The 72,089-nt window shown below is 38.7% G+C and overlaps 2 protein-coding genes across 5 annotated transcripts in view; both read left to right on the top strand.

Moving 5' to 3' along the window:
- Positions 1-6,509, top strand: part of mphosph8 (M-phase phosphoprotein 8) — a 37,617-nt gene extending 31,108 nt beyond the window's left edge. The window contains exons 8-14 of the mRNA XM_041806602.1: positions 1-70; positions 184-270; positions 814-968; positions 1,218-1,369; positions 1,596-1,720; positions 2,116-2,199; positions 4,832-6,509. The exon at positions 1-70 is cut by the window's left edge and continues 71 nt beyond it. Of these exons, the coding sequence (XP_041662536.1) occupies positions 1-70; positions 184-270; positions 814-968; positions 1,218-1,369; positions 1,596-1,720; positions 2,116-2,199; positions 4,832-4,873 (715 nt within the window). The 3' untranslated portion in view covers positions 4,874-6,509. The remainder of the gene's footprint in view (positions 71-183; positions 271-813; positions 969-1,217; positions 1,370-1,595; positions 1,721-2,115; positions 2,200-4,831) is intronic.
- Positions 6,510-16,828: 10,319 nt separating this feature from the next.
- zmym2 (zinc finger, MYM-type 2) lies at positions 16,829-68,614 on the top strand. 4 transcript variants are annotated; one of them, XM_041806721.1, is made up of 25 exons: positions 16,829-16,866; positions 35,424-36,110; positions 37,626-37,794; positions 38,870-39,024; positions 39,573-39,721; positions 40,368-40,530; positions 42,424-42,636; positions 46,113-46,263; positions 50,280-50,395; positions 51,124-51,249; positions 53,564-53,714; positions 53,967-54,139; positions 54,244-54,409; positions 55,438-55,466; positions 55,805-55,946; positions 56,595-56,716; positions 56,969-57,110; positions 57,511-57,678; positions 59,947-60,071; positions 60,603-60,795; positions 60,944-61,086; positions 63,540-63,654; positions 64,204-64,446; positions 65,385-65,529; positions 66,788-68,614. In XM_041806721.1, the coding sequence occupies exons 1-25, from the start codon at positions 16,846-16,848 to the stop codon at positions 67,008-67,010; spliced, it is 4,230 nt and encodes a 1,409-aa protein (XP_041662655.1). In that variant the 5' UTR covers positions 16,829-16,845; the 3' UTR covers positions 67,011-68,614. The 4 variants fall into 4 exon arrangements, 3 of the variants coding, with proteins under 3 accessions (XP_041662655.1, XP_041662656.1, XP_041662657.1); XM_041806722.1 differs by lacking the exon at positions 16,829-16,866 and adding an exon at positions 19,953-20,059; XM_041806723.1 differs by lacking the exon at positions 16,829-16,866 and adding an exon at positions 20,999-21,039.
- Positions 68,615-72,089: the final 3,475 nt, after the last annotated feature.

Here is a 72,089-nt window from a genome sequence, read left to right as displayed (position 1 = left end):
TAAGAAGGGAGCGAAGGTGAACGGACGACAGAAGAACGGCACCACGGCCCTGATGCACGCTGCAGAAAAGGTGACAATGATTCTTTGTAAAGGAGAAGGGGTGGGAAATTTCACTGTCATTCTGGTCGAAGTTTTTCATTTTCTTTACTCTCACATTTTTTTTTTATCTTTTTCCTCTATTAGAATTTCTTGACTACTGTTGCTATCCTGCTGGAGGCGGGCTCTTATGTGAATGCACAGAATATAGGCGGGGAGACAGCACTGATGAAGGTAAAGACACATTTCAGATTTGTCCACTATGTTAACCAAAAGGTTTTTTAAGGTGAGGTCACACAGCAGAGAACTCCACCTGGGGGGCAATTCATGATTTCTGCATAGAGAAATACTACCAAAAAAGGCAGTGTTTTAAGCTTTTTAAAACTTTGCAAAACTGAAAGTAGTCTGAATGTTCTTTTCTAGCGAATTTAGTCTGATATTGTAGGAGTTAGAGAAATAAATCAGGGAGTCTACCCAGTTCCTTTCTTGCTGAAAACAAAACGTTGAGCTCATTTTTGTCTCATAAATGGGTAGCTATGTAGACACATCTGCTAAGACCAAAGAAATAGGGGTTTGGACCTTTCATGGTCCAATAATGAAAAGATCCTCCTGTTAACACCTCTGGAGTTCAGAGAGAAGAAAGCAGGCAGAGCTAAGGAAAAAACACTGAATGTACCATTCTGTTTCATATACAGATTGATTCACAAGTCTGGTAGTTTAACAAAAAATCCCAAAACACAGACTGTGTTGGTAAATGTTTCCTGTATTTTACTTCAGGCATGTAAAAGAGGCAATGCCGACGTAGTACGCCTCCTGCTGGAGTACGGAGCCGACTGCAACATCCTGTCAAAACACAAGAACACGGCTATGCACTTTGCCAAACTCAGCAATAACCTGATGGTGTGTGACTTCATCAAGGACCACATCAGCATGTAAGTATTAAAAATCATAATGGAGAACAGATGAATCTTTAAAATGTAGTTGATGCCAAAGTTCAGTGAAACAGAAATTAACTTCAACACCTGAAGACTTATTCAGGTGGATTACAAATAATGGGGAATATGTAGCAGTTATGCTGGGGGTTCAAAATCAGTTCACTGTTATCTGGAGATTTGTTTTCTTTTTTCATGTTCTAATAAAATTACTAACATCTTTTCTCTGGCCATCTCTACACCTCTCAGGCTGTCCAGCGTGGCCGAGGACACCATCCGAGCGTACTTTGAGTCTCGTCTGGTGCTGCTGGAGCCCGTTTTTCCACTGGCCTGCCACAGGCTTTGTGAGGGACCGGACTTCTCCATGGAGTTTGGCTTCAAGACACAGCCACAACCAGAGGGTAAAAACTTTCTCTGCAAGTCAACTGGTTTCTTTTCTAGAACACAAATTAAACCTTTCACACAGATTAAGAGAACATGTTAATACTGATCCAAGTTTCTTACCCTGGTGTAAACAAGTGGAGGATATCTTGATTACTAACTTGTCTCTGGAAATATCTGGGTATTATTTTTATTCCTCACTCTTTCTCTTATCCATAATACTTCTGTCCTTCTCTCCTTCACCAGGCTCAGGCATCCTCCTCTTCATCTTCCACGCTAACTTCCTGAATGAAATCACAGCCCGGCTCTGTGGACCCTGCAGCGTTCACGCCGTGGTGCTCAATGACAAGTTCCAGCTGCCTATCTTCCTGGTTAGTTTGTGTAAAAAACAGCACACAGCACTGCCCAGTCACATACTGAAGGAAAATATCTATCAGAATAAACAGAAATTTAAGGTTAAATCAAGAAAAAGGGATCAAACAAAGCTAAACATAAAAGCAGAATTGTTAAAAAGTAAGCAAGATATAAAAATAATAATTAAATGATCTGTTATATGATACCATCATAGTTAATGTTTTTGATGTAGACATGCAGTTATTTACCATACATTTGCTTTAAGGAAGGCTTTGATATTTCTGCATGAGATGCAATTATGCATACAATTTATGCACGATTGTTAATGTAATTTACTTATTAGAATCTGTTGTTTTAAGTGGTCATATGCTTACTTTTCCTTATTTGTTTGTGTTTCTCTTCAAACATCCAGGATAGTCACTTTATCTACTCCTTCAGTCCAATTCCAGGCATCAACAGACTTTTCATCCGGCTAGCAGAAGCTCCCACAGCCAAGGTAGCAGTTACTGGTTTTCTAGGAATTGATAAGTGTTTTATTAGCCAGTTTTGAGCATTATTTACAGTGCCATGAAAAAGTATTTGCCCCCTTTCTGATTCCTGATTTGTTTGCATATTTATCACACTCAGATGTTTCATATCATCAAACCAATTTTAATATCTAATTTTTCCCCCTAATAAATAAAATCATCATTTAGAAACAGCGTTTTGTATTTACTTGGGTTGTCTTTGTGAGATATTAAAATTGGTTTGATGATCCGAAACATTTAAGTGTGTTAAATATGTAAAAGAATCAGGAATCAGAAAAGAAAACTGTGTTTTGGGAGCACTGGCAAGAAATGGAGGAAAAGTAAATTAGGAATCTTTGTTTGCTTGAGATTTCTTTATAAGACTATTTTAAATCAGTGTTAAAACATAAATTACTTAAAATCAACCTGACTGTAACTGTCATGCTATGTTAAAGTCCTAGTAATGGGACAATCACGACAGAAACACTAAATTTAGTTTTTTAAGGTTCTCAAGATGTTTCCCCTCTCCTCCAAAAGGCGTCTTCAAGATGGGGAAGATGAGGAAAACCTCTGCAAGAGTCTTAGCCCCTTTTGGATAGCCATAATTTGGATGAATAAGAACCTACACAGAAATCTACTCAGTTGAAGAGTTGTGAACCTACAGCTTATGCTAAATCGTAACTTAGTAGAAGAATAAATCAGGCTTAATGAAGTGCATTTGACTGGAACTTTTCACTAGGTAGGTTAATACAAATTCAGACATAGAAAGGGTATCTCAACAAGGGGTCGGTGTTTATTGGATGGAATCAACATAGTCCTGTCAGTGTGTTCATGGCAGTGAAGGAGCATGTCCTGCTGCAACAGTGTGGCCCATTCATGACTTTTTTTGCAACAATGGAGCTCTATGACTCACAGATATAACTTCATTAACACTTCAGATACACAGATTATATTTGTGCTTTTCATGGAATTTGTTGACAATTAGAAGAAAACAGAATCCTACCAGCCACTAGGGCTTTGCACACAAAGTCTATATTTTCCCTCTGAAGTTGCAGCATTAAGTTGCAAAAGAAATACAATCTTAAGTTATATTTTTCATGTTTGCACACTGACTCAAACATTTTCTTCCTTCAGTATTTTTTTTTTCAGAACAGGTTCAATTTCTTTGTATTTATTTATTTATTTTTGCATTTTATCCCATCCTTCAAGTCATTTACCTGGATGATTGACTAGTTAGAGCAGTAGCTAAAGCTCTCTTTCTCTCTCTGTCTCCTTGGCGCTGAAGTTTCCTTTAACCACAGTGCTTTGGCCATGTATTATGTGGATAACAACTGTTGAACATCAGTGATGTAGGCAGAAATTTGTACTCAAAGGGACAGAATTTAAAAGTTTTCCTCACTCTCCACCGATGACACATGAGCATGTGCAAATGCCCTTGTGATATGAAGAGCTCCACTGGGGGAGGATGGACCCAAAGTCTTCTTTTTCAAGGACTAACAGAAAATCTTCGTCACAGCATTTTTCTTTTGTAGAATGAGACCATTTCACCTCATACTGCAAATTTTTGTAATGAATAGAAACATAAACACATCGGATTTGGTGTGCAAGGTTTGAAAGCTTAACTTTTTTTTTTATATCAGATTGCTTGTGCAAAACCTTTACATTTAAGAGCCCAGGGTCCTGACTCAAAAATGTGCGCACATGTAAGCAAATTTTGACCCATGCATGCAAACATTTTGGAGGCAGAGGGTTATTGTCAACACAGAGTGACACAGTGAGGTGTCAAATCAAAAGCCAGTTTGAATATAAATGCATATAAAACAGTTTCACTAAATAGAAAACTTTATTCCACTTTTCACGTCATCATAAGCAGGCAGTTTAATTTTACGCATTCCTACTGAGCCATGTTTTACTTTAGAATATGAAAATGTGAAATTTCGTTTTCTTATCGGAGTCTTACATTCATTCACCCTGAGCCAGGGGAAGGGATCCTTACCTCCACTATTCCTTGAAATCTCAAAGTACATACATCATTGCTGTAAAGTGTGAAATGCCTTACTACAGAGGATTTTCTTCTTTATTTTTGACATTACTCTTATGTTCTGAATCTTGAGTTTTTAACTCCTTGGTGGTCTTACCCAGGTGTCAGTGGATAGAGTAGATAAGGATCCTTAAGAAATAGGGGTAGGGAGAAACTTTTGCTCCAGAGAGAAGCATGCATATGCGCTTCATATCCTTCAGACTGAACAACCTAAGGGTCTTGACGAGGAGCTACTTATAAGTTGTTTGTTGTGAACTTTCATTGTGTCTTTGCATTGCCTAATCTAGAATTAAAAGAAGTGGATAGGACATTTTTGAGTGCTGACCCTTTAGTTTTCTTGTAGTCATTTTTGGTTGTGCACCTTAAGTAGTTGGATCATTCAAGTGTGCTCCTATTTTGCCCTGTTATTCAATTGTTGTATTCCCAGAAAAATATAGGTTGAATGCATGAAACAAAACAAAAAAACCCACACAACATTTCCTCTGCAGTGGAAGAACAGCCTCCTTGGCGGACACGATTTGGGTACAGCTAATGTTCTAATTTCAAGGTTTTTAACAGTGTGCAAAATGTTCTTTCCTCAGGTCAAGCTCCTCATCTGTGCATACCGAGTCCAGCTGCAATAGTTCCCCCTTCTGATGATGTCCGCCGAAGCTTGGTCAACTTGACAAAACAAAAAAAGAACACAAAAGCGTCAGTGGAAACAGTGAGGAAAACCAGAGTTTGCTGAATCCTCGTCTTGGTGAGATTTCATCAGCCCTCCCTGACTTTGGAGGAACTCAGATAAGACTAATGCTCACTGATGATGTTTCCTTGGTAAACCACAAATGCAGCACAATCCGATGTGGTCGATCAAACCTGAAGAAGCCCGTCCATTTTTATGTCGACGCCAACACTACACAACCTCCTGGATGAAGGCAGCAGTCATAAACTCCCTCCTCCTGCTCAAAAATCCTCCTGGGTCGTGCCTTTTTTCTTAGCTGCCCTCTGTCAGTGTGGATATTATGGACTTGTGTGTGCTGTTTGTAAACATAGCTTGTGTATAGATTGTAGATTTTTGAGGTGCATTTGAAGAAGATACAGTGTGGGATTTTACATGTCTCCTTTTTTCACATATAGCATTTTTTCATGGACCAATGTAATGCTTTCCTACTCATGCTGTATTTGGTTACACTTATTTAATATTAGACCTATTTCTGTGTATTATCATGTGGTGCTCCCCTGCTAAACTCACTGATTTTATGGCATAAGTCAGATGAAACACTTTTCTTTCACAATACCAGAATTTTTATACTCAGACATGATGCTAGTAAAAAAACACATTGATACCTGTATTAGATATCATAGCAATGAGAATAGAAGTCATATGCATTCACTATTGGGTCATTTCTTGATTTTAGGCAATGAAATTGCACATATACATTTGCATTTTTTGATACCCAAATGCTGGCAATTTTTGGCAGTTTTGAGTCAAATGCAACTGAAAATCTTGCAACTTTTTGATAGGATTAACCATTAAAGTAAAGGAGACTATCATTTTAAAAACATGGTATCATAAAGTATCCAAGTATCACAAATTTTGACAACCTTAGAGGTTATGATATCCAAAGAGGGCAGCAGCAACAATTGAAAACCTGAATTTCTGTGTCCAAAATGTTGTTTCACGGAATCTGAGGCCACTTTTTAAAAGTACAATCAGTCATTTCTTCTTCATTTGGGCCAAAACCACCACAGAAGACCAGTAGTTTTCAGATTTTTGCCCTGCTGTCAACATAAAGATGTCACCCCATCATGCATCAATTAACATTTTTTTTTCATGTTTTAATTGGGAAAGCCTCATGATATGTTGTGATTACACCAACAGAAATACAAACAAGCAGACCAATGCTTAAATGGTTTAAGTTACAAGATCCCAGCTGAAGTTGAAGTCACTTAAATTTGTACTCAAAGCTTTCAGCTTGTTTTCTGATAACTCAATTAAAATGAACAGGTTGAGTTATACAAGTTAATACACCAGAGAGAAGTGATTCTAAAGTGAAATGAGTGTTTTTATGAATGAAGAAAAAATTTCCTTTGGCCTTTCATGCACAGTTATTGTTTCTATTTTTGGTCTGTAAATATTCACAAACTATATATAGATTTATGCATACAAATATACAGCTATAAGACGTCACCTGATGACTGCTCATGTTTGTTGCTTTTTTGCAATTATAGAATTGGGTTAAGTTATTTAGCGTGTACAATAAAAAGATGTTTCCTTTACTTTGAAGGGCTCAAGTGTGTCATCTTACTCAGCCCACCTGGTAGAAAAGGTGAGAAGCCTTTAAACTAAAAGCATCTCAGATAAGATGTGACTTCTGCAACATTTTGCTGTATGTTTTTTCTTAATATTTCTCTGGCAATCAGTTCCATCTGTATTTGAAGACATTTACACCAAACCCAAAACATGGTGAGAACCCATCTACACTATATTGCTAGAAGTATTCATTCACCCATCCAAATAATTGAAATCAGGTGTTCCAATCACTTCCATGGCCACAGGTGTATAAAATCAAAACACTTAGGCATGCAGACTGTTTCTACCAACATTTGTGAAAGAATGGGTTGCTCTCAGGAGCTCAGTGAATTCCAGTGTGGTACTGTGATAGGATGCTACCTGTGCAACAAGTTCATTTGTGAAATTCCTCGCTCCTAAATATTCCACAGTCACTGTCAGTGGTATTATAACAAAGTGGAAGGGATTGGGAATGACAGCAACTCAGCCACGAAGTGGTAGGCCATGTAAAATGACAGAGCGGGTACAGCGGATGCTGAGGCACATAGTGCGCAGAGGTCGCCAACTTTCTGCAGAGTTAATCACTACAGACCTCCAAACTTCATGTGGCCTTTAGATTAGCTCAAGAACAATGCATGGATAGCTTCATGGAATGGGTTTTCATGGCCGGGCAGCTGCATCCAAGCCATACATCACCAAGTGCAATGCAAAGCACCGGATGCATTGGTGTAAAGCACGCCACCAGTGGACTTTAGAGTAGTGGAGACACGTTCTCTGGAGTGACAAATCGTGCTTCTCCATCTAGCAATCTCATGGATGAGTCTGGGTTTGGTGGTTGCCAGGAGAACGGTACTTGTCTGACTGCATTGTGCCAAGGGTAAAGTTTGGTGGAGAGGGGATTATGGTGTGGGGTTGTTTTCAGGAGCTGGGCTTGGCCCCTTAGTTCCAGTGAAAGGAACTCTGAATGCTTCAGCATACCAAGAGATTTTGGACAGTTCCATGCTCCCAACTTTGTGGGAACAGTTTTGGGATGGCCCCTTCCTGTTCTAACATGACTGTGCACCAGTGCACAAAGCAAGTCCATAAAGACATGGATGAGAGAGTTTGGTGTGGATGAACTTGACTGGCCTGCACAGAGTCCTGACCTCAACCCGATAGAACACCTTTGGGATGAATTAGAGCAGAGACTGAGAGCCAGGCCTTCTTGTCCAACATCAGTGTGTGACCTCACAAATGTGCTTCTGGAAGAATGGTCAAAAATTCCCATAAACTCACTCCTAAACCTTGTGGAAAGCCTTCCCAGAAGAGTTAAAGCTGTTATAGCTGCAAAGGGTGGACTGATGTCATATTAAACCCTATGGATTTAAAATGGGATGTCACTTAAGTTCATATGTGAGTCAAGGCAGGTGAGCTAATACTTTTGGCAATATAGTGTATATTTAAGTTTGCATGACAGGGCAGCAACATCTCCTCAGAGTGTTGGGAAAAACCAGATTAAACACTCTAAATTTTTGTCCCTTCTCAATGTTGCTTTAAAACCCACAGTTTTATTTTCTTCTGCCATGACAGAGTTAAAAACAAAAAAACAAAAAACTGCCAAACAAAAAAAAAACAAAACAAAAACAAAAAAAGAAAGAAACAGAAGTAAAGCCAGTTGTACAACTTTGACTGGCAAAGCGGCATCATCATCATCAAAAGCTCAATGGCACATGCAAAGAACAAGCTCCAGCTGTTGACTTAAATACAACAATTAAAGTTTGCCTTTTAGTTTTGTGATCCAAGAGCCAGACTGCAGAGTTTATAGTTACCAGATAGTTTAAAAGCATAAATTCACTAATGTGTGCATTAATTTCAATTTTCCATCTGCTTTTATTTTGTTGAGTAATTTTGTTTTCCCCTTTCGAAAATCGACTTTTAAATCATGTAATTTGGTGGTAAAAATGCTTGACTTTTGTTTACCTGGTACCAACATTTCCCTTATTTTTGTGATGCTATATCTGAAGCATCTTACTTTTACTGTAAGAACTCAACTCTAAGCATTTATTACATTTATTTTATGCCACATTCTCCTAAAAAGTGCAGATGTAAATTTTATTTAAAAACACAAAACAAGGCCTGGATTGCTTGTAATTTTAGGGCTGTCAGTAACAGTCTGTTAACTGTAAATGTGAGGTTTAAAATAAGTATGGTGAATTTTAAATGGTATCTAAAGCACACTATTTTGATGTTTCAGGTGCACCATAGTCAAGCAACCATAAAGGAATATAAGACAGCACAAATGATAAGGTAAGGCATGACAATAAACAGTTTCTTGAGTAAGTCTCTCAGCTTAACTGTTAACTTCAACTGTGTTACTTCTACGGAGAAACTACTCTAAAATTAATGTTTCCACATTAATTGACATTTTAGCCATTGGACAACAGTGAGTCATTTTGTACATACACTCCAGCATATGCCTTATATACTGGAACAAAATTTAACAGTGTATTTAACAGAATAAGCACTCTGTAGCCGTCTCCTAGCTAGCTGTAAGTCATGGTCTCAGACCACATTGGTGAAACAGTGCAGCACTTAGATCAGGGGTGTCAAACTCAAGGCCTGGGGTCCAAATCTGGCCTGTGGAACAGTTAAATCTGCCCTATTATAACATATTTCTGTTATTACTGGCCCATCAGTATGAGGTCTGCAGATTTTCTCAAGTATAAAAATGTAAACTTATCCTTGATCATTTATGATATCCTTTGAGGTCATAAAATCTGAAAAAGTAAAGAGTAAAAATAATAACATAAAAAGTAAGGAACATGGGGAAAAGAAATGAATTTCTGTTTTAATTGCATATTTTCAATTTTGTATCTCACAATTAGGACTCAAACTTAGGATTTTCCCTTTTTATTTCATATTTTGAGCATTTCAACTCATAATCTTTACTTCTTGTATTATAGTCTGAGCTTTTAGATTCATAATTTTAAATTTTAAGTCATATTTTGACCTTTTTAGCTAATTATTTTGTATTTTATCTCAAATTTTTAACTCCTAATGTTGACTTTGTAATCACATATTTTGAACTTTAAGACTCACAGTGTAAACATTTTAATCATATTTTGACTTTTAACTTCATGATTACAGATTTTATTTCATATTTTGACCTCTTAAATTCGTTATTTTTTAATTTTCTTATATATTTGCCTTTTAAAAACATTATTTTTCAATGTCATGGTTTTAGCTTATTGAGCTATGAAATTTACTTTTCTCAGATTTTGAGCCTTGTACCTTATCTTTTTAACTTTTTAAATGTCAAAATCAGTGATAAGGATTTTTTTAAATATATTTTATTACTGATGAAATAAGGTTGACAGTTGTGGTTAAAAAGGTGACCCTGTCAGGCCCTCAGGTTAGACCTGAATCTAGAATCTGGCCCCTGCTGTGATTGAGTTTGACACCCCTGACTTAGATAATAAATTATTGGCCATCAGACAAGGCACTATGTTTGGACACCAAACACTGCCACAAACCCACCACCCCCACTGTGAAGCAGACGCATCCCCACAGCATCATGCTGTGGGGATGCGTCTTTACAGCCGGCCCTGGAATCCTCCTAAAGGTAGAGGGTAAAATGAATGTGGCAAAACATAGGAAAATCCTGGAGGATCTTTTTCAGTCTGCAAGAGAACTACGGCTTGGGAGATTCATTTTCCAGCAAGACAATGAGCCGAAGCATACAGCGAAAGTTAGACTAAAATGGTATTAAGACAACAAGGTGACTGTTCTGGAGTGGCCAAGTCAAAGACCAGACCTCAATCTAATAGAGATTTTGTGTCTGGACTTGAAAAGGGCTGTTCACTCTCAATCACCATGCAGCCTGTAGAAATCTGTTTTCACTTTGATATTCGAGAGATTTTTTTGTTATTTTTTTGTAAATATGTATATATATATATATAGACCATGATTGATTTATAAAATCAATGGAAGGCTTAAATATCCACTGGGCTGAATAGTTTTTAAAGGCACTTTAAAGGTTTGCTGTGTTGAAATGGCAGAGAAATCAACTTAGCTTTATTTTTCATCTTTAAGTGCTATGGTTTCTGGAGATTAGCAAGAACTACATCGTTTAATAGCTCAGTTAAAACTGGGAGTGTGTCTCTTGGGAGTCTTGACAAAATAAGGAATACTAGTGATAGAGGACCTTACAAAACAATGATAAAAAGCTTAAGAATTTCAGCCCCTGGGAGTGTTTGGGCTGTTTGAGGCTTGAAGTCAGGCCTGAACAATGGACCTTTAAAAAACCTAGATAACTCAACATCAGATAGGTGATTTTGCATGTTTACACTTGCTTATACCACCTCTCACAGCTGAAACCAACCACTCTACAAATTTAACTGTTTCCCTCTTCATTGCCAAACGAGCTCAAAATAATCAGACTCTGGGAACAATTGTAGTTGTCACAACAAAATAAATACATGGTTGTTTTTGTTTTATTATCTGTATGAAAGTCCATGAATCAACTTAGGCTTTGATGAAGCACAACTTTGTGCTATAGCACTGGTGTCAAACTCAAGGCCTGGGGTCCAAATCCGGCCCGTGGAACAATTATAGCCGGCCAGCAAGATCATATCATATTTTTATTATAACTGGCCCACCAGTATGAGGTCTGCAGATTTCCTCCAGTATAAAAATGTAAACTTCAGCTTGATTATTTAAAATATCCTTGTTAAGCCACAAAAATCTGTAAAAGTAAAGAATGAGAACAATTAGATTAAAAGTCAAGAATGTGGGGGAAAAATAATTTTTTATTTCATATTTTCAATTTTGCATCTCAAGATTACGACTCAAACTTATGATGTTGACCATTCATTTCATACTTTGACCTTTTCAAGTCATAATTTGGACTTTATATGTCAGATTTTTATCTTTAAAATTCCCAATTTTAAATTCTGTCATATTTTTACCTTTTTAATCCTTACTTTGGCTTTAAAATCACATGTTTTGACTTTTAAACACATGATTTCAATTTTTTTTCTCATATTTTGACATTTTAAATTTATGATATTTATTTTTCATATCATATTTTGTCCTTTTACACCCAAATTTTGAATTTAAATCATATTTTTAACTTTTTAAGTCATCACTTTGAATTCTGGCTCATATTTTGACTTTTTTTTTTGGCTTTTTAATCCCACATTTTGACTCATGATTTAAAATTTTAAGACGTAATTGACTTTTAAATCATGATTTCAAATTTTATCTCATATTTTGACCTTTTAAACTTATGATTTCAACTTTGTCCTCGTATATTTGCTCTTTAAAAACCTTATATTTCAATTTTTAATATCATGTTCTGATCATTTGAACTAATAAACTGGAATTTTTAATCTCAGATCTGAGCGTTTAAACTTATCATTTTTATTTTTTTGAATTTCCAAATGATTCATCATCAGTGCTGTTTTGTTTTTGTTTTTGTTTTCATATTTTATTACTGGTGAAAATGAGGTTGACAGTTTAAGATTGTGTCGACCCTGTTCGGCCCTCAGGTTGGACCTAAATCCAGAATCCGGCCCCTGCTGTGATTGAGTTTGACACCCCTGTGCTATAGGCTAACTTTGTGTTAAAACTATGCCTGGTTGCCAAAGCGCTAACTATGCCTAGCTGCCTAACTATCCACATCCAATGGGCTGCGAGGCAGGTAGCCAGTGTACACAAACATCCTTGAAGTCAGTTAGCTTTATATAATAAGTTAAGCACCCTAGAGGGCATCTTGATGTCTACCAAATAAACAAACTTCTCTTAATTTGCAAAGGAGATTCAAAAGGGGTTGATTTTGTTAGTTTGTCTGTTTTATTCCATGATGTTGTTCAGATTTGATTTAAGGTAGCTAATATTAACAAACTCATGCCTAACACAGAGGATAGCAAGCAAGCTAGCATAGTTGTCAGAGGAAGCGGCAATGGTGACTGGTGATTGGCTGAGGGATTAAGCTCTTGACTTCACCTGATTGGAAGGCTGTTGGAGGGTGGGATGTGCCTTTCATGCTAAGTTGAGTGCAAAAAAACACCATCGTGCACAGCGGCTACATGGACAAAGGAAACATTAAAGAAGACATCCAAAATTTAAAGCTAAGGACTCTTTAGTGTAGATTTATCAAACTGCTCAGAAGCATAAGTACTTCACTTCTGGAGAAGTTTGGTCTGGCTGTTTTATGGGGCTGTTCTTTGTTTGCTGATATTTTAAATCCTTGTGTTGTTGAACACTCCACCAAATTCTCACCACTTTTTTTTAAATACTTTCGTCATTTGGTTGGCCTTTAGAATCCCTGGAACACACTTCCTGACAATTATTTAACTGAATGTTCTTGCAGGTGAACGCTGAGCAGAATATGGGATAAAGTGTAAACCCAGTGTTCAACCATGTCAGGGTCAGCAAATTATGCCAGCAAGCACAAGTATTGGGCTTTTCTTTTGTTTTCATTTCTGCAGGTTTACCAAAACGCACCAAAATGTGTTTTTAAGGTCTATGCGCCTATCCATGGATTTTCTATTTTAACAGAGTAAAATACAATGTAAAAATGTATCTCTAAAGGACTCAATGTGTAATAGACTTTTGCCATCATCTTTTTTCCAGGCACGAAGTTACAACCCACTGACATCAGCACATCGTTTCACTTTTGGGTCCTGGCCCACCAACTGAGAACCCCTGCTTTAAAGTTTAATCCTGTCCATTTTATTATCAAATGAATCTACCAAATGAATCTTTTTAAAAATAATTTATTTATCCTGATACATTTTGACCAGGGTGACTTGAGATCGTTCAAAACTTTAACTGGTGACTTGACAGAAAAAAGGTTGAAAAAGGGTTTACAAAGATAGGCTACCTATAAAATCGCTCTGTCCTTGTAAATGTTAACAAAAATAAATATCCTAGGAAATCGGGTTGGGACTTTTATTTTAAAAGACTTAGCCTATCATGAAGCAAAAAACAAGTTTTGGAGGTCTTTCAGAGAGATTAGGGTGGAATGGAAATCTCATTATCATCCAAATGCAGGTGGGGAGTTTGTCACTGTACATTTACTCAAATCACTGTAACTGAGTCTTTTTGAGTGCCTGAACTTTTTGAGTACATTTTGAAATCAGTACTTTTACTTACGTAAATTTTAACAAGAGTAACAGTACCTAACTTTAGTCTTTTTCTACCTCTGTTGACTATACAGAACATAATGAATGATTCCACATCCTATCCATTGACAGCTGTTGTACAGCAAAAACTGGAGTATTGACATCTCACAGTTAAACATTTCAGAGTTGATTTTAACTCCACTCGGAGTTAAATGATCTTTAGTGTCGGAGTTACTTGACAGTATTGATCCACCAGTTTTAGATGAAGTCTGCAAAGACTCAACTGATCTAGGCTCCACCCACTTCAATTTCAACCCTGGGGGGATGTGTGGGCAGAGTGGTCATGCCCTTGGACAGAGTTTTGTGTTTTATATGAGTTTATTTGTTTTGGGATGATGCACATGGATCCCTGTTGGGGTTCTTTGTTTTGTTTCTGATGAGGTTTTATAGTTTTGATGTGAGCCACATTTGCACCATGTGAAGAGTTGTCAACTGAGTTGACATTTCTGCCTGTGCCTTTCGGTGCTCTTAATGCACATATAATACATAGTATTCAGTATGCATTGTCTTTCTATAAGGTTGACTCTCTGCTTTGTTTTTTTCAGAGAAGACTCACATTGCCATAGATTTTCAAGAATAACTGCAGCTTTGTCTTATTGTAAAATATTTAGCACCTTTAAAAGTGTAGCCTTACTAAAGTGTTAAATTTAATTCTGTTTTAGTTTAATTAACACTGTAATTTTTTCTGTGTATTTTATTTTATTACAGAGCTGTGACTTTACTTGAGTAGCCTGGTTAAAGATTGATTCACTTGTTGTTTGCCAGTAAGGAAAGATCAGATCTTACTGTACAACTCCTCAGCAGCTATTTAGTACTCAGTACTTCAAGTAGCCTAAACTTTAATGTAATACTTTTTACTTTTACTTGAGTAGATCCATAGACTAGTTCTTTTACTTTTATTTAAGTAAATTTTAACTGGAGTAACTGTTCTTTTACTTGACTACAACAGTGGTGTACTTTTTCCACCTTTGTCAAGCTGATCAACAGCTCAGTTTAGAAACACTTAAAACTGCTGTAACCCTCTGTGGCCATCCATTAGCCTGTCATTCCTTGCTATAGCTGACTTTTCTGTCCCCAGGATTTTACTCTTAGCATTTTACTCAAAGACCATAAAATGTAGATTTCAAAATACTTAGACTGGGGTCTTCAGTTTAATATTTATTCATAATAATGTGTGTAAATGTATTTTGAATTATTTTAGAAAGCCTACATATAGACATATTCTACTCAGTAATCATTGTGTCATTATCATTCAAAGGGGGAAAACTAGCATGATGGAATGAAAGACACGTGAGTAGTGAAAAGTATTTAATTCAAAACTGATTTAAGAAGTGAGTACTGCGTACATAGGAAGTAGTTGTGCTGTAAAATGTGATCTTTCCTGACTGGTAATAACAACATGAGAAAATGGATCACCAACAAGGTTTTTCAGGTAAATTCACACCTCTAGGCTATAATAAAGTAAAATACAACAGCTGTTTTGGGATGTGATGTTGAATCATTCTGTCGCAATAGGGATGCACAATATCTGAACTTTTCCAATATTCAATACGGCAGTATTTACAAATTAACTTTGGCTGATACCGATATTGATACCAATATTTAGATGAAGGTCAGACTTCAGTCCTTAAAACACACTTTAAAGTATAGGAATGATGATTAATAGAGGAAAAGACTTCAGCTGACGCAGGTCTCTTAGTCCAGCCTTTAACTACATCGACTTATTTGTCCTTTTGACTAATATCTACACCTGATATAAGCAAAAGCTAAAATATGGGTGGGAGCATAAATTTTCACATCTGTTGATTATGATGCAAAAATTCACTTTCTAAGCTAATACCTGCTGATACCGATATCATGCATACAATATTGTGCATCCCTTCACGCTAGGAGGTGCTGCTGTTTAATCTGCAGAGATGGAAAAACACTAGCTTATTGTACTCAAGTAGAAGTACAGTTACTCTGGTTAAAACTTATGTTAGTAAAAGTAAATTTACTGAATTCAAAATATAATCAAAAGAGTACAAGTACACAAAAAGCTACTCATCAATTGTAATCTAAGTAAATTCAATTAATATCTTTCCACCAGTGCAGAAAAGCTAGCAACAGCTTGGAATAACCCTGGAATACTTGGAATAGTGGATTTGGCTTGATCTTAGGTGTGCCTTGGCTAAGTGTGAAAACCACTGGCTTGGAGTACGCGCATATTCAGCACGGAAGAACGTTGAATTATGGGAAATGTAGTAGAAAATGCTTCACGTTTTCGATTAGCTAACTCGACCAAAAGATGAAACTTTAGCCGTTACGTCTTTATATGTAATTGATTAATAACACACAATACCTAGATAACTGAAATACCCATTTATAAAAGTCCATACCGACAAAACGGTCGACGTTGATGAGTACCAACGAGTTTAGATGCCAGTTTATCAGTTGTGTGGACTGTGTCCACTGTTCCTAGCCTAACTTAACTCAATGCGTTAGTATGTAATCATTTAACTATGAATTGTGTCATGCTGCTTTAATACACCGCTTAAGTCTGGAATTTAAACAGGATGTCAAAGTTTATGTCTAATTTACCACCAGTTGCGTTATGGCTGGAGAAAATACAAACACATCCTTTCAAAATACATTAAGATGTAGGTGCGTTATGTATTCAGATTGGAAAGGACAGACGGAAAATACGCGTTCGCGTTCATCTAGACGCAGTCATGAAATTTACTGAGGTCCACAAATGCCTCACGAATGTTAATTTTAGAAAGGATTGACGTCGTTAGCGTTATTAATGGTCATTTCAAGCCCCCCTTTCCCTAAATCCCGATCACATTTAATATAATTAAGTGCAATTTGAGCATGTCCAGAGATGTAAATCCACGAAATTATGATTAACCACCCACATCGACAGCAAACCTGGCAACCCGGCTGACTACTTTACCAGACTGATTCGGCGAATAAAACACTTTGTTCGTCTCACTGCTTCATTTGATTTTGTAAATCTGCAATTGAGACGCTGAGTAGTGGGCTGGGGAGATGCAAATCATTTTCTCCATGGCAAATCTCCACGTGAATCCAATTTGCACGTTTTACCGTTGGTGTCGATCACTTGAACGCACCTGATCCGCCATATTAAAAACGTGATCATCACTCCAATCTACTTATGTTTGCGTCGATAAAGCAAGTAAGTCCCAACATATCCCCTATGATGTTTGTATGCGTGACTAATAATTGCCATGTTTCAATAAGGATTGAGTTTAGACTTATCTTAGTCAATTTTAATGTATTTAAGCTCCTCTGAAACCATGTTTTCCCTTTAATGCAGTTTTTATCACAATAAAATGGGATCCTTATCTATCCATGGGCATATTTAGTTCATTCCCCTGTTATCTGGATGAAATTACGTTGATGAAACCCGATGTTGTACCGACAGATCCTGCTGGGCTGAAAGAATGAACTCTCTCAACCCGGATCCTTACCCCTGATTGGACCCGAGTGCTGTACTTCAATTCAGCTTGTTGTAGTTGCTTCATAAAAAGGCACTCGTGATCTATTAGTATCATATTTTGAAGGCTGATTCAGAGTTAGTTTACACAAGATACGTGGTATGCACTGATGAGGTAAAAGCAGCTTAATGGAGCAATTTAATTGCCAACCATGCTACCACTGATTGCTCTTCCTGCGCCTGCGCGACGAAGGGAAAAAAGAGAAAAACGAATGGATGTCATCGAAGAGTGTCGTAAAGGGAAGAGGTCTCACTCGGCCTCTACTTGTGGTTACTGTAAAAGCGAGCGTGACTAAAGCAGGAGGGACTATCTGCTTAAAGGAACATAGCACGTTTTTTGACCTTTTATTTAATTAGCTGTGCCAAAGGCGATTTTAGAACCTTATAAGGAGTGCCTGAGCACTTTGTCTTAGCATCCCTGAGATAATTATATCCTGAGCAAGTCCCTCACCAGAATATTAAAATTTGACACACATTTGTCAAATATCACAGTTGTACGTTTGATTCCTTAATTTAAATCCTTTCCAAATTAAATGGCAGGAAAACCTCAGAAGTCAATAACACAAAAGGCAAGTTATTAGGTGAGATATTTATGTAAGGCCCTTTAACTCAGCAGACATCAATTACTGGTAAGAAGACTCCTTACAGTAGAAAATGTAGTTGTAGTACATCATATAGATAGACAATGTGACAGGTCCTGCATTCAGATTTTTTAAATTTATTTTTTATTTATGTATAAAAAGGTTAAAATAGACTAATAAATAAGTAGACTTATCTAAGGTGGTAGGAAAAATATTTGTTTTCCATGAAATAAGTGATTTAGCCTGAGGATTGCTCACTTGTGAGAAACTCTACACGCCAGAATGTGATAGGGACCTGAATACCCCTAAAGATCAGATCTTAAAATCAACCCTGTGCAGTGCACAAAACAAATCTTTATCTAATAAATCTAATCTGAAGAACAAGGAAAAGAAAAATAAGGATGTATTTGGAAGGCTGTACATCCTAGTGTTAAATTGACCTGTTATAATGCTGACAGGACCACAGAAAAAGAGCTAAAAGGACACATACGTATACGTATAACTATATCTATACCCACTGGTGGACTGAGAGAGGAAAGTGTTCCCCTTTTCTGTCCTAGTTCGGGATGCAAGATATATTAGTATATCAGCAGATATTAGCTAAAAAGGGCAAATATCGGCATATATCATATTTTCTGCAGATATTTACAGCTGATATTTTGGCCATGAATACCAGCATATATCGACTTAAAATATGGCCATATATACTAATGAATTAGTGGAATTTTAGGCTGGACCAACAAACCCATGTGAGTTGAGATCTTTTTCTTTGTTCATCCTCATTTTTTAAACTTTAAAGTGGGTTTTAAGAAAACAAAAAATGTGTTTCGTGTTTTCATCCACAAACCTTAAATTTTGTTCAAAGGACTGAATTTTTTTTATGTAAAACATATTTGATATCGGTATCAATATTGGCTAAAATGAATCTGTAAATAGGCTATTGGCGTATTGGATATCTGTAAAAACCAATATCATGCATCTCTAGTCCTAGTTTTTGAAAAATACACTGCAAACTGCTTTCTTGTCAAACATAATGAAGTGCCGCCTTTGGCACACTCTATGTGGACAATATTTGACAAATTGCCCTTTTAATTGCATATAGGTGGCCAAAACTTGAAAAAATGCCCCATTCGGTATCCTCCATAAGGACATAATTTGATAAAGTTTCCCCTTTGGTATCCTCCAGGTGGACAAAATCTGACATGTCCTCTTTAGCGCCCTCTATGTCAGGGGTACTCGAAGAGGAGGAGACACTGAGAGGGTGTTGCAAGATGCCTTCAAAAAACAAAGAATATTTTAAAATGATTTTAAACTGTATATTTTGCTCATTTTTTGTGGAAATATATGCACACAATCAGTTCAATTTTACATAAAAACATAGTCACTAGAGATTTGTGTTGAAATCCAAGTTATGTTTCTGAGATCCTTAAAATTTAGGTCTGCAAATGACTATTCTTGAATGGGGCAGCTATATTCAGCTATGCCTCAAGCCCCATTAGTGATCATGGGGGTCCCTGGTCTCTGTTACTTTTATTTTGGGGGTCATGAGCTGAAAAGTTTGGGATCTGTGCTCTATGTGATCAAAATTTGACAAAGTGGCCCCTCATTGCCCTCCACATGGACAAAACCAGACAACGTGCCCTTTTAACTGCCCTCTAAGTGGACAATATATGACAAAGTGTCTCTGGGTTGTCTTTGAAATGAAAAATGCATGATAAATTCCCCTCCATGCTGCCCTTTCAGTGGAAAATAAGTGATAAATTACCCTACAGGGCTGTCTTACAGTGGAGAAAATGCATTAAGTGCTATATGCTGCTTAGTATAAAGTTCACTTTAATTTACATCCTCCTGTGTGTACCTTTGTTAAATAAATGGTTTAGTGGTTTGTTATTCCTCATCTGTTTTACAGTGTACACCTCAGTAAAAACAGATGTCACATCTCAACCAGGATTCCTCACTATTTCACTGTAAATGTCTGACAACTTTTTGCACACACCAGGTGCTCTCTTTATCATTTTCGCTCCTGCCCTCAAACACCCTGAGTCTGCTACTGACTATTCCCATAAATCAATCTATCTTCTTCTACTGCTGAAATTTGAAAGCGCATGCTTTTGTCAAGCCCCCAACGTGGCGTGTTACGTCACGTGAGACGCCATCTTTACGTAGTGAGTTATCAACACAATAGACGATCTTTGGACGGAAAGTGGAAAGTTCTACGTTGTGCGCACGCGCTCATTGGGATTAATGTCAAGGCACAAAAGTGGCGCTACACCGTATCGAGCTCTACTCCGGTAAGCATATTTCACTGCCGTTTTTTATGTTCCCGTTTTACGCCTAATTAGTCAAAGTTTAGGGAACTTGTGCAGGCCGATAGCCGGAAGCCTAGGGACTCTCTGATGACTCACTTAGGACCGAGGAGACACGTTAAGGGAACAATAAACAGTTAAATTGAACTGATTTGCTCCCCTTGCTGTGTGTATGCTGTGGCTGCTGCCGCCTCTAGTCTCCAGTATTGTTCAATTCGCTCCCTAATGGCGGACGGCAGGCAGTGCTGTTTTCCGCTGGGGGAGGAGGAGGGACGGAAGGGGGGGCAACTCTATCTGGCTGTGTAATTTTGGGTTAACACCTGGCTTCAGGTCACGGTAACTCCACTGAGACTCTAGTAAACACGATGCGGGAATTTCTTTGCGCTTGTTGTTTACCACCGCATGACACAAATGAAGGTAGTTCATGTGATACCTTAAGAGAGGGCGCCCCTAGCGGTAGCCGGGTATATTTGCCACTGATTGCGCCAGGGGTGGACTATGTGCAGGGTAACTTTCCAATTAAAACCCTATCGTCACAGGTATCATAAAATCAGGATTTTTATTCTGATCCTGTGTATATTTTGGTGGCATTGGTAAGACATGAAAATCAAAACAGCTGGATATAGATTTGTAGATGAGGAGGTTGGGTTGTGAAACCTCACGTTTCCAGCCGTTAGGATGGGTTTTTGAGTGTCAAATGGTCCAACATCTTCCTCTATCTTCAATCATTTGATGAGGATAAGTTGTGATCGTTCCTGGTGGTATGTTTAACAATGGCGCAGTCTGTGTCTGCTCTCCTCCCCTCGATCCGCCGCTAATCCAATGGCTGTTTGCGCCAGGAAGGGCAGGGGTGGGAACGGAGCGGAACGGAACACCCTGAACCACGTTTCTTCTGGATCCCAACTTGGGAGCCAACCTACCCCCTCATTCACCTGGGTTATTTATGGAAGAGTTGCGCAGCTCAGGTAGTGCTCATTCTGTATATTGGTCTCAATTAAACTTTTGAATCCGCTCTCTGAAGCCAAGTTTTGTTAAATATTGCTGCTTGAGAAAAGAGAAGTGCGCAGGAAAGGAAGCGAGGATCAGGTCGAGTTGTAACCGGGTGCTTTGACCGGATTTGGCGCTGTGGATCTGATCCTCCACACGATGTTGATAATGAAGGGCACGGACAGGGGGGACTTAAACGACCCCTGAAAGCGTGATGCAGGCTGCTCCTGTGTTTATATTTCCCTACATTTAAAAGGGGAGATGGTGCTCAGAATATTCCGGGTTTAGTTTTGCATTTAGCTGCCAGGTAACCGGAATGGACTGCATTTTGGCCCATCAGCTGGCTTGGGGGAAGCTGTGGTGGCTGCGCATTACGCATCACTTCTCAGTGACATAAGCCTTATATAATAATCTCAGGCGTTTGATTTGAATTGGTTATTAGTCTGCTGTTATCTGCGCAAGTGGCGCAAACATCTGCAGAGGAAAATGATGTCAGCCTAGGGCTGGGCAGTGTATTAGTTCTTGAGAGAAACTGATATATTTTCAAGTGAGATGTGGGACAAGCCAACATCACTTATCCTGATTAGGGATGGGCAATGCAATCATTTTGATTATGCAAGTTGTCATTAAAATCTACTTAATCATCCAGATTTAATATGGATATCTTAATCTAATACTGTATTTTTCACCATATATTTCTAGTGCCTGGTTGAAGTCTGATACTCTAACCAGATGGCTGCCATAGCACATGTGAAAGCTGCTTACTAACTAGGGATGTGCAAGGGTTAAATGGTTAATTTTGTCCATCAAATTGGCTGGTGCAAGATTGATGAGTTGGTTAGACTAATTACATATATTTTTTTTATAAACATGGGATTGAAATCCAGGTCTATAATCCTCTTTTAAACTGTAATGATTTTCCCACCACTAGAGGCCACTGTAGCTTCAGTGAATGGCTGCAGCCTTCCTGTCTTACCTTTCCCCCAGCACTTCACTGGATGTAAATATGAGAAGCTTAGCAGTAAGCGGGTAGTAGGAACAGTGCAGTATGACAGTTTTTTAAAGTAATACATGGAAATAAAGTGGCATGTAGGCTGTCGAGGGTTGAACTCGCGTATAGCTACTCAACCAAAGTGAGAAGGCCGCATATCAAAGCATGATATTAATCTGTAAAGAGGAACGAACATAATGTTAGCAGGTTTGATGTGAGCCTGATTTACTCTGTACAGCATGGCTAAGACAGTGACACTATGATTGCACACAATTTCGTTGTACTTGTGTACCATGACGATAAATATTCTGATTCTGAATGACTGGGTTCTTAGTATTTTCTTCTGTTTAGACAAGTAGGTTAAACTGCAGCTTAAATGTGCAGGAAATAGACGTATGGCAACATCCCTATTGCTAACCATCACTAAAAACAAGTAAGAAATAAGCATCATTGTATGGTGACATGGCTGAGGAGCTAATAAACTAACTTGGCTTCTCTTAGCTTAAGAAGTGATCTATATATTGGTGAACTTTTATGTACAAAATCGAACATAGTATTTAATCTACAGCGTGTCCTAACAGCATGTGATGCAAGCAAGCATTGGCAACAAAATACACTTGATTGTACTGATTCCTGTTGTAGCCTGACAACCCATGAACAAAACAGGGCAACACCGCCCCGTCCCTACTTTTTTCTCCGTCGCCTGCATTGGGATTGGTGAGGAACAAGGAAAGAGGGAGATGATAAGACATCAGGAGTGTATTGGACAGGAATGTTTTCTTGATTTTCCTCTCTCTACAGAGCTTGACAGCTTAATTTACCAAGCAGAGATAACTGCATTAATAATGTCCATATCTGCGTATTCAATGTTAGATTTTAACTGGTGTAAACACAGGCAGAACTTTTCCACTCACAGCCGTCAGTACAACACTTCTGTTTGTCTGCATGTAAAATAAAAGTGTTAGATGTGTGCACTATGCAATGGGATATCTGACACTTGCATACATTCATGCAGTGCTAACATATTTCCAATGTAAATGGCAACACATGGTTAAAGTTATCAGAAATGCTAAATGTATAAGCCCGTTATTGGAATTTTCCATATATGCTAACATCAAGCTAGCAAACTCAGATGTACATCCCATTTATTTCTAATAATGTTTAAACATTCTTGAAATAATTACTAGTTACTTCCAAGGGTGATTTTCCTTGAAATGGACATCCTTAGTTATTATATAGTGTGTGTTGTGGTTGTGCATTAAGCATAATTTCTCAATGACTTCAGCCTCATACATGTTTGATCTGATTTCATTAGTGTGTTGTTGTCTGTGCGTGTCATGCATCTGCATAGAAAATGTAATTCTGCCAACATAGGGCTGGGCAATATATTGAGTTTTTAACATATATCACTTAAACCAGATGTAGGGTAAGACTAAACTATTTCTATGATGTAGTTTTGAGGTAATAAATAATATTATGCATTGCATCAGACTTAATCTTGCAATGAAGAATGACCCGATTTGAGACAAATATAAAGGATGCCAGCCTGATGCTTAGTAAAAGATTGTCTACAGGAGGAACCACTAACAGTGCAGTGCTTATTGACAACAAGATCTGTTTGAAATAGTTAGTCTCCATGAGGATTTATCAGTTTATTTGATTTTATTCAAGGACTTTTGTATTATTCGTAAAAATCAGACGATAGTGACGCCTGTTAGACACCACAGCTCTAAAAATAGTAGTCCTTAATACCCAATATTGGATAATTTATTGTTTGTAATGATCAAATAATGCAGGAAAACTCGAGCACACTGTCTAAATTCCATAGATGTATTAGAAATATTTGAAAAAAGTGGGTGGAAATGGTTAAAAAGGAAGTTTTATGCAGCTTTATGCAGGCATAAAAAGCCAAAGTGGAAACAATACATTAACTCCTCCGGTTGCAGTGGTGTGAACTGACAGGCTTTATTAAGTGTTGCAGAGTGGCCCATTGCCAGCGGTTGCATTTTTCCAAACTGTTTTGCTGCAAATATTTGGTTTAATTCTGACAAATGCATGTAGTTATATGTTGTGCGATCAGCGATCAACCACATGTAGAAATATGAAATTAATATCAAAGTATGGATGAAATTGATTTTGATGGGGATATTTGCCTTAATCAAGCAACCCTAATTGTAGTCGGTCTGACATTATCTTTGAACAGGCACAAATATCTGCAAAGAAAAATGATATCAAACCTTCACTTTGCATAGACAGACAGACAGAGGAGCACCTTTGTAAGGTGATGATGTGGCACAGCCGTTAATGTGTTTTATTGCATGGAAGCAGTGAGGCTCACCTCACCCCTCGCCCAGCCCACCACCTCTCTGTCCACCTGGTGTTCACGATGGGAGAAGGTTGCATGTCAGAGCTCATTAAAGCTGGAGCCTCCTTTCCCTCTCATCCACGTGAATGCAGGCAGGCTCATGGCTCTGCATTGCAGTCTGAAGTGAGTCTGGACTAGGCTATTTTTTCCTCTGAGCTCCACTGAGTTGCCTTGCACATAGATCGTCTCTGATGGGAGAATATAAGAACATAAAAGCAGTGATTTTGTGATTTTTCTTGCAGCTCAGTTTGGCTTTGGGAGGTGTTGCCTATGGAGTAGGAGGCCTGTGGGTCCTCTTTAAATTTTTGACATCATTTAGCCCCACAGCTTCAGACGGATGTGTCATAACCCTGTTCTCATAAGACTTAGAGTTAGGTTTATATCCTCTTTTATACCAAATTGAATAACACAAGTTTAGGAGGAGGTTTTTGTAATCCTGCTCTTTTTTTGAACTGTAGCAAACAACCTATTGATCTTGAATGTCATGCCATTTCGACTTGTATTTCCTGTCACATGGTCACTGTGAGCAACCCCCACCCCAGCCTCAGTGAATTACAGTGAAGGAAAGGAGTCATCATACTTGCTATAAGCAGCTCCGGGTTTGTTTGGTGTCATTCCTGCCCAATCTCCTAAGGGTTTAAAACAGTTGCAACATACACTCTGATTACTTAAGCCTGGCTCACACCAAAAAATCCTAAAACTATTAAACGGTTTTAATAATTGGAGTGACCACACTAGGGCTGTGACGAGATCTCAGGAGATCAAAACGTCACAAGATTTTTCATCGAGCTGAAGCCATCTTGCGGGATCAATAATGCGCAGACACCAGGAACAGCAGCTCTCCTGACAAAGGATACCAAACTGGAAATTGTAAAAGATCAAAAAGATGCCTGGGACAGCTAATCAAGAAACTGAGCCATTCAGATAACTGCTTCAACCCCAGCCCCCTCCTCCATATGCTTTATATTTGAAAGTATACAGTAATTGAAGGTTTAGTCTGGTTTTCCCTGTTTTTCTTAATTTACAGATTAAGAGATGGGCTGATCCACTTTTTTTCAGTCCTTTTTCGATTTGGACATATTAGTACCGATACCAGATATGAAAGCCGATTAAAAAACAAAAAATAATATTCTTATTGTTTTTGTTGGTATTATGACATCCAGTTTTGCATCACATTTGCTATGATTACCATGAATATATCTGTTTTGCTTCCTCATACAGTCAGCTTGCTTCTTGATTGGCTAATGTCAAGACTGATTAATTGCTTTGGGAGCATATGATTAGCTTTATTAATAGGATAGAATTAAACATTATCTATACCTACATTTCATATATGTTTGTCAAGCAAAGTTCCTACAAGAGTCCGAACTGTAATTTATTTACAAAGGCATGGCCTTGGCTAACGAATGACTGAATAGTCATATGATGTACAATACTATGCAGAACTTTAAGGCGTTTTTTTTTTGGGGGGCCAAAAATTTAGGTTGAATTAAGAAGTAGATGTGGTGAGTAAGGCCGCCTGAGGGCACCATCAGGCGGGAAGAAAGACTGACACAACCCCAGTCGGGCACTGGATGTCCTTGCATAGGAAAGTAATCTGTTGAAATGATATTTTTATCAGCACCTTTAGGCCAGAGTAAGTAGTGGATGTGCTGAGTAAGCATGGCCTTGGGTACAATCTGGGCAGGTTCTATGGTCTCCATGAGCCTGGTTGTGCTGTGGATCTCTCAGGCCTGAAAACCACTGTTGGTCTCTTGGCATATTGCTCGGGGAAAAAAGTCCCTCGGCTGCCGTGCAACATACGTGTCAAGCTTGAGCCTTTCCAGAAAGACATGAACTATTCTCAACCTTTTTTTTTTTTTTAACCGGGCTGTAAACTGGGTACATTTTTTTCTTTCTGAACATGGGATTTGTAAGTGACTTTTGGTTCATCTGCATTCGGTAGGCTGATTATCGGCCTGGCTGATAAATGATAACCTTGCAAAGCAAATGGATTGGCCAAATTTCATGTCATTAGGAAATCCATCTTGTAAAGCTCTAGTCCACATCATTTTTTCTGAACCAAAAACAGGTCTGGCCAATCAGCATTGTTTGAGGAGAAAGAGGCGGAGTTTAGTTGTACTTTGAGCCAGAAGCAATGGCTACCCCTAGAGTAGCAGGTAGCTCAGATGTAGCTATAGTATAGCGTCAGTTTTATCAGAACTCGACCACATTTCTTTATCAAATACAGAGAAAAGAACAGCACTGAAAGCTTGCTTTGCAAAGATTATGATTTTTTGATCTTCTACCGACCAGCCTTGATGTGAGTTTAATCCTCATCAAGCTCTGGCACTGAGACAAGGAGTGTAAGGCATCACTTCCTGTTTCCTGCTGCTCCTGTATTGCTATGTTTTGTTTCTCATGTTGGCAAAGATAGTGCTAAATTGTTTTTTTTTTAACTTCATATTAAACATGGAGTTTTACTTTTGTTACAAAAGGTACATTTTGTTAATCATAACAAATTCATATCGGTTGCAAATATCTGTTATCAGTTACATGCACTTATTATAATCTTTAATGATAACGGCCCTGAAAAACAATCTCAGTCAACCCTTACTTCTGCAGCCATCTTCAACAGGACATTTGGGGAACTGCAGGTTTTTTTGCACTTCTGCATTGGTTTCAAACACAGAGGTTGCTGCTTGTGCAAAGCAATAGAGTTCTGCATCTGTGATGCTTGATCAAATAAAAGTTGAATCCATGAATCTGCCATGGAAATGAATTTTTAGTTGAATTCTGTATCATTTACTTCCAGGTTGACCCTTTCCTATAATGTTTTTGGCCAAGAAAATCATAACCATCTGGTTCAGTTGAGTTCACTTTCAGTGAGGTCTGTCTGACTGGTGTTTAATCAATCTTAAGCTGTGTCTGTGTACTGAAAACATAAAGTGATATCCTAAAAAGCATACAGTTAGACTACCTGAATGTTAATGTTGTGGTGTGCCGTGTGTGATAGCTGTTGCAGAGTGATTTTACCAGACATAACCCACATAGCTGAGGCCAAAATGGCCGCCGTGATGATGTCAAGGATATGACCTAGCTTCTTCTGATGTGCAGACTGTGCTCTGTTAAAGCTCTGAAGGCTGTATTCAGGTGCTCTTCCTGTTCAGGTTGAGAACGTGATGCTACAAAGATCATTGTCTGGAGCACAGGAGAGCGTCTGCAAGCTTTTCTGTGCTGCAGCTGTTGGCAGTGATGTGATGTGTCTCACGACCCCCCTCACTGCTGTGTAAGATGAAAAGGAGGTTTTGACAGAAACAGATCAACTCTTGTGAGTGCGGAGACCCCCAGAAGTGATCTGGGTAATATTTAATGCTGCATGTGACACCAGATCAGCCATACTGGCTGTCCTTTCTTCTTCTATGGATTTAAAAGATGTTTTTATGTTGAATGCATTTTTCAATCGTCTGTTATCAGTCCATTATCATGCATTTTTAAACCACGTTAATATTGCGTTGGCAAACTCAGTAGCACCCAGATGTAGAGCACAGACAACAAGTCCCTGTGGTGGTGGTGGGCCCACCGTCACTATAGCAACCAAGGTGTAGCTTCACCAGTTGCTGGGGGCAACAAGAGAGAAGGTGGGCAGAGTGGCACACAAAGGTAAGGAGCAGGAACGTGTAAGGCGGCAGGTGAGAGGAAGAGTGCGATGCCGGGTGATCAAGTGAGGCGCAGAGAATGGGAGGAGAGGAAGAGACATGACAGAGAGTAGAGAGAAGAGGGGGAGGAGCTAAGTTTCTCCCTCCGTTGCTGTGCAGGCTGGTAGCCGCTCTTGAGATTCTACATTCATACGCCATGGAGACATCGCCTCGACTGTTGCATCTGTTTAGTCACAGCTGCCAACTTTTATGCTGATATTTTCTATATGAAAGGACACCATAACAGCTCCCTTCTGGAGTATAAAGCCCCCCTCTATCCTAATGTTTTTTTTATTAGTAAAACACTTCTTTACAATAATATGGGACACAATTCAGAAAAATGACTCTCAAGCAGGATTTTAATGGGCTTGAATGGCAAGGTTTCTGAGCTGATATCATAATCATTCTAAACCTAGAAAAGCTGTGCACAATCAGAAGAACCCAGTTATTTTGATCCAGATAATTGAAGGGAGTTGCTGGTTCCATTTCAGTGTAAGCATTCAAAAGGACCAGCATTACTGTAAACTGCCTCTTATGATTTTACAAACTGGGAGGGCTGCATATGTGAACTCAAACAGCCTAGTTTTAACCTTTTCAATACCTGGAAATTAAGTCCCCCTGCCATTTGAAGGGGAAAGTCCCAGGATCAGGTGACTTGCACAACAATTTTGGAAGAATTCGGGTGCAGCCTGCTTGAAACTTTTATGACCCACTTGCATTAAAAATGCTTGATGGTGGCAGAAGTTTTAAGTTTTACTTACCTATATACTTACTGTAGTTGTGAGAAATAATGTAAAGGTGTTCTCTCCTCTGTCAAGGAGATTTGAAAAAATAATTTTGCTATCTTAACCTAAGAAGGTTGTTTTCACACATGCAATGAACTCCTAAAAAGCAAAAGACATTTTTAGGACAAGCTGCTTATTTGGGACCTTGTAAAGCATATGGATTGGCCAGATTCCATGTCTGTCATCAGGCAAATCCATTTTGCAAAGCCCCAATCTGAAACAGTTATGCCAGGTCTGAAAACAGACCTAACAGAGAATGAGGTGGTAGCTACAGGCGGGGTTTAGTTGTACCAGGAGAGAGTAGATATGGCTGCCTGGCAGTGTAACATTTAGCTCAGATGTAGCTAGGGGTTGACGTTACACCTGCCAACTAACCAAAAGCCAGTGGATTTCAGCTGTGGTGGGTAGCAGAATGACTTCTACAAGCCACATTGGCAGGTTGAATGTATCACTGATACAACCTGTGCTTCACTGTACCTGGCTGTTAGCACCAGTGGTTTTAAGTACATGCAATATGGCTGAACCCTTCCTCACAGGCCCATCCATAGTGTGCTGTTTTATATGTGCAAGGAAACGTTCTGTATTAAGTGAAGAGCTTACATTGATCAGTCAATGACGGAAAAATGGAGCAGTTGTTTCAGTTTATACCAGACATAGTAGTCAAAGTAGCCCTGAAAGCTTCTCTTGGCAGAGATGTTTTTCCACTTCGCTCAACCGGCATCGCTGTAGGTTTTATCCACTAACAGGCTCCACTGTTCATAAACCACGGCAAAGCCATTCTGTCTATCTCGGGTTACAACTGGATCTGCGCATGCCTGTAACCTAATTTTTTCTAGTCTCTCTGATTGACCAGTAATGAATGTGATTGAGAAGACGCTCATCCAGTCAGTCTCCGAGAATTTGTTTAGATTCCTGCCCTTCCAAACACTATATGGGATGAATGTGAAATATATCCCATGCAGTGGATATATGAAACATTATATCTGGCATGTCAAGTTTGCTTATTTGAACACAAAGGGCCAACATTTTCATCCCATCTTTACCCAGACATTTCCTGTCAGCCTATCTGTACTTTCAGCGTGAATTCAGGGTGAGCCTGAACAGGCATCACCATAAGTTTTATCCACCAACAGGCTCCACTGTTCATAAACCACAGCAAAGCCATTCTGTCTAGCTTGGGTTACAACTGGAGCTGCGCATGCCTATTACCTAATTTTTTTAATCTCTCTGATTGGCCAGTAATGAATGCGGCAGAGAGAACGCTCGTCCAGTCAATCTCCAAGAATTTTGTTTAAAGTCCAGGGTCCGACGTTAAGGTTTTTTCCTACTTGCCCTTCAGGGCAAGTGCTTCTCAAATCTACTTGCCACATCAAAATTCCTACTTGCCCTGTCCAGGAGGAACTTTTTCTGGCTGTCAAGTGCATACATTTTGCTCACAACATACTTAGAGCTAAAATCTATTGCCTGTTGACTGTGCAAAGCAATACACAGCCCTTCTTTCTTAAGAAAACTGTATTTATTAGGTACGTGTTAGCCCACTGAAAATCATATTCAACTTTGTACAGATCAGTGCGATGTGAAACCACACCAGGTTGTTTTCCCAAGAAATTCAAACTCAGGAATTTCATATTTACAATACTGATAATGTTTATTAGTAATAATAATAATAATAATAATAATAATAATGTAATTGATGAAACCAACTATTCTCAGAGGAAAATGAGGTCAGCAAAACACTGACACTAGAGAGGTGGCTGGGTCTGCTACATATGCACCAAGTATAAAATGGTGCTTTTCTTCTGTTTTTATTTGGTTTGTTCATCATGAAACTGAAGAAATTTTGCTGACACATGAAAATCAACCAATTAAGATTTTTCTTGTTTGATTAAAAATGTCTTCCCCAAAACTACATAGTACCCTTTTAAGGTGGCTTTCACACTAGGGGCCCAGTCCCGAATCCGGGTGCACTTGAGCCCAAAGTCCGGTATGTTTGGGTAATGTGAATGCAAACGAACCGTGCCCGGGCACCGGACCCAGGCCCACTTGGTGAGGTGGTCTCGGGCGCGATTCAAGTGGGCTCTGGCACAGTTCGGATGAGATGTGAATGCAACTGCGCTCGGATACAGGACAGAGCGTCCTATCAGCTTTATGACATCATTGTAAAAACTAAACTTCTTTCACTTTTCTCACATTTTTCCTCAATAAAGGGCAGAAATAATCAGAATCCAGCCAATAAATGGTCTGTTGTGACTCACCTTATGGATAAACACAAGTTGGAGTCAGTGAGAGGAGGTGCAAAGGCAATGAAAGACTCCTGTCACCTCAAAAACCGCTGCATCTCCGCAGCGCGAGCCCATTTAATCCTCTGAACTGCACATAGATGTGCAGATACGAAGAGCAAAGTTGCTGGCATCTTAAAAGTGATTTTAATTATCCATGGCTGCAGACAGACGTTTTGCCAGGTCAAAACAAAAATTATCTTTGCTCAGGTCATGACCCCAGTGGTTGCCATGGTAGCTGCTTCTTCTTTCTCCTCCTTCGCGGGGTTGTAAACCAGCTATGTGCATACCACCACCTGCTGTTTCAGACCGAGTAAATACGCAAGTGCGCCCTGGCACGGTTGATGTTGCTAGTGTGCACAAGCCATGGGGGGGGGGTAGGGGAGGTGGAGGAATGGTGCCGCGGCACGGTTCGAAACAACTGGGCCTAATGTGAAAGCGCTCTAAAGTGCTATTTCACACTTCCTCCCTGTAACTGTAACAGACCAGTGGTCCTCAACCTTATTTTACCAAAGAGCCACATTGTCTAAAAAATACTTTAGTGAGAGCCACAATACAAACCGGGAATGTAAGGTAGATAAAAGATCAGTTAATCTGTAGTTGAAATGATATAAAACAGTGGGTTGGTGGATAATTATGAGGTTAAATTGGATGCAAATGTCTGTATAGAGTCAGAAGAACCAATCTGTCACTGATAATGAGCATGTATTTATTTTATATATCACTGACATCAGGCTAAAACCTTGTATCTCAATTTTTCATGATTTAATTTGTTTTTATAAATCATATTTATATCATTTTTATAAATTATAAACCACTCATTCCCTGTAAAGTAAACATTTTGGAGATACCAATCTTTGGCCCATCACCAGCCTTATGAAAGTTTCACCTGGCCTAAAGTTTTTTTTGGATATTAGAATGTGCTGAGTTTGAGCTCTGAGATGCTTTTCAAAGAAATTATTAATATCTCACACTGGGGCATTTACTGTAGTTCTGTGGCTTTATTAACATAAAAGAGATGCTTTCTAAAAATTTTTCTGTGCATTATTAATCCTTTAGTAAAAGGGGGAGGGGCCTCATATATCTTTGCCCTGGGCCTTCAAACGACTAAAACCAGCCCTGTCTCACACCTGCAGCTCTCCAGACACATTGTTTCACCCTGCCTCATTTTGGAGCTTTGGTTTTATATTTTTGCTCTTTTGACGATATTTATGATCATTAGTGCATTAAAGATCAAATAAAACACCCACGTTTGGACAAATTTCACTAGATATTACATTATCTCCACATGTGATCCGTGTGTGTTATGCTCGTTGATGACGCGCATCGGCATAATTGTCAAAAGATATGAGTGTGAGAGAGCATCAGCAGGATTAAAATGAGGACATGGGAAGCTTAAGATTAAACACGACAGCACACCTCAATGAATGAGCAAACTGAAGAGATGCACCATCGGCGGACTTCCTCTGCTCTCCTCTCCTACACACACTCCTCCGTTGAGCGCATCCAACAGTAATAAAATACGGATTTAAAATAATAAACGTTTAAATTTGGAAGTTTGAGCCTGTCTTCTTTATGTGGGTAACAGATTTATTGATGTGACCTACCATAAATTGTTACTGATGACAGTGTTTGATAAAGGTTTTTAGTTAAAGTTTGTGCAGCTGTCTGCATGTCAGCAGACACGCTCAGCCAATAGAGGCAGCGACATACTGCATCTGGCTACTCGGGGGGCTCCGTAGTAACAGAAACGAGAGAGGAAAATAATGAAATAAATGAATAAAAAAGCTCAGGGTCATGGGTGCTAATCGGGCAAGTCCTTAAAAGTTTTGCTTGCCTGTCGGCTTTTTGAAGTTGCCCTCGGCATTCGGGCAACCGTTAATGTTGGACCCTGGAGTCCTGCCCTCCCAAACACTGTATGGGATGAATGTGAAATATATCCTATGCAGTGGTTATATGAAACATTATATCTGGCATGTCAAGTTTGCTTATTTGCACACAAAGGGCCAACATTTTCATCCCATCTTTACCCAGACATTTCCTGCCAGCCTATCTGTACTTTCAGCATGAATTCAGGGTGAGCTGATGTCTGAATGCATCAGGACAGGGTTGATCTAGCTCATTCTGAAAGCATATTGCAAGTCTGCTCCTTACTACCTTTTCTTTTTTCTTTTTTTTTTTTGATTTTCTTTTTTTATTTTTTATGCCTTTATTGACTGAGGGTCATGTTGGACAGAATCAGAAACAGGAATGAGAGAGCTGGGGAGAGACATGCCAGAAAGTGCCACAGGCTGGATTCAAACCCGGGTCGACTGTGTAGATGGGGCGCGCCTTAAACCAACAGGACACCTGCGCCCCCATAATCTTTTTTGGATTGCCAGTAAAGCACTGATTTTGATGCCTCATCTCGGTACCCCACCACCCCAACATGACCCCCTATCTCCCCAAATGAAAGGCATAAAATGAAGTTATTGAATTTCTGAATGTTAATTTGTACTGGCTATCAACTTTTTTCTAATTATTTGCTGTCCAGAGCTATGCCTGTGCTCTGTCTGTATTTTCCTATAAAGGACACAGTCACCCTAACTGAAACATTTACCTCTTTCGTCTTTCTTTTCTTATCCTATACTCGTATACTGAATCATTTATCATACCAAGACAGCTTTGATTCAGTCACTGCCCTTTTCCTTTTTAAAGAGATGTTTTTGGGCCTTTTATACCTTTATTTCTAGAGGAGGAGACTGGGTAGTCAGAAACAGGGTTAAGAGTGTGAGAGAGAGACATGCAGGAAAGGAGCTGCAAGCTGGACTTGAATCTGGGATGTCTGCATTCATTTGGCACAACCTCACCACTAGACTGTCTGTGCCCTGTTTGCTGACCTTTAACACACTGTTTCTTATCAATACTAAGTATTGATTTGGGCACCATTTAGGTACCGACACAATTTAACAAGTTTCGATTTAACAACAGTATTGGAAAAAACCTAATCACTACCCAACCCTACTTGCAGCTTGCTACAAAATTTGTGAGTGCTTTTCATGGCAAATCTGAGCAGATGAGGACAATTGTCTTACAACGGCTCAAGGCAGTATCATGACTACATGCTGCTTCCAGACAGGGGCAGTTTATTTTGCGAACCAACAGTCAAAGGTTTTGTGTTTTAGTCTAATTTGAAGCATGATGCTGTTCCCCCTTGCATGAAGTGGTGTTTTTTTTGCATGACATTATGTCATTTAACCAAGGAGGCTCAATAGCAGGATCAGTAAGCTCAAACATTATTGATTATCAGGAGTTGAAAAATACAGAACTACGTCTTCACAGAACCAGATTTGTCCTCCTCCATAACTGTGAATATTTACAATTACTTATATATAAATGCAAAGATGTCATCATGTCTTGCTTTGATGTTTAAAGGGGAATGTATGTGTATGTGTGGAAAAAGGAACTCAGGAAGATTTCAGGGGCAGTCTCCTGAAATTTTGTAGATGTTTCAGGAGTGGGAAAGCAGCTTCAATCACATGCAGTTCTTGATAAATTAAATGTGAACCAGTTCAAGGACAACTGGATAAAATAAAATCTTTGCTTTGAGTTTTTTAAATTATAATTCTACTGTTTTTTTCTGCTCAGCCTTTATGACAGTAAAGCCACTATCTTTTGAGTTGACAACTAAACAAGACACTTGGAAATGTCACTGGAGCATGTAAAACTCTGACTAATATTTAAATCAATTTTCTGACATCTTATTGGCTGAAACACTGATGTATGAATCTGGAAATTCATCAACAGATAAGCATCATAATAGCATCCATTATTGGTGATATACAGATGCAGATCTGCTTATTAAATTAGGGTCTTGTCTGTGTTTTGCATTTTAAAATGAACAACCTATTTCTGTAGCAAACTTGGTTCATAAATAAGTTGGATGTTTTAAAGGATCAGTCTGTTATTTATTTTTTTTTTTTTCTGATGTCCCTTTAATGTCATATATTTCAGAGATGGAAATTTTAGTTATATATTATTTTTAACTGTCGAACTTTCAATACATCCATGAAAATTTCATCCAGTTAAGACACTGGCAAAGGAAAAGTTGTAGCTAACAATGGTAATGAGTCACCAGGCAGAAGGAGGCTCTGTGGGTAAGGGGGAGGGAGCAGGGGGGTGCTCTGAGGACACCTGCTCTACCTGAACAGCTGTCGGGTTTCATGAAACCAATCACTGCTGCCGCTGCATCTCACTTTATTGTCCTCTTCTCTTTGTGCTGCCAGGTGGTTGCCTTAGTGATGGACGGGGAGTCAGAACCAAACCCTGCCGTAGCAGAAGAGGCAGGGGAGCAGGTGGAGCCCATCGATGCCACTCCCTCCCCCCAGCAAGAGATCACACCCACCTCAGAGGAAGCTGGGGAGGTTGAGGTGGATGAGGTGGCTGAGGAGACTGAGGAGGCAGTTTCCATGCAAACAGAAGATGGAGCAACAAAGGAGGGAGGTATGGAGGACAATGATGATGATGTGGTCCTAGTAGAGGAGGAAACCTCCCAACCATCTGCCACATCCCTTCCAGACGACACGCCAAGCACAGACTGTCCAGAGACGACTGCAGACATGTCTCCAGCTTCTCCTTCGTCTTCCAGCACAGCAGCAGCTCCTAAACCTCCAACCACAGCAGCAGAGCCCATCGTCATTGATGATGAGGATGACGCCGAGCAGAAAGACGCTTCCTCCTCCTCACCAGCGCCCCTTGGAGGCTCCTCCTCAGCACACTCGCCAGTTGCACTCAGCAGCACTGAGCCAGATTCAGAGATCAGGATTGCCAGTGTCACCACGCTGGGTTCAAACAGCCAGAAAGATGCAGTATTTGCAGTAAACACTCCACCACATTCAGGAGACGACCAGGGAGACATGAATCTGATGATTACCTCGGTGACATCACTGCAGGGAGGGGATGCAATCACGGTGGTGAGAAACCCCTCAACTCATTTTATTTATACATACTAGAGTTGTTGCGATACTGGAATTTTAATCTTAGATATGATACAAGTGAAACCAAAGTAATCAAAACCTGTTAGATACATTCACAACAAATCTAGGAATCCTATCCATCAAATACTAGATAACTTCCTGTTTAATGACCACAAATTGCAAGTAAACTCCTTACGGCTGGCCACATGCTAACCAGCCTATTTTACTATAACATTCTACCTTTTATGTAGAGTTTGCTACGTAGAAACCTATCGATGGAAGGATTCTACGTTACATAAGCCCCACCTTTTTAGTGAAGATTTTTCAAAGCAGATGTCTGTTTGAGCAAATTAAAAGCCATAAAATGCAGATTTTTATCAGTGTCAGTTAAATGTCAGAAATAACACCAGCATTGATGTGTTTCATCATAGTTCAGTCAGATACCTCAGTGTACAGCTGAAAAAATGTTAGTGTTCACTACCACTTTAACGAGTGCCAGTTTACAAGGAAAAAATACTTTTGTAGTTTCATCATTGATCTCATTTTGTATCTTAAATTTCTACAGATTTGAAAACCACAGAGCAATATTTTTTCCCTCAGATATTTAAGTATAGAGAAGGAAGGGATCACTGAAATAGGGAGGATTAAATGATCTACCCCAAATCTTTGATGCTGATTCAGTTTCACGTCCATCAACAATCAAACTGGGCTGCATGTGCCTTCGAGCTCTGCACATATACTTAAAATCAAGTCCAAATAAATGTCAGGAAACCTGATTTATGGACACATACCAATGTCCATGGTCCACTGTTTTTTTAGTAAACAGTGTGAATCTGTTGAGTCCAAATGTCCCTAATTTAAACAGATATTAGTCTGTTTCCTTCCCATTTTTGTTTGTTCATCATTGAGCAGACAGCAGTGTTATGGCACATTTTTTCCCACTCTGCCTCACAGAGCAGGTATGTCGTGTACTAAAAGTGACATCCTTGCATAAACTCTATATTTTACCAAATATTGAAAAATGGTTTTGCACATTGTATTTTTAAATCATTTTTTGCAAGCCTCTTCTGAGAAAATGTAGTTATTCTGAGATGGCAGGCATTCACAAATGCACTGAAACATTGCCCATTTTTGTGCAATTTACACAGTGTGCCACAATTTTTGATGGAATCATCCCACTCTTACTCGCCAATCTTTTGAAATTAGTGTAGATTATTTTAAGTTTTAGTACTTTTTGATTCTATACAAGCAGGGACTGGATCATATAGAATATGATATCTATAATGTATCAAAGTCTTAAAACATTTTCTAACCTTACTTTTGCAGGCAAAGTGTTTAATGTTATGTAAAGACACTGCACCGAATTTTGTTCTTTTAGGTGTAACCAGCAGCTTCATGTTAAATGAGTAAGGGATGCTTGCTGGGTCAACACATTTCACTGTGAAGGACATTTCCTGTCTGATGTTTGTCCACGATGAGGAGAAGCTTAACTTAAACCTCTCATCCATCCAGGCAGGTGAAAGCCAGGCAGAGGAAAATGGTCTTCAGATCAGCAACGCGTTCAGCCTGAATCCAGACACCCCTCCTGGTCGACTGACTGCTTCCTTCAATCCCGGGAGAGGCTCAGGTCCCATGGGTCAGCTGGTGCAGAATGGCGACACGGGGACGCACAACAGAGCAGGTGATGAATGAAAGGTTTAAAAAAAGAAAAAATAGCAAAAAAAAAAGTCACTGGTCAAGTTAAGGTACAAAATAAGAGGCTTTGATAACTCCCAACAGTTCATTTTCACCTTAAAGTAGTCAGCAAAATCATCCTCATCACCAGGGAGCAGGCCAAGTGATTCATTTTGAGCAACTGGCATGTTTCTGTCACTGCTGCTTGCAGGTTTGTCCCCAAACTCTTACCTATCTGACTGACTGTTTAGCCTATATCTATTTAGTTCAACTTGATTCAGAGGCTTTATGTGCATAATGTTTCAGAAACTATTTTGTCAAATGTGCTTATAACAAAATCGTTATATTCTCAGCCCTAAAAGATGAAAACATATCAATGAAAATATAATCTACCAAATGTTGAATAATACTGAGTTGATAGAATGTCTGAATCAGCTTATAGACTGAATTTACTTACAACAGTTGAAACTGGATTAAATTTGTTCTGCAAACAATGCAAAGTCATTCACTGAAGCACATGATTGGCAAATCAAATAAGGGGCAGCACACATTGGTTGAATTGGTGGATTACTTTGTGGTGTTAGAGGCACTTTGTGATGACTTTTGGCTAATCTCTTGTACAGACGGGCCTCTTCGAGTGTCTTTTCTCTTTCCTAAATATGAGCATGCTGATAAATGCTGCATGCAGAGTTTTGGTTTAAACGCTTTCTGGTGCAGCTGCATTTCCACTGAAAAAACAGCAATTCTGTGTCATGCAAACTCTGAATCAGGGTTAAGAATATTGACTCATTGTTTTACTTTAGCTTTTCCTTGAATATACCTCTTCTTCCGTCTATGCCATGGTTACATCTGTGTGAGGTTGTACATGCTTCCTCTGGCCTGACAGTAACCTGAATATGATTCTGTGGGTTTATGATCGCTCCATTCTTATTAGATTGTACAGATATGAGTAAGAAGAACATCTGCAAAGCTTCTACCAAAGGGCTTAAAACAACCTTATTTCAAGTCTGTTTTATTGGAAAAAATTACTTGAAGCCTTAAAGTCCAGACTGTTGACTTTTCTTGTCTCCTTTTTCCTTTAGACTCATGGATCTCCCAGTCAGCTTCAGTCCCCCGTAACCAGAAGCAGACAGGGGTGGACTCTCCGTCTCCAGCCACATCCCTCCCAAAACCTCCAGGCCAGTCTTCCTCATCTACTTCCTCTTCAGGCTCTCAGCCACAGCCCAGGACGGTCAAGGTGAGACACGTCTGGCAGTTATGTACGGTGGTTCTCAACTGGTCAAGCCTCAGGACCACCATCAACTACTCAATGAGACATTGTGACCAAAATTTCAAATATTTTTCTACCAATCAGATTTGTTTGATGAAAAATAGTACAGTTTGGAATTCATACAGTACAAAATGTGACATATAAAAGACACAGGGCAAAACAAGCATGTTCTAAGAGTTTCATGGACTTGTGTGCACATTTTTTTGTCCAGGAATAAATTGGCAACCCAAAAAGGAGGGCTCTGTGTCCATTGTTTTCCAATGACCAATTTAAGATGAAAATAATTGTTAGATGCTGTGATTATTCTTAACTTTTTTTAACTGAACTGTTATGAAGTTACTGTACAAAGTTGCACACTTTGTTTTGATCAAAGTCTGAAAGTCTATAGGACTTGAATATATCTGTTAATATTATATTGAAGAGTATGAGTTCTACTTGCTGCTAACAGAGTGAAGCCATTTGTTTCTTTTGATAAACTTCCTGGCAGTAAAATAATTTGTGTTTGTTTATCCCAGGTGACCTGTGCTAACTGCAAAAAGCCGCTGAAGAAAGGACAAACTGCCTACCAGCGTAAAGGCTCCACCCATCTGTTCTGCTCCACCCCCTGTTTGTCTGCCTTCTCACACAAACCTGCCCCCAAGAAGAGCTGCACCATGTGTAAAAAGTGAGTTTGTGCTTTGAATTTAGGATTTCACATAAAACACAGGGGGTTAAATGGTGAACCAAGCCTGGAAAGCAAAATGTTTTTTTATTTTACACCAAGTTATTTGCGCTTTTGTGGGATTTAAACAGTCTTTAATGCCTGACATCACAGGAACACCAGGCAAGATCATCTTTAAAACCATGACAAAAATGTAGACTTTGCATAGAATAGTCCAAAGAGGAGAACTGAGCCCGAAATTGTCCCTGTTATCTTAAGGCCTGTGCCCGGCTTTAGTTGTATTCACCAGTTATTAGATGGCATGTAACCCATGTGAGGGCAGCATCCTTAAACAATGTCAGTTTTCATATCTGGATGTGTGCATGGGCAATCTACATACATATTAAACGTCCAGATGTGCACCATTTAATAAAACATGTGCTGCCTTCCAAGAAAAAAAGGATAGTTTAGGAATACAAGTTGACTTTAAGAGGAAGCATCAAGCTGTATTTAGTCATGTTGTGGTAGAAAAGATATATGTATCTGTAGGAATCTGGTGATAATTCCTGTATTTTCTTATTGCTGTATAACCCCCCCCCCCCCCCCAATAATGGCCTGTCTAGTTATGGTTACATTTCAGCAGATTAATGAACGTGTGTTTCTCTTTCAGGGACATCACAAACATGAAGGGTACCATCGTAGCCCAGGTCGACTCCAGCGAGTCTTTCCAGGAGTTCTGCAGCACGGGATGTCTCGGAGCGTACGAGAACAAGCAGAACCCACCAAAATCAGGCATCAAAACCAAATGTACCGTCTGTGGGAAGCTCACAGAGGTCAGTCTGCTAATCCCTTAAGGATCTGAGTGCCTGCTGGCAGTCCGGCAGATTCTTTTTTTTTTTTTTTTTTTTTTTTTTTTTTACCATTCAGTTATTTACAAAATAAATGTTCATCACTATACCACATGTTATACACCACCAGAAAGCTCTAATTCTCAGGATTCTGATTATGTAAACATTCCAGGATAAAACCACCATGGCAGCCACAATCAATGCATTTGTCAGGCAAAAACAACAAAATAATAATAAATGACACAGCTCCCCATTAGAAGCTCTCCTGTACTCTCCTGATTATTATATTTCATCAAAAACAGTCCAACTACATCAGAAAGGGTCCCCAAAAATTTAGCCCAGAATTTTTACATTCACAAAGATCTATGGACTGGTTTTGTATGATATGAATTTGCTGCTGTTGTTCTCAACAGTCCTTTGTATTTGCTGTAATGTGTTTTTTCCAGGCAGTTACAACAATGCTATATAGGAAAATGTCTGCAAACTTTGAAAACACCTGATCTTTTCCTCACAAAAACAGCTGTTTAATCCTATTTGTCTGTTCTATTGTTATCAGCTTTGAACGTGAACTAGCTAAGGCTCCATGCTTACAAGTTTTTTAGCTGATACCTCCCAACTACAGACATCTACAGGCCTCTGTTTCATAATAAAAATTCAGGCGTAAAAAAGAAGTATTTTGTTTTTGTTGTATTACTCAATAGCAGTGGCAGCTAAAGTGAGTCTGGGAGTGTAGGAAGAAACTTCAGAGTGTTACCTTTCTAAAGACACCTTGTTTGTGCTTTTACTCAGAATGGTTCAAACACAGTCATTCTCAGCCCCAGCAGAGTAGGAACACTTTAATCCTGATACATATACATGAATTCTGTTGCATCCGATCATTCTTTACTTTAACAAATTTTGTCTTATCCATCAACTGACTTTCTCTCACCTCTGTTGGAAAGCCTCGGTCTCACCCTCTCCCTCTTACTTTTATTGTCTTCCTGCTCAGGTCACTTTCATTCAATATTTATTTGTCTTCTTCCTTGTGTGACTTTACTCTTCTCTTGTTTCTTCCCTCTTTTCCTTTGTCTGCACATTTTCAGCATGGTTTTTCATATAGATATTTAGCTCAGTCTGCAAAAACAGCTTTATTAGTCTTACAGAAAAGTTGAGAATATGTTCCATGGTGTCATCTTTGAATTTATCAGTAATTTATCACAAAATTTTTTAGAAAAACAATGAATTAAACATGAAGTTACACGCAAGCTAGGCACATCTTTTCTGTGATATAATTTTTAGCGCTTATACTAAGTGTAGAGTCGTTGGATTGTCTATTACCTGCAACAAAAAGCCGCCTAGCAACAAAAACAATCTGCATGATGGGACATCTTTAAATCGACTGCATTATTTATGCCATCTTAATTTTCACTTCACTATAGAGGCAATAGAAGTGCCTTTGCCAAACTAAAAAATGCATGAGTAACTTAAGAAAATACATGAATTGTTTTGATCTTACTTCATCAAATTAATTAAAAATAAAATACTTTTTTATAATTCGAATTAAGCTTTCACATACTCTACAATTAATTGCTTTATTGTTTAATTTTTCAACTCTTATCATTATCATTCATTAAATTCTATTTATTTTCTTGTTTTTATATGATATATAACCAGATGTAGGATTTTTTTCATGCTCAGGTGAAGTTAACCAACACATAAAGTCACATAGTTTCTGTCAAAAAGGAAACGTTAAGTATGTGCCACTGTACATTAGATGATATACATATAATTTTTCACATAGTGATATCTGCTCTTCTCCAAAATTAAAGGGGCCATATGCAGCTTTTGACAAATTTATATCAATTTGGAGTTAAAGACTGTTTATTTTTCTGCTAACAGATCCGACACGAGGTCAGCTTCAAGACTGTGACCCACAAGATCTGCAGCGATGCCTGTTTCAACGTTTACCGCAGAGCCAACGGGTTGATCATGAACTGTTGCGAGCAGTGCGGGGACTACCTGCCGAGCCGAGCGTCAGCCAACCACTTCCTGCTGGTGGACGGCCAACAAAAGCGTTTCTGCTGCCACAACTGCATCAGGGAGTTCAAGCAGGTACTGAAGAGCTAACCACAGGCCACATGTCTGTCAGATTTACCTGAATGAAACCTCGTTTATTTTATTAAATCAAATCCACCCGAAATTTCGCTTTGGTTTCACAGCAAAGATTTTAGTCCAGGGCAAAATGTATTTTTTGTTGACTAAGCTGTGCTCCTTCAAAACAAGAGAAGGACAGTTTTATTGTCATTGTCCCCATGACAGTAAAACGAAGTATGCAGCACACCATCATTGCAACAAAAAAAGAAAAAAATAGCTGGAATAAAAACAGAAGAAAGAGAATGAACCGTGCCAAGAAAAGGCCACACTGTTAAAATTAATGACACTGTGTTAAGATTATACTCTGTGTTTAAAATTACTTTAAAAGGTACAGGGGAAACAAGTGTGCCTGCATCAGTTTTGGAATAAAATGAATTGCAAAAGGTCCAAGAGGTGAATCATTGTTGACTGAAACCACAAATTTGCCTGTTTGGGAGCCTATTTCTCTATTGCCTATTGAGAAGAAAATGAAAAGGGTTTAGGCCTAATATTTGGAGAGGAGAAAAAATACTTGAATGTGGACTGAATGAAGAATAAATGGGGACTGCAGATAAGGAAATGTGCAAGAACCGCTTAATTATTATTCTTTTGTGGATACTTTTGTAATACCAAATGTTTAAAAACAGTGCAGTCTCTTTTATTTTAATGATTTATAACATTTAAATACAGACAACTTTACAACTAAATAATCTATTTCATAAGACGGATACAACATCTCATTTTTACCAGTATCATCAAAGTGAAAAATTCTGATATAATGACAACCTCAGTTTTTAATGTAGAGTCTGTATGTTGTGTGCACTGGAGCCCAAATGTTAGCTCTCTTCCTTGTCTCTTCTAAACTTCTCATAATTCAGTTTTAACTGAATAACTTGCCGCTAAATTTTGTTGTGATTCAATATTTGCCAGATATAAGGAGGTGGAATTTTATTTGTTGCTTGGCAGCAGCAAGAGCTTATTGAACATCCTGAACTTCACCAGTAATCAGACTGCTCAGTGAAGTTAACATCCCTGTGAGTCTTTCAAAGAAATACTTGGATGATGTGAAGATTCCTCAGTAAGCAAAAAAGAAGCTGTGGCTCAGTCAGTCATCTCTCAACCAGCCACCTGTTGATGTGTCCTTGGGCAGGACACTGAACCTGAAATTGGTGTTTGAATGCCTGTGAATGAGAGGTTAAAACTGTCGGACCATTCACATAACAGCCTCTACCATCAGTGTCTTTTTTTTCAAACAGTGGGGAATTGTATCAAAAGTATAAGATAAGCACAGCGTAGGCTTTACTCTCTCTGCAGCTGCATCGATGTTTCAGCCTCTTCATTACTTGCAGCGATGACTGACTCAAAATCCTTCCATACTGCTGATGATATTAAGCCTTTGGTTAACCAGGAAAAACTCACTTAGATTAAAATTCTGCTTTCCGCTAAAACTGGCGCTTTAGCTGCATCCATGCTAATGTCTTCCGTCATAACGGCATCAGCCTCTTGTTGTTGCTAGCTTACGTCACAACTCCTGTCGCTGTGCTCGAAAGTACTGCCCCTTGTTGCTGATTTGTCCTGTCACTTTCTAACCGGGCCCAAATGGTTCCGACGGGAGCTTTGCAAGAAGGATTCGCCAGTGAGAATTATGGAAACAGGTGTATCCATCTGCTTTGCAAGGTTAACGGACATTTTGACTGGTTATATTTTTATCTGCCAGACATCCGCCCTTGAAACTGGCCAATGACCGGCAAATGCCGGTTGACGGAAACTCAGACCCACTCTTCACCTAAGTTTGTTATACAACTGATTCGTGAGTCGGCATTCCCCTAATTCACAACCACAGGAGGTGCTCCATAAGTAGTTAAGTGTTTCTCAGTTCTGATTCTTTTTAAGGCTTGATCATTAAGTTCTCTTTAAGCAGGTGCAGAACATATTTCAACATGTCACCTAAAGCTCCACAATGTGGTACTTAAATGCCTATTTATAGTGAACATACTGAACAAAGTTTACAAACTAGGCCTCGAAACAAGCTAGTTCAACCTGAAAGGTTACCTGTGGGTGTTGCTCAAGGTTAATAAACGGTTTAGCTGCAGCTTTCTGGTGGTAGATGCTCCAGTTAAGCCAGCAGCCGGGGCTCCTGTCCTTGTATGTTGTTTAAATACTTATTGCATCACTGGAAAATGAAACATTCCCATGAATTCCCTCCACAGTTAAAATTTTTCAAATAATCAACATTTTGAATGTCATTCTCGTTTTAAGTGTCATGGCAAAAACAAGATTATCTCCATGTGCTGTCATTTGATCATCTCCTGGAAATGCACATGAAATCACAGTTTTAGTGGCTCAGTTAGACAGCTGACCTTGAATCATCAGAACCTGGGTTCAGTCCCCAGATGTGCCCAAGTCTCTCCACCAACAGCAGGGGTGCTGTGGTGCTATTTGATAGTTGTAGTGTGCTGATGGCAGATGCTTCAGTATAGGAAGCAGTAAAGGCTCCTGCAGCAATAGCAGTAGGCTGTGCTCAGTTTGCCAGCTCTCACACTGCAAGTTGCCACATTTGAGTTGAGTATGCATGCTTGAAAAATATAGTTAGGAAGTTCTGAATTGACCACTGGTTGAAGCACAGCAAATGATGAAATGCTGTTTAAATAGACGTTTTCACCTGCTGTTATTAGATTATTAGCATTTAATGCTGTATGTAGCATTTTGCAGTATGTTTAGCATGTTAGTATTATGAATCATATTTCCAAGTTTCAATACTTTAGTACTATTAGTTTTTGAGATATAACGGTTCAAAATCTGCTACCATAGCTGCTATTATAGATTTTAATTTTTCAAAAATTCATATAAAATCACTTTGATGTGATATCTTCAAGAAAAGTCATAACACACATCTCCATCTTAAGATGTTGTATGTTTCAAGTCCCTAGCACAAAATTTATAGGGCTAAATACAAGCCAAAGTTTTTGCTATATTAATAATAAAGTAGTATAAAGAGCTAGGATAACATACACTGCTGTTAGCTCACACACTAGTTATTGACTATACTTCACTGGAGATTCTGGTAATGCCCAAGTTTAACTGAGATGGAATCCTTAAAAGATATAAAACAGAATCCTCTCGGGATTTCCAACAAATCCACCAAACATTTCTAATCCAGAGTAGATGATAAATCACGATTTCCCATTATTTGTGATATTCCTTTTTTCTTTAGTGCAAGCTTTTTTTCCTCCATTGGGTAGTGGAAACTATGAATCAGTATTTTCATTGTGGTTCTGTATGGGTACATGCCAGTGTCAGTGTGTTTTAGTTGCAGCTTTTTGGGGATTTGAATGAGCCGAAATTTCATAATTTGTAATTTTATCTGTTAAATCTCATTTCCACGTTTTCTTTAAAGCTTATTGACATATCAAGTATCTTGTTGCTTTAATGTGATGTTTCCATCTCTGTCCCAGGCCCACAGTAAACTTGCGAGCTGCCACACTTGTAAAACGCTGATAAAGACTGGGGAGGTGCTCCATAGCATTGGAGCAGGCGGCGCCATGTGTTCCTACTGCTCCGTCAACTGCATGAACAAGGGCAAGCTGGCAACGACGTCCTTCATCAGTGAGTAACGGGACAGCTTAATAGCACAAACAAAGCTGCAAACTTGGAAGAGGCACAGATATAAAGCTTTCCTGACATTTGTCCATCAGAAATGAACATTTTATTTTAATTTGTCATCAAGTTATTTACTTTAGACCAGAGTAAGACCTCCAGATAAGAATCTACACAGCCTTTAGTTTACATTGGCATTGCAAGGTTATTTTTCTAAAGGCTCTGAGTGGACCATAGCAAAAATGTTAGAACAAGACTAAGTAAAAAAAAACCTAGTATATGGCTGACTACAACTATCTGGGATGCCTGTTGAAATGCCTGACTGGCAGACTAATTTTGTCATTGTTATTTTTTGTGAGCCAAATTTATTGTGGCTTCTTAAATGTACATAGCTACATGCTGTCCTCTCTCTCTCTGTCTCTCCTCTTAATAAAGCTCCTCTCTGTGTACATATGAAACCCTACGGAGACATGTGTCAGACTTCACTGATAGAGACAGACAGTGTCATTGGAGATTAATTGTTTTTTTTTGGCAGATATAAGTCTTTAATGGTAGTAAGTTTATACTAACAGTAAAACACTGTTAGTGAACTGTTTATTCTAAAATAGAAGAAAATCTGCAGCAGGTTTCACGAACATTTGTAATTCTCCTCAGACAGGTGTGTAAGGGTCTTTATATGTGTAACATTAAGCTGAATTTCTACTTTAGTGTTCCTATTGTTTTTTATATCCGTTAATTATCAGTAAACAGCTCATTTATCATATTCCCTGCAAATAAAGACGTGCCAAACATTTAAGTAGCATTTTCTGAACATGCAGAGAATTTAATATTTATTTCTTCCCCATAAACATATAGTATTAATGGAATATTTACCAATTTTTTTATTTATTTATTTTTTTTGACATAGTGTACACCCCTGGCTCACTCGGGTGACAAAGAGACACACAGCTGGAGCGCACACACACAGCACTGACACTCTGGTTCTCCGTGGTCAGAGAGGAGCTTGAAGACGAGAAAGTTCTGTTGTTTATCCTCCAGTATTCTGAAACTTTTGCCCTCAAAAGATTGAGTCTACACTACTGAGATGTTAGCGTGCGTTTCAGTGTAGGTGTGTGTGTGTGAGCATTGCGTTTGTGTGTGTGTCAGTCTTATGAAGCATGAAAGCAGATGAGGATGAGAGGAGAGTAGCAGACTCTGCTGCGTAAAACAAGCACGAACGGTCAAAGATAAAGGGACGATTGGAGAAAGAGTGACAGGGGGACAGGAGATCATGATAGAAAAATTAAAAACTGAAGATTGTGCACAAGTCTCAAATCATGAGTCCGAATCAAGCACAAGAACAGCAGTCCAGTTCGGGGTAAACAGCAGCTGTCCTACTGCGACATCCAAACTAACTAATGCCGGACAATATGGACAAGCCCACCGCCATGATCAAAAAGCCATGCCTTAACAGACCGGGAGTAGAGCAAGAACATTTTTTTCTGTCACAGAAAGCTTTCCGTGTTGCTCTCAGCACTGTGACAAAGAAATTTGTTGGTCTGGCTAAGGCCGAACTAACATTCAGCAAGCAGCCGTAAATACAAGCACAACTTGTAACCCCTTCCCCCTTTAACTATCTCATGCTGAAGCGGGTTGGCAGAAGAGCAAAAGCACCCTTTCTGTTACAGAAAGATTTTAGTGTTGCTGTCTTCGCTGATTTTAATAAAGAAATGTCCATTTTTGACAAAGTCCTGCTGTGACTTATTCAGAGCTAATCGCTACACGAGCAGCTGTTGTCCACAAGCATTCACACAAGAAGTTACCTTTTTCCCTCAACTATCACATAATCATGCCAAAGCAGGTCAGCAGAAGAGTGAAAACATCTTTCCTGACATGAAAAGCTTATAGGGTTGTTTATATTCTTTGTCATACAGAAAAGTGACCCAGTTCTGGTTAAACAGAGGCCATGCTAAAGCTATATCTGAGTATTTAGAGCAGTGGAGGCAGCCATTAGAGGGCTTTCAGCACAAGTAAACCCCGCCCATAGCACAACTCTGTATGTATGGCTCTAGTGAACACAGTGGAGGCAGCCATCACTGCCAGCATTCAGTACAAGCAAACACAACTTTGTATTGTAAGGCTTATAAATTAGCGTCACTCAGTCAGTTACTTATCGATTTACTTACTTACTTACTCAGACACAGACATTGCCATGTTTAGGGCTGACCTCAGCGGTCAGCCAAATATCTATCTTTCTAAAGGCCATGTAGCCTTCGGTTTGTTAACAGAATTTCCCTCTCTGAATTCATTAAAGTTTTTTATTCACTCGTTTCTGTGCCCAATTAGTAACTATCTAGAAAGATACAAAACCTTATCGATTAACCTTGCATTTCTAAAATCAATATTGTAGAGAGCTTTTCATAAAATTGAACTCAATTATATCTACAGTAGCAATATAAGTAGCAATTTTAGTTATTGAGTTTATTTCACTACAAGGTAAACTTGGGGTGCTTCAGATGGTGGTTGAAAATGTAGAAATGTAAGACTAGAATAATAACTTCTTTGATCACAAATGAACAACAAAATCAATACAGTTAAAATTCATCAAATTAAAATAAAAAGGTAACAGAAATACCTGGACGTCTTTCCTATTGCACACTGGAAGTGATGAAGACCTGTTTATAAAGTGTGTATTTTTGGAATTGATTTAAAACATAAAATCTGATTTTGCTGACCAAAATTCCTTAATCAGTTACAGGTTTATAATTAAAAACAGACATTAGTTTTCACTCTGGACTGTAGCGCAAGCAAAGTGCTTTGTTTAAGGATCTACAGCTGTGTTTGGCCTCGCAAGTGATCAGTATTTCTTAATTTTAGCACAGTTTTTATTGTGAAAAATTCAGAAATAAAATCACTAGGAAAGATTAGCCTCATTTGTGGTGCCATTCAAAGCTGTGATTTTTACACCCATGTGACATTTCACCTTCACCATGAATTTCGCAGATGTGAAAGGGGGCATGAGGTGATCCTTTTGTGCCTCTGTCCCCTCGAACATACTAAATGTACAAATATCTCAAAACGCAAAGACGGTGGAAGGAGCTTCACTATTGTCTTATGAATAAAGCAGATAACTTCCAGTGCTTGAACATGCAGCAAACTCAGTTTATTTGAAGCCTCCACCTAAATATGGTAAACTACCACAAAATTTAAAAAATACCCCCCAAAAATTTGTAATAATTATGTTACATTACAATACTGCTCAGTGCTGGGCATTTTTGTGCCTTTAAATAAAAAAACTAATGAATCTTACTGGTAGCCTGTAAAGGTGCCCTAAGCTTTTTTTTTTGACTGAAACATTTAAAGAGTTGCTATCGTCTGTACTGGATGAATTAAAATGCTCCTTTTAAAATCAACATCAGAAACAACTGATGTGTTTTTGATACTTTTATGATTTGAGTGCAGAAGCCCTCAGAGAATTGAATCCCTACCTTTTATTTTACCCTGTTTTTTCTGCTTTATTCTGCTTAAATTAGTAAATTTGGCTTGTTTTTCTTGAGATATCAAGAAAAACAAGTCTAGACCTTGTGAAACAATTTACTCGAAATCATAGGAAAATTGAGTAAATTAAAATGTATGGGTGTATGTCTGCTGCTGTAGAAGAGAGCTACCTGTTCCTCTGAGGACGAGTTAATGTCGGGCTCATGATTTAATTTTTAACTGCTTTCACTTCAAGTTTAATTTGCTTCACTAAATTAAGAAGTCTTCAATTAAATATTTAAAGTCCTTGAGACAGTTTCTAAAAGATAAACAGCAGTTTGGATAATAATGTCTTGAATTAAATACATGTGCCTTTATGCTGGAAAGACAATACTATATTTATAGAGATTCTTCTAAGCTTTGTGTCCACTTATGATCATCAGTAAAGTAAGTATGATGATAAACACTGAGAAGTCAGTAACTTGTATAAAAGATGGCAATACAAAGACACAATCTTGCTTGATGACTTCAATTTTGTGAGTGTTTTTTGTTTTATCGTTTGTGTGCAGACACAGAGCCAACATGTCACTTCTGTAAGAGGAACTCTTTACCGCAGTACCAGGCCACGCTGCCAGAGGGGAACATCCTCAACTTCTGCAGCTCACAGTGCGTCACCAAGTTCCAGGTGAGGGGTCTCATGGCATTTCAAACACGCATAAAAACCATTATATGGTCAAAAAACATCACAGTATTAAAAATAGAGTTTTCCACCAGAGGATATTCATGTCCTCATGATGTATTCTGACGGTATGAAACAAAGCATTTGTTTCTGTGATAATGAAGCTGCATTCTGCTAAGGCAGTTCACGTGTATACTAATCTCATGCAACAAAAACTTGGAATGATTTAATCAGAGGATGGTCAACTCAGATATTCAGCTCTCCTCTTCATAAGAAGTGTTAGGTCGACCCCCATGTCCCAGCGTCTCTACCATTAGTAAAGACAAAATGTTATGAACCCTGAAGGAATGAGAGCCAGAGTTGTAAAGTTATAAAACAAAATAATCACACACATCGTCATTAAAACAGTAGCATAAATTATCATGTTCCCTTGGTAGAGTCAGTGACCTGGTTAGCATTTAGCACCATGATGCATAAATTTACAGTTTAATTAGGAACAAATTTTCTCCTCATTTTTTGTGCAGTTTATAAAATTCTATAAAGGTGTGATAAGAAAACATTTGCCAGGTGAAAAAATGACATTTGAGCATAGTAGAACCGATCTACGTAAACATAAAGTAAAAAACAGGCTTACAGAGATGCTTTGGAAGGGATTTACAGAATTACATAGTTGAAGATCAACTGCAACTGATTTGAAGATTTTAATAGTTACATTTTTTGTATTCTTTTCACAGAATGCTACTTTTCAAACAACCACAAATGGACAGACGCCGGTATCTACCACAAACAACACAGTCCAGCTGAAATGTAACTACTGTCGAGGAGCATTCAGCCTGAAGCCTGAAATCCTGGAGTGGGAGGTGAGACCATCCTCAGGACAAATTTCCCTTTTGTCATTGTATTGTATTCTTATTTTATATGTACATCCATCACATTCTGTAATGAAACAAAACAGTTAAAACAAAGCATAAAAACTCCAATCTTGATTGAAAAGGGCAGAAAGATGAGTTATCTTATTCAGTCTGCTCTTTTATAAGGAATTAAGTAGCAAAACACAAAAATTATTATAAAAAGCTGCAGGTCAATACAGCCACTTGCATCCTATTCCTATTTTACAGTTCATTTAATACCATTCAAAGAAGAATACAAGCTCATTTACCCATTACTACAACATTAAACAGAACAAAAAGCTTAACACTTAGCATTTCATAGTATTTCCTGCATTTTTATGCAGATAGATTTAGTTTTAGAGTTTACGTGGATGTTAAAGACAGGAAACGCTCATGATCATTAGCAGAGAAGAGCAATCCAGTGTCACTCTCCACTCTGACCAACCCCCCCATTTGGGTCGAGTCCTGAAACTGAATGCATGTAGATTAGAAAACAGCAGTAGCAATGAGAATAAACACTATGGCATGGCGTTTTTTTGCTTCAAATAATTAAGTAATTAACTATTCTCATTATACATTTTTTGTCCTCAAATTATGATTAATATAAAAGAAGAGCTTTGTAACTTTGGGTTGAAACTACAGAGAAGTTAAGTGGCCAAATTTTGAACTGGTGTTGGGTTCCTGCTGACTTTTAAGTAGAGTTTTTCCAATACCACTTTATCCCTCCCGCTACCGGACCAGTGTAAACTTTCTGGACCGACTGTGCTGTGTGACAAGCAAATTATTTTAGCCCTACAGTGAACTCAGAACATGTCTCCAAAGTAGAACATAACCTACAGCCTTTCTCTGATGCTTAAAGTTGTTTTTCCTGCTGATTATTTTGAGTTTTACTGCTAAATATATATATTAAAAAAAAAAAACAATAACACAGGGGTGCGCACAGGCTCTCTCCTTCTCTCTTTCTCTCCATTATGCTCCGTTCAGGCAGCATGACGTTATAATGGGACAGCCTGCCATTGGTTGACAGACCCTCAGAGAGGGTAAACAATATGATGGTTAACATTTGAGCAAGTGGTGATAAATGATTGAAAATTGATAAAAAAGACATTCTCTATCTGGTTGACTGGTGTGTATTTAATCTTTAAAGTTCCAAAAAGTCACCTGAGCTCCAGGCTCACTAGAAACACTGCTGTAAGAGGTTTAAAGGCATAGATAGCACCAATGGGACAGCACAATGGCTAGCTTCAATAGGAAAAACAAGTTATTTAACCTTTAATAAACTGTCACTTCTTGTCATGTATGACAACGCCGGTCTGGAAGGTTTTTCAACTAACACATACAGCGAATAGCTGTCACGCAGCCTCCAAACTTTGCTGCTGCTGTGGGTCCTTTGGTTCTTCTTCGCTCTCTAAAAATAGTAGTCTGTGTATGGAGTTTTTTTCGGCAGTGAAGAAGAATTTATTTCCAGTTAATAACACTAGCATTTAGCATGGCTAAACAAAGCAAAGTGTAAAGTTACAAAAAATGTTTCAGATTGGTGCTTAAGCACATGTACTTACCGATACCAATACCTGCATTTTAAGCAGTATAGTACTAATTTCCATTACAGGTATCAGAATCAGAACAACTCTACTTTTAAGCCAGTGATTGAGGAGCTGTAGTCTGCCCACCTGTTTACAGGTTCAGGACTCATTTCACATGTTTGAAATCCACCCATAATATATGGGATTCCAGTTTCTTTTCCCTCTTTCTGCATCCCCCTATTCTCTCTTCCAGCTTCTCCCCCACCTCTTACCCCTTTCCAACCCCAGTGCGGCCTCGGCATCTGACTGTCAACGTCAGTCTGGTTCTGCTCGAGGTCTCTACCCATTAAAGGGAAGGTTATCCTTGCCACTGTAATGAGGCTAAATACTACTAGTGCTGAGCTTGTGGTGATTAGCCTTGGGTCTTTAAAATAACATATCATAGGGTACGGTCTAGACCCGCCCTCTTTGTTAAGTGTCTTGAGATCACTTCAGTTATGATCTGCATTATACGAACAAAAGAAAAGAAAAAAGTTTGACATTTCTAGTATAAGATGGGGTTGTTTGTCCAGTTTGACGGAGAGAGTCTGAATAGACACTCAACACTTTATTTTCTTATGTTGTGATGCCAATCCCTGTTTAGAAAAGTCATTATTTTTGTTAAATTCACTATTCATTGGATTTAGACTCCCAGTAACCATTGTTTTTGTATTTTAGGCTCTTGAACCCCTAAAGACCCCCTCCCTATATGTGTGTTTCAGGATAAAGTCTACCAGTTCTGCAGTAAGGCGTGCTGTGAGGACTACAAGAAGCTGCACTGCATTGTGACGTTCTGCGAGTATTGCCAAGAAGAGAAGACGCTACATGAGACGGTCAAGTTCTCCGGAGTCAAGAGACCATTTTGCAGTGAAGGTACTAATCTTCTATCATCTTCTCTCATCTGTAGGACTCTTGATTAACGTAAGCACTTTTCCTAAAGTATTAAAGCGATCGCTAAAGAAGATGATATTCATTGATGGCTGCTGTTGTTAGGTTTTGATTGACCCTTTAATTAAAGATGTTTCTTCATTAACTCTTCAGCTTTTTTTTTTGTTTACTTTTTTTATTATTTCTTGTTTGTGTGTATTATTCCTGAACTGACTAGTTTTTGTTTGTTTTTCCTAGGTTGTAAGCTGTTATTCAAGCAGGACTTCATCAGGCGTTTGGGTCTGAAGTGTGTCAGTTGTAATCACTGTAACCAGCTCTGTAAGAGAGGCGTGACCAAGCAGTTCGGTGGCATGACACGGGACTTCTGCAGTGAGACCTGTGCCAAGAAGTTCCATGACTGGTACTATAAGGTCAGTTATTCTTTATCTATGCATTTATAAACATCAGAGGATTTATTTCTACTCAAGGATACGTTTTTCTAATGTTCTGTAACTGTTCCTTTTGTGGCCACTAGGCGGCGAGATGTGACTGCTGTAAAGTACAGGGGAACCTGACGGAGTCTGTGATGTGGAGAGCAGAGATGAAGCATTTCTGTGATCAGGAGTGTCTACTGAAGTTTTACTGCCAGCAGAACGAGCCCATCATGGTCACACAGAAAGGCCCAGAGAACACAACCATAGGTACAGACTTTGAGGGTTTGTGTTTACGCGTTTCCTTTCAATCACTGGTTCCCAACCTGGGGTCTAGGACCTCCTAAGGGAGGCGCCAAAGAACCAATTGAACTTTATGTTGATTTTTGAGAGCAACGTATAACTTTTTTTTATCTGTATGGGCCTCTTCTGTATGAAGGCATAAGCTTTTCTTAGGTACAAATAGGGGCTGATCAGAGGAAATAAAGCTGAGAAGAAGTAGAGTTGTGTTCTTAAATGCAGACAGAAATTTGACAGTGAGCAATGGTTTTTTGTCATTATATTGCTACATTAAACTCTATAACTTTGTTAAAAGAAAATTTAGCAATTGTGTTGCTTTAAAGGTTAGAAATTTTCCTTTTCATACTCCTTGATACCATTTTTTTAAAAACTATACAATATCTGTCATTTTCATGATCAATAGTATTAAAAAGTACCAATGCTTTAAAAAAAAACAACAGATCTGAAGTTGCATCTTTAATTCAGAGAGAAACAAAGCTGTCTACATTGTCCAAATAAATTTTTTAAGTTGCTAACATATTCATGCATTTAGACAGTTTTCACCTGTTAACTTGCACTTTTAGTTATTAAAATGAGAAATTAAATTAAATTAAATAGTGGGGAGTTGGGCCTTTTTTGCTGCCATTGTATCAAAGTAGGCATCAATATTATCTGTTTTATACTAGAATTGTATTGAAGTTGGAGTAAAAGAAGTGGTATTGTGATAACCCTACAGCCTTGTGGCACAGCTGCTGCATTTCACTGCCCATCTGTATGACACGTATAAATGTTGAAAGTCTTTGCGCAAATTTGTCCCAAGAGCTCATGTTTTTAGGTACATGAGACTGAAAATGATCCGTTAGGGTCGAGAATTAGAACTATTGAGTAATACAAAAATATGCAAGTAATCAAAAATGACTAACTAATGAACACATATGTTTTGAAACAATATTCTGGATGATTTGTATCTCTTAAAAAATTATCATGGTCAATTTATTGCTGTATTTCCTTTTTTACAGGGTATGAAATGCAAGGAGCCAAACTTGGAGTAAGTAACAATCCAGGACATCATTTGAGGCTTTTTTGTTTTTATGTCACTTATTTCACCACGTAAGAACTTTAAACTTAAAGACATTTTCTTACAAAATACTCCCCTCTATATCAAACTTACTGTCCTATGAAAGAATTGTATTGACTGAATGTAGTGCCATTTGTGTGGAAGTTTAATTCCCAAATAGTACATTTATTTAATTTCATTCTATTGTAATGATAGTTTTCTTTTAATTCTGTTATCTCGGTTTCTGCATGTTCACCTGAGGGTTTTAATATGTTTACCAATAAAAGCTAAAGGCAGAGAGCATTTGTGTTTTCTTTGTCATGTTTTAGATGGTGAATCAGGGTACTGTGGCGTATGGTGGAGGTGGAATGATGAGAGATGTCAAGAACAAGGCGGTGCTCTGCAAGCCGCTCACTCTGACCAAGGCGACCTACTGCAAACCACACATGCAGAGCAAACTTTTACAGACAGGTACACAAACACCTGTTATTTGTTCGTTTGTTTTGTTTGTTTATTTATTTGTTTGTTTGTAAAGTGTCGCTGCATGTTACAAATTAACCAACGGGCAAACCAAACTGTTTAGGAAAATATCATTAATGCCATTTACATTTGACAAAGGCAACAGTGGCTTATTGATCTTACTGTAAAAGTGTGCACACTCAATCACTGACATATTATCAATGAGAAGTTAGAAATAACAATTAAAATGGCATGATTTATGTGTTAAGCAAACACACCTGAGTTCAGCTGATAACTGTAAAATCCAGTATTCATGACCCACTGTAAAATATACCTATTTTTAATCTGAAAAGTTGGCTATGCTATAAATGCCTGACACTATTCATTTAGCAGTGAAGCAGTTGCTTGAAATACCAAAGTGTGCTGGGATTCATAGTACTCAGACCAGGATGGTTGCACAGTTTTTCCTCCACATAAGATCATAATCTTGCATATTAAGAAAAACTGGGTATTCTGTTTAGTAAATAGTCAAAACGCTCCATACTTAAGGAAAACAAACAACCAGCAGCAGTGTGCTGTGCAGCTCGCTGAGCTGTTGGTCCCTACTTCACAACCATCACGGTTATTTAATGTTAAGATCTGACATATCAATGTTCACAGATGTTGATGATGGTGTGAAGAGGGAGTACATTCCTGTTCCCATACCTGTGCCTGTCTTCATCCCCATGCCCATGAACATGTATTCCCAGGTCACCCCAGCTCCAGTCTCTCTGCCTGTACCGGTAAGACACAAGTCTTTATCCCATTAACATATACAGATAATTCCTGGTAAAACTTCTAAGAGCTGGTAGACACGTGGTTAAGTCAATAAAAGCCTGTAAAATAAATGTTTAAATTTGTGGCTGCTTAAAATGACACGTAAGAATCAAATAGGGTAAAAAAACAAACAGGAAAAATTAGGTTGTGGCATTAATGACCTAATCAAAATAAGGATGAAATTTTCAATCAGTTTTTTATGGTCCTTTGCGGTCCAGGTTCCTGTGCCTGTGTTCCTGCCCACCACCTTGCAGGGGGCAGAACAGATCATCCAGACCATCAACGACCTGAAAAACAAGGTGTCGGCCGATACAGAAGATCCATCGGAGGCTGACATGATCATAGAGGACCAGAAACCAGGTACAAAACAGTGAAGGTTTAATACCTAAAATTAAGAGATTAGAGTTGTTTCCATTTCTATGATTTGGAACTTATTACCTATCATTTTTGTGCCTTTACGTTTTGTAAACACACTTGCAAACTGATATATAAGTAATATGCTATGTGGCTGATATTGTTTGAGAAGAATATTTGGGAGGATGTAAGGAGTCTACATCTGGGACGGTTTGTGGTGAGGGATAAGGGTTTTGCCGTTTTATGTGTGTGTATCATGTCTTTTTTTTCTGTTGCCAATAAAATTATAAATTTTTAAAAAAGAGATCAGGGTTGTGATACTTATAAGGCAGATTTTTATGGAGTTTATTTGAACATAGATTTAGATCTGCAATTATTTGCAAACTGATGACGATGTGTGTTTCAGATGTGAAGCCAGTGAAGGTGAAGAGAGAACAAGGAGACGCAAAGTCCTCGAGCAGCAGCTCCGAGAAAGATAAGGAGGTGAAGAAGGAGGAGACAAAAGAAGAGGAGGAAGATGATGAGGATGAAAAGTATGAGCCTGACCTGGACCTGGAAGAAGACTTCCCAAAAGGTAAATACCCGCTAATACTTCAACAACAGATCTGTCTGTCCCAGCTTAGTGAAACCAGTCCAAGCAGCAACTGCCATGATTAAAAAATGAAGCCAGTAGGAAGCACCGGGAATTCACTTACACAACCCATGCCAAAGTGCTAATTTTTACAGTAGAAATAAACATGTCTACAGTGTGGTTCAAACAAGGATTTTAAACTGAATAGTATATTTCTTCATGCAGACACTGCAGATGTGGATGCTGCACAGAAGACTATGAGCCAGCATGTTGCAGCTGTTTGTTAGGAGGCCTAAGATCTGCCTTGGCTCCACCTCTATGTCTGTGTCTTGGTTGAATAAAAGTTACTTTGAGACAGTGTTTTCATTATGGCAGCTGCCATGAATGTGCTTCAAAAGACCCCCTTTAGTAGCCAAACAGCTGCTGTCGCTCAGCCTTCATCCAGTATTTCTACCATCTGTGTTCTTGTAAAAAAAAAAAAAAAAAAAAATCAGCTTGGTTTAGATTAGTTTGATGCTCTTACCAAGCAATGCAGATATCCCTTACATGTCCATGTTGTGAGAGCTGTAGGCCAGGTAAATAAAGAAAGTCTCCTTAATTCAACCCTGAAAATATATTTCCCCTTGTCACTTTCTTATTTCTGTGCTGCTCTTATGTAACATCTGACAGCACGGTCTTGTTTTCAATGGATCAGTGCAGTAATTGAGATTAAAATTCTTCCCTCTGGTTATTTCTGGCTCTGCTGTCATCACTACTATCTGTCTGAGCGGAGGGCTGAAGGTTTGGTCTACTGTCCTAAGGAGGAGTGTGAAATTGGTAACAAGACCAGAAATAATTATTTATTCCTAACTGCATAATTTTGTTAAAAGTCTGGTACACCAAAAATGATGGTAGTTGTAAGTAGGGATGCAAAATATTGTCGACATATCTGTATCCGCAGATATGACCATTTCCACTGATATTTAAAGCTGATAGATAAGCAGGTGTATATCAGCAGTATATATCATCAGGCCTGCCCACAGCAATGGCTGGGACCCTGATAACCCAGCGAACAGGCCCTCCCCCGTTGTGATTTATTGATGATGTCGGTGTATGTGTGTTAGATCAGTATCATTGGCGCTAGCATCCTGGCTAACAGTTAGTTCATTTTGAGCTGAAAGTCTGTCGAGCTATTATTTGGCTCCGCTTTTCATTATTTTTTTCCACCCTTTTTCACCCCTTTTAGCCTTCTTTACCCATTTTTGCCACTTTTTTGTAACCCTTTTTGGCTACTTTTAGCCCATTATTGCCATTTTAATCTTTTTTGCCACTTTTAACCACTTTTTGCCCTTTTTTCACCCTTTTTAAATTTTTTTTAACCCATTTTGCTGTTGTTATCCCATTTTCACACCTTTAACCCATTTTTGCCACTCTTTTACCACTTTTCAACACTTTCTTTCTCCGCCAGTTTTTGCCACTTTTGCCCATTTTCAACCTCTTTTCATAATTAATAAAATCCCCTTAAGTTATTTCAGTTCCTTCTACGTTATTCTCTGGCATCCTGACACTTTTGCACAGCATGGCTTAGCTCTGAAGTCTGTCATTATTTTCTAAATGGTTTAGTTAAATGTACCCGTCCACAGTACACTACAAATTAAAAGGTAATTCTGTTTTATGAAAAGGGATTAATGAATACAAATCATTTTTGTTTGTTTTTTTTATAAAAGTGATTATTATTCAGGTTAAAGATAAAAGATGATCATCACAGATTAACTTTTCAATGGACCATAAATTTCCTGACCCCATGCCCCCCCATCTGGCTGGGCTACAGAAAGCTCTCCCCTTTATCCCATCTTACTTGCAGCCTTGTGTGTCACATTTTGGCCTAAAATATTGCAAACTTATAAGTGTACCATCAGGTAAAGGTGGTTACCTAGGGTGCTACACACTCAAGAAAGGCCACTGTGAGCCCTGAACATTTTGAATGAAGCCCCAAATGTAAAAACAACTGCCAGGCTTTCTACTATCCAGCTCCTCTTGATTCAACCTCTCTTTGCATAGGAGAAACTTGGGTTTTTTTTACAATTGGAAAATGTGTGTATATACAGTATATCTTGCATCCCTAGCTCTAAGCATATCACAGCCTCTTTTTAATCCAAAATGTAAAATACCCCCTTCTTAAAATAAGCTTCCTTTTTGTTTTCCCTTGCTACAGGTAGCAGAAAGTCTAAAAAAAAGTATTACTTTAAAACTTCTAACAAAATAATTCAACATTGGTTATTTCCATCTCAGGTGTGGACCCTGCTCCTGTCCTGGAGGGGATGGACGAGGACATGGGTTTCTCTCTACCTCCTGTTCTGGCAGAGGAGAAGGAGGAACCAGAGGAGACGGTACCTCGACCACAGCCCAAGAGACAAGTATGAATTCACAGATACTACCAGAGATGTCACAGTTACAGTTTTAAACTTTATGCAATATCTCTTAAATTGGATAATATTGTTCCCTTTTTCTGAAGCCACAACAATAAAAATGCATGATTGGATCATTTCATGTTTTTAACCACCAAAGATTTTAGGGAAAGTCTTGTTCACAGCTTTAAACTGAACAAAATAATGGCAGTGTTTCTTTGCCAAACTTTACCAACGTGTTTGTGAAATTAAGACTGTCACCACCTCTCTCTCTGTAAGACATGAATGTGCATTTTTATCAGACCCCAAAATTACTTCAGAATTTCTGTGCTTTCTCTTCCCTCGCAGCAGCTTTGTGTTAAAAATGTAAATCAACATCCGTAGCTTAACAATAACAGACCGTGTTCTTGTTAAAGTATCAAAGTATTATATCAGATATTTTGATAAAATTACTAACTTTTTGAGTGTAAAAGAAAGCGACTTTTGTTTAAGTTGACATCCCAGTAGCTGAGTCCATCATTTGTTGTGTTTGTGTTGAAGGGAAATAAGAGGAAGGCAGTAGAGGGAAGCTCAGACCTGGCGTCGTCCTCTTCGTCTAATCAATCAGGAAAATCCTCAGAAGGACAACCACTTCCTCTCAAATCTCGATACGGCATCCACGCCTGGAAACGCTGGGCAATGTCTGCTTCTGACAAATCAACTGACACCAAACCAAAGGATCGCTCCAAACCAGGTAAACTAGGCTTCATCATTCATCAGCTGCTCTCTTCAAGTAATCAAGAAGTGTATGACGGGTGAAAATTAAAGGTTGATGATCTTTATGGAAATAACATAAGGCTTGCTTTCTAACAGCAGTTCCTTCCTTTTTTTATCTCCTGCAGCCCGGTCTAAAGGTAACCTTTTAACGCTGAGTTCAGAGGAGCTGAATGTGGCTCTGTCCCAGTTTGTCAGGGAGATCTGCAGGCCAAATGGGGAGCGCTACTCTCCAGACAGCATCCTCTACCTCTGTCTGGGGATCCAGCAGGTTGGTAACAATTTGTTGATTTAGGGACTGAGTAATATCTTTACTTTGGTGATGTTACTAGAATTAAAGAAGGTGGACATTGACAAGTATACCTGGCAGCAACTTATCAACTAACACATTTAATATGAAGTAATAGGGCTGTGTATTGGCAAGAATCTTGTGATCAGTATTTATCCAGATACAGGGATGTCAATGATATATTGTGAGATTATATATATATCTCACAATATATCATTGACAGCTGCCCTAAATTAACAACATTGGTATTTACCAAAATAATTTTTTATGTTTCTGCAATGGTTAATACACCAAAATGTAGAAGCTCTTTAACCTAAATGATATTTTTAATGCTAAAATATAATTGTTATTTTTATCCATGAATTTTCACATTTACTGATTAACAAAAAAAAAAGAAAAAATAGTAAAGCACATTAATATTTCTTGATTAATATGTCAAATTATAGTTATTTACTTGCATTCCTGAACAGAAAAAATAGTTTTAGTGGTTGAATGTTATGCTTGATTAATTTCTGACATCTCAGAGAAGCCCAGATTCAAATTTGGGTGAATTCAGTTTGAAGTTCCTCATTCCTGTTAAAAATGGTAAGAGGAGAGCTCACTGGAAATGAAAGAGTCCGCATTAAAGCACTTCATGATGCTGGATGGTCTTTGAGACAAATATGACAGGTGGTCTAATAAATTTGTTAAGCACTTTATGTATAAGTGTTTGCTAACCACTATAAAACAACCAATGAAGAAGAGAAGTAGCTTGTTATCAAAACACCCGAGGAAGAAAAGTGGGTTCCAGTCTCCTGATGCAAGAGAGGCAAAGCAGCAAGACCCGCTGCCCTCTTTTCCCTCTCTTCAAAAAAAAGAAAAAAAAAAAAGTCTACAGATTTGAAAGCAATGGGCTGCTTGTTTACCTTTATTTATCCAGAAAATTTCAGGGTTACATCTGTAAAAAAAGGGCTTGAATATAACTGCTTATCAAAATCTCTCATTTACACCCATTTGAAATTTGATCTTTTTAACAAAGCCATTAAAATAGGGAATAGGGAACAGCAAACCACAAAGAAAAAACTATCAGAAAAGTATATTGAATTTATATTCAAAATTAACATATTAGAATAATCCCTGCCAACTTTTGCCTTATTCAACCTGATTTTAGACCTGAGCTTTTGTTTGGAAAGCATTATAGTTTCTCCAACTTATTTGAGATAAGTAAGACCTCATAAGTTAAAACATCTGTCTTGTCTCTGAACCGGGATTTCTTGGAAATGTTCTTTCCCTGAATCAAAAATGATTCCCTAAGATTTAGGGGAAATTCTTTAACAAATTTTTAAACATCCCGTAAAGGTACCCAAACATTTATCAAGACAATCCTCAAATCTTTCAGTGAAATTTTATAATAGAACCTTAAAAAATAAATTAAAAATGTCTCCAAAAAATTCCTTGCAAATTCATCAATTTTTTTTAGCACATTTCCCAAATTATACTGCAAATTCTAAAAAAATTGACCAGTTCTTTCCCCCAGATTACAAATATGAAAATGACAGGCATATCCAAACACTCAAACAAAGTACATGAAATTCCAGAAAATTTCAAAGGACAACCCCTAACCCCCAAATTCAGTCCAGTTCCCAAAGTTTTGCAAATAAATTTCAAAGCAAGTTCAGAGCAGTTCTCCTAAATCTTTCAATTTCTTTTTTTCTTTGAAATTGCTTGATTTCTTTCCGAACATATTCCAGACAATTATAACAGTCAAAGCTAATAACTTCAACAGACACTAAGGACAAACATCTTAAAGCTGAAATGATTAAAATGTAGGCAGACCAAAATATAATGCCCTTATATGTGCATGCAGGGTCTTAGGAGGTAAAAATCCCATCGGTGATCACATGGGGGGTAGGAACTAAAGATAGGGAGTTTGTTTCCAGTAGGACCTATAATGCTACTGCACTTCCTTTCCTCCTGCTCCCACATGTGAGCAGCAGCAGCAGCAGCAGCAGCAGCATGGACTTATATCAGAGCCCTGGATGGTTTAAAGTTTCCTGGATTTGGATTTTTCTGACCGAAAAATGTAAGAATGTTATGGATTTACAAGACATAGAATGTTTTTTAAGATTTGTGTGAGGTAAAGTTTGGTAAAACTTTTGAAAAGGTCTGCTTTCCAGGGCCTGCTTATCTAGTCTGAGCCTTTTTAAAATATCCTATACTAATAGTATTTTTACAGAAGATAAACATGTATTATTCTGAACCTTCAGTAGAGAATAAAACATTTCCTCTGATTGTAGATATTTTTGTGTCCAGTGATTAGAATCATTTGCTGTTCACATCCTGATAAACAGTGATGATCATTCAAATATGAGGACACTTAAGTTATGAGTAAAATACTGGTTAATTCTGGAGATCTTTTTACCTTTTGTGAAGTATGTGTTTTTATTGGTTTGTAGCATCTTCATGCCAAAGGCCGGAAGGATGACCTGTTCAGTGACCCGAGTTATCAGACGTTTGGAGAGGAGCTCAACAAAGTCCTGAAGGACTGGCAGCCCAGTGTGCTTCCTGATGGTGAAAGACCCCTTCTAACATTTTGCAGTTTAACAAGTTTAATATCCGTTATATTGGCAGATATGAAAGGAATTATTTGTGAGGTTCTAAGTAGAACTAACAGATCTATCTAAGCTTAAGTTTAAAGTCTAAACTTTAGTAATGTCCGATGATTTTAACCCTTCTGCTGTTCACATCCTGATATGTTGTGATTGCACTTTTGTGGTATGAGGACACCTGAAAGTGGGAAAAAAAATTGCCTTTAATGTCCTTTATTGCTGTCATATTGGCTAATTTAAGCTGTATACTCTCCAAATGTTTTCACATTGATGCACTTTTAACAATTTTTAAGGCTTACAGTATACTGAGGTGTCGGTGAGGATTTAGCAACTCTTGATCCAAAAATAGGATTGACAAAAATATAAATATTTTCTGTAGAGATATGACCTCAAGTTGTTTAAATATTTCTATACTCTCCTTCCAACCCTCTTGGATTCTTGAAAGTAGGTTTTTCTCTTTTGGATGTTAAATTTCCTGGATTTGGTGTAAATTTTAATCTGGTCTCTGCAGGCTCACTGTTTGGTCGAGTGGAGGAGACGATTCTTTGGAGCAGCCAGCAGCTCGGGGAGCAGAGTCCTGCCACTCTGCTGCGCTCTCTGGTTTACCTGAACACCAAATACTTCGGTCTGCGCACTGTGGAGCAGCACCTCCGCCTCTCCTTCGCCAACGTCTATGGCCCTGACACCGTCCATCCTGTCACCAAGGAGACCAATGTCTGCATCCGCGTGCCTTCCATCTCTCAGGATCACAATGGTAGGACCAAGATAATAAATGCACAAAAAGGGGCATATTTTTATTCCTCTAACGTGGGGTATGTGCAATTAATTGATCAAACATCATCCCTGCGCAAGTCAGCTTTAGAATTACAAGTCTGGTAAACTAATCATTTGATGACTTTACACCCAAATGCTGGTCATATGTTGTCTAGGCTGTAAAGCAGCTGCCTGCCACTAGATGGGGTTGTCACACCCGTTATTAGTCGAGCTCTCCTGGCTCTACTATCTTAACATAAACAACCACCGTGGACCGATCGCACCTGGTGGTGTTGAGTGGTTTGGCAGCATTTCAGTCCATGAAATGGAGACAAAGCTCTGTACTAAGGCTCCACTAGAAAAACCTGTAGACAACTCTGGATCATGTAATTTTATCATGACTTTGTACCATTGTCTGATTTTATAATGATTAAAATCGATTATGAGTATTTTTTGTTCTATAATTTCATCTCTGGCTATAAAAAAAAAATCCTTTTCACTGACATTTTTTGTAAATCCAAATATTATTTCTTAATTTTTAAGTTATACAGTTATTAATAAAACAATTTTATTCATTTATAAAAGTGATCCTTATGTAATATTACGAATAGGCCAAAGTGTCCACTTGCTCCCCCCATGCCTCTGTTCTTTGGTCCCTTGTGTCAAACTAAAGAACCCAAAAACAAAAATCCCCCTCTGTTCTGTTGAAAAGGTATTGCATTTTTATACTTTTTTCAAAGGGATTTAAATTGTCAGTGTTCGTGTATTCTTTGTTTTATTGCTTGGTTTCTATCATTTCATCGCTACTTATTACAGTTGATCACTCTGCGTTCAAATTAGCATTCTATCAACTTAAAAATTAATGGCCAAGGAGAAGACAAGACTGCAGAATATAGTACATCCAAATGTTTTAAATGATTTCATCATCTGGTTCTTTAGTGCAAACAGAGTCAAGGAAGAGGAAGCGGAAGCTGGAGGACAAAGATCAGGACTTTGAACAAGACGACGACTCAGGAGACTCCACAGTACGCTGTCCGGTGAAGAAGCACGAGTGTCACCTGTATGAGCTCTACAGATCCAAGTGGTGGGTTAAATATATTTACTACTACTATAACAACACAGTATATAATCATTAAAGACGATGTGTCTTTAAACATTTCATTTTGCACCTTTAATTTAAATAGTTTGTTTTGTCTGTTTCTATGTTGAGTCCTGTGATTATACCTCATTGCTGTTCACATCCTGAACCACAGTGTTGATTATTTAAATATGAGGACTCAACGTAAAGCAGTACCTGTCAAATGTAAAGATAAAGATATTCAAGTTTGGTTTATACTTCTGCACTGAATCTACACCACAGCATATGTTGTGGGTTTGCATAACCCTCAACCTACTCATGTAGTTGATGTGCACCTCCTCGAGAATATTACTACACAGTGAATCAACGCAGACTACAAGCATTGTGTCTGGTCAAATGGATGCCATTGAGAGACTTCCAGTCTCTAAGTTGTCTACAAGCAGGTCATGTACTCTAGAGCAGTGGTTCTCAACTGGTCGGGCCTCAGGACCCACCAACATATCTTTATGAGAACTCACAACCTAAATGGTATTTAACAAGTTATTTTAATGAAAAGTGTTGCACTTTGGACACTAAATGGAACGAATTATGATTGAACAAAGAGAAAGGATAAACATAAAAGGTTTAAAAGCATAACATCACAGAACTGCATGCATGCATACATTTTATTTACTCCATTGTTTCCAGACATTATGAAAATTATGCAGTTTTTTGAGTAATACCTTCTTTATCTAAGGAAAAACTGGTTTGTAATCATGGAAAAGGCAATAGATAAGTTGAAGCCTTAGGAAAAAGACCAAAATTTAATTTCCATCGCATGAAAACATAAAAATGGTATGCATGTTCTGCATGTCCACTAGGGGCTTCTGTATATCACATTTTTTTTTCCTACATTATTTCTCTGACACTTTTGAGACCCCCATTTTGGTGACGACCCACCAGCTGAGAACCTCTGCTCTAGTGAGATAAATGGCTATAGATACATTTAAAAATGTCTTCAGTGTGTCTTTAGGCTAGAATGTGACTAAAACTTTAAGGCTTTTTACTCAGAAAACTAAGACTAAATTCAAAACAGATGCCAAATAAACTGCCTTTCCCTTTTTTTTTTTCTTGCCTTCTTTTCCAAACTAGTTTTCTCAAGCTTTTATTTTTAATTTCATCCTTATACCTAAATTTCTCTCTCTCTTACCTTTCTTGATATTTTTGTAATCTGCTAACTCTACTTTTACCTCATTTTGCATCTCTCTCTCTCTCCTCCCTCCAGCCCGGCGTCGCTGCGGGATCATCTGGATGTCTTCTACGTTCAGCCAGACCCGGCCTACAGCCCTGAAAACCCGCTGTGGTTCAGCTCCACTCCCCTGGAGCGACAGGTCCTGGAGAGCCTCCTCATCAGAGTCCTCATGGTCAGGGACGTTTACACGGACAGACAACACCCAGAGGAAGATGAGGAGGAAGAGAACAGGGGTGATGCAGTTGGGGGAGAGTAGCAGAAGCCTGGACATTTATTCCCTGGAGCCTGAACAGAAGCAGAAGAGGAGGATGGATAGACAGTAGGGTATGTGCTGCTGCTCCTCCGCTGACTCGTCATCTGCTCCTTTTTCCCCTCCTCGCTGACTCGCTGTCTCCTCCTGGAGAGGAGCGTCCAACACAGAGAGAGTAGCAGATGAAGAAAATGTCAGTGAAGAGCAGCACTTACTGTTCCTGACTGGTTCTCAAGGAGAGAGCTTTATTAAGAAGAATACAGCAACAGAAATGTGACCTAGCTAGATAAAAATGAGTAAGGAATAGAGGAGGTGTAGTTTGTTCTTGTGGTTAAAGTTAAATCAGGTAGAAGATCATCAATGTTCATTTTCAAGACATTTGGAGAAGATTGGATGTACAGATGTGCATCATCAACGACTCTGAGAGCCACAGTGAGAAGTTTCAAATAATAAAAACACACTTTCATGCTTTAATGGACATTTATGCAGACACCAGGAGGAAAAAGCGGAGGAGGAGGATGAAGGAAGACGCTGGAAGAAGGAAATGACCAGAAATGTCATCTTAGAAATGGGCACATGGCTAAGCCAACATTCAGTGTTGCATCCTTTGCACTTATAAGGGTCTTAAACAACAGATTTTAGTGATTTAATGATGAGATTTTATCCAGTGTAACTGTACTAGTGACCATAGACCTCACTCCCCTCTCTTAGGTCGTCAGCCATCGTTTGTCACCTTATTTTTTAAACTTTGGCATCAATTATCTTTTCCTTTTGGAGACTAAAGATGCTAAAACCAAAGTATTTTCAGCATCTGGTCGTGTCTTAAAGGTATATACATGCTAACAATTAATCTGATTAAGACAATCTTGTGCTGATGGTGTCAAAGTCCACACAAATGTCCAACAGAACAATTCGATTTGAGAAAGTTACCATTTACTGTCTTTCTGTGCATTTTCATTCTCCATCAGAACAGCGTAACACCATCAACCTCCTCCTCTCCAGTGACGTGGATTCGCTGTTTCCCACATCCACATTTACCTGCGCTGCTCTCATTTTACTCTTCCCCCGTTAGTACTGCTCTCAGGCCAAACCTCCGCACCACAGAGGACTTTTTTTTTCAGCTCAGACGTGCAGGAATCAGGACTGCAAAAGGCGATCAGACAGAGCTGCCTCACTGTGGTGCAGGGGGTTAAAAAGCAACCTCCCGACATGCTGCGTTTCTTTATACGACATGAGAGGAACCCTCATCCATGCAATGTAGCATTAAGTGCGTACTAAGCCCAGATTGGGTTGCTTCGATGTGTAAATATCTCTGAACCAAGGCGGACATGGAGTTAACACAGACGGACATGGTTGAACTTTAAAACCCACCTCCTGAGAAGCCTTTTCTTTTTGTAAGACTGGTTATTTATTTCTCTTTTTATTAGTTTGTGTCTTCTTTACGTCAGGGGGGATTTTTTTGGGTGCCATTTCCTTCTCATTGAGTGAAAACCTGCTGCAACCTTGCACCCTCACCTCGTCTTCTCCTTTAAAAAAGTGAACGTTTGGGAACCTAGGAAATATGAAGGACTGAGATTATTCCGATTAAACAGACTATTTTTTCCTTTCTGCTTTGACTCCTTGTTTTTTCACCAGTGATTTATGTTGGTATGGATTAATTTTTAAAACTCAGCACTTGTTTAGGTGCTTGATTCTTCCTCCAAGCTGTTCTGAGTCCACGCACTGCAAAGAAAAGTTGGTTGAAATCCAAATTCTTCAATTTTCATGGACTAAACTCACGTTTTCTTGTAGTTTTACTATCCACTGTGCATTTGTTTGGTTTCATTTGTTCCCTTTTTTAACATATTTTAAACTTTAATTTGAATTTTCCATAATAAATTTGAAGTTTATTGCCAGAAGAATGCATTCAATATTATTAAAGGTTTTTTTTTTCACCTTCTTCCTTGATCACATTGATTTCCATTAAAGTTGAACGACTTTTCTGACATGTAGAGCTACATTTCAACACAGAGTTGTGTTTTTTGCCCTCCAGATGTTGAGTTGAAGCATCATAAACATGATTACTGTCTCCAAATCCAAACTTGTCTTCTCTGGATCCACATCCTTTTATTTATCTTAAAGCTGTGTTCCGGTTATTTACACTCTTGACTGTATTCACTGATCTCTATCTGCAGTGTAACATTTCAGGAACAGAGGTGGTGGATTTATAGGGAGAGAAAACTGGTCTGGACTTTTAACACCAGATCAGTCACCAGCCCAAATCCAAACCTTTAAACTTGACTGAGGAAGTTGAAAAACTGATTCTAGATCAGAAGACTGTGGCAGATTTTTCTCCTGCTGGACTCAGAGGCGTCGACCAAACCTCTACCCACAGGTTTGGACCTACAGTAGTCGCTGTGGCTGGCTTTAAAGCCGAATGTGAATGTGCCTATCTGTATATACTGGAAGTGAGTGATTGTGACTCGATGCTTTGTGTGTGGGCGGATCTGCTGAAATGGTCGTGTTCAATAAATGGTTTCATTTTCTAACCAGACTGTGGTGGTTTTGTTAACCCCAGTTTAAAAATGAAAGAAAAACAAAAACTTGGTTCAATTAAACATTTTTCAGTATCTCTGCACATACAGAAAACACAATATTAGAATATCAATACAAAGTTCATTTTTTCCCCTTGATTTGCTGCAAAAAAAAAACTTTTATAAATTCATGATTCATTCCATACAAAGTAAAATATTCCAAGACATTTTTGTTTTAATCTTTATTACAGCTTACAGCTCAAAAATCCACTTTCTTACTCTGGTTCAGTACCATGGGGAAGACTGCTGACTTGACAAATTTCCAGAAGACGATCATTTGCACCCTCCACAAGGAGGGTAAGCCACAGGAGGTCACTACTGAAGGAGAGGCTGTGGCAATCTTGGAGCTGAGTTGCTGCTCCTTTCGAGTTGAGGTGATTCTCAGGATGCTTCCTGTTTGTCTCCCTGTGGAGGTCTTCTGGGTGGACCCAGGACTCACTGTAAGGATTATATATCTCATCTGGTCTGGGAATGCCTCACAATCCTCCAGGAGCTGCTGGAAAATGTGACTGGGGATAGAGATGTCGGGAGTGACTCGCTTCGTCTGCTGCACTAGCTAAGCAGGAGAAAATGGACGGATGGATAGTGCACTGACTTTGACAGGGGTGGCACCAAGCTGTGGTTACCAGTCTTTACTGAGAGCTTCTACTTGTATATGAAAAAAATGTGGGCTACCGTCTGAGGGCGTGTTTAGAGCTGATGTTGAATTACAGCACTTCAGTACGCGTTCTTTCCATTTTAAAGTTTCTTCTTCTATTGGTAATCCAGAAGGTATTTCTAAGTTTGGTGTGGCGTTTGCTACTTAAATACATTTGCGAGGCGTTCCCGAATGATGTCAAACCGCGGTGACGTCACCGCACAGTGCTTGGGGGCGGGGCGGGCGCGCCTCTGCCCTGCTCCAGAGCAGAACCATTCTGGGCGTGTCTAGGCGTTGCGCAGCGTCGCCAACATGGTGATGGAAAAGTATGTCAGCACAGTTTGGATTGGATTGAAGCGGCCTAAAGTCATAGAGGAAAAGCTCCAACAGAGTTCAGGGCAGACATCCCCTTGGACACGCCCCTGCTCCAGATTTTGTTTTTTTTTTTTTTCAAAATTATTTGTTGGCAGTCGTGTTCAAAAACTTTAAACTCAAGGACAGAAGACAAAGATTTACATAATTGTTATGTGGTAAAAATATAAGCACATCAATTTCCTCCACTTAAGATAAGTTTAAACATGTTAAATAAATAGAAACTGACTCAGTGTTGTGAAAGTTGGCACAACATGGAGGACTCTTCACTGTGTTCTGACCTTCCTCGCTATCATGTCCTTTTTTACAAGGTGCCAGGCGGACATGACACCGAGGCGGGGGGGGGGGTGTTATCTGTGAGATGATGGACAGCATGGCAGCAGGAGGTGTGGTCTGTCGACACCCAGGGGTCAACGCTACAGCCTGAGATGAGGCTCAGGGTCACAAGGAGAGGAAGTAATGTTGGATAAGCTAAAGAGGAGAGGAGGTGTTGGTGCACCATGAAGGGAGGGACTGGGAAAGTGAAGGAATGTTATATGTTACATAGAAATGCTGAGGGTTAGAGCTGTTCTATAACAAATGTTTAGATAGTCACAAGGCAGCAATGAAATCTGATATATGACTAAAATTATTCAGTAAATAGAAATAACTAATAAATGCAATACTCTATTGCACACTTGTACCTTGCAGTCCTTTGTTTGCCCCTCGAGTTCTTGGTTTTCCTGAGTACAAAGGACCACCCTAGTAAGACCTTTAAATTCAACAGCGATCTCAAACATAAACTAGGAATCATTTGACACCAAGTACTGACTGTATGAAACATGGACATAGTCTCAATGATGTCATTGTTGGTTTCTAAAAGGGGTTATGAGGCCAAAAAACAACAGTTACCATACTGGAAAAGCTGTCTTATCTATTAGTCTTAACTCATATTTTATTTTATTTAGCTATTGCACATATAACTGAAGAAGGAAAAGAAACCAGCACTGGTGGTACATGATAATTTAAAAGTAAATAAGTTACTTTGCATAGGGCGCGCCCCATGTTCACAGTTCAGTTCCGGCATGTAGCGCTTTCCTGCATTTCTCTCCCCAGTTCTACACCCCCACCCCCACTCCCCCATCCACCCTTTACACTGACACTTTAGACCCTGTTTATACCTTACATTAACACAGTTTGGGGTATAAGAATAACAAGCAGTAATCCTTATTCCTTTGTGTGGATGCACCTCAATGCATATAGAAGAGGATGTGATATCTGATGAGGTGGTCTGAGATGCTTTCGTCCAGATTTGATTGGTTGTGTTGATGCAATATTTACTGGCATGCATTTAAGATTGTCAGGTCAACTAACAAGACCTGCCGTAGTCAGACAGTTTGCAAAACGCATGGTTTTGTTTGTGTCTTTGTTATGTAGAAACTGGAAGAATCAAAAATGTCATGGAGACAGACTAGTTCAGAGATCTGTAGCTTTTACTGCACAGCTGGGTCTTTGACAGAAGAA

This window comes from Cheilinus undulatus, linkage group 15, assembly GCF_018320785.1.
Source record: "Cheilinus undulatus linkage group 15, ASM1832078v1, whole genome shotgun sequence".
In the NCBI taxonomy this organism is placed as follows: domain Eukaryota; kingdom Metazoa; phylum Chordata; class Actinopteri; order Labriformes; family Labridae; genus Cheilinus; species Cheilinus undulatus.
This window is presented reverse-complemented; position numbering and strand designations above follow the sequence as displayed.

Coding starts and splice junctions, on each gene's coding strand:
- zmym2 (XM_041806721.1), top strand. CDS start 16,846: ATGTTTGCGTCGATAAAGCAA. Junction 16,867..35,423: donor TGTTTGCGTCGATAAAGCAA/GTAAGTCCCAAC, acceptor TTGTGCTGCCAG/GTGGTTGCCTTAGTGATGGA. Junction 60,072..60,602: donor GACCACAGCCCAAGAGACAA/GTATGAATTCAC, acceptor TTTGTGTTGAAG/GGAAATAAGAGGAAGGCAGT.